This window comes from Euleptes europaea, chromosome 10 (assembly GCF_029931775.1).
Source record: "Euleptes europaea isolate rEulEur1 chromosome 10, rEulEur1.hap1, whole genome shotgun sequence".
In the NCBI taxonomy this organism is placed as follows: domain Eukaryota; kingdom Metazoa; phylum Chordata; class Lepidosauria; order Squamata; family Sphaerodactylidae; genus Euleptes; species Euleptes europaea.
The window spans coordinates 65,500,863-65,561,810 of NC_079321.1; the positions used below are offsets into that span (position 1 = coordinate 65,500,863).

Consider the following 60,948-nt stretch of genomic DNA (forward strand, 5'->3'; position numbering starts at 1 on the left):
CACTCTCCCTTCCCTTCCCTTTGCAGCATGCTGATCCGTACACTTTCCCAAGATTTCCATAGTTCCTTTGTTCTGTTCTTTTACCAAGTTGGGGATGCACAGGATGCATGGGGGGGGAGCAGACTGGCCGCCCCTCCACAGAAGGGTGACGGGAGGGAGTTTTGCCTTGGATTTGCCACTCTCAGGATGCACATTTTCGTCATCCGAATTCTCAAAACTCAACAATAAGCCCCCAAAGCAGAGTTTTGAGAATTTGAATGGGGAAATGTACATCTAAAGAGTGGCAAACCCAAGGCAAAACCTCCCATGCATAAATGGCCAAACACACTCCCTTCCATTCACAGTATGCCGATCCATCCTGCCTTGGAGGGAGGCTGTCCCCCAGGCACGATCCCCTAAACAGACCCCCCCCACAAGCAAAGCTCTGAAGCAAAGCTCCAAAGAACAAAGAGCGCGATCTGCAGCAGCTATAAGCTGCCCGGCACTCCTATGAAAAGGAAACGCACACATCTCCGGCCAGAAGACTTCTGCGGAGGTGGAATGGCGGCCTGCGATACTTGTCGAAGTACAAAACTCCTCTTGTCCAATCACCGTTCATGTGCGTGGCGAGTCACGAGGAGGGAGGAGAAATTTGCCTGCATGGGCGGGGAGAATACATCCGACTCCAGGGAGTTTTTCATGGAGATCTGCGCCCAAAACCGCGTAGCCAAAACAAAGAACGGACCAAAACAGGTTTGACTTGACGCGGGGATGAAGTGGGGTTTTTCCTCAAATTCAAAGCAGTCATGAAAAATCAAAAATGAGCAGCGTGGCAAAACAAAAGTGAAACCGCTGCAAACCTCCGTGAAAAAATGACCAGAGTGTTCTGGAAATCCTTCCACAAGTTTCAGATAAGAGACCTGTAAAAACTAGAGAAATGCTGCCACCTGTTGGTGTACATATTCATTTGCACAAATCCTACCTTCTCACTTCAATTTTCCATTAACATTTTGACAGAATTTAATTGTATATGAAGGAGCCATAGCATAGCTGTAGCACTGAGAAAGGCACTATTTTTAAAGCAATAGCAGGTGATCAATTTGAAAGTAATGTTGCATTGCACAAGATCAACAGGGAGCAGAGAGCTAAGACACATATTTTACCCCTGAAGTTACTTCCATGAATTTTTCTGAACCAATTAACTCCCATATTGCCATCCTAAGAGTTTAGAAACAAACAGAATCCAGGAGAAAATGGTCATGAAAAAATCACCAAGCACCTGGGAAAAGCCTGGATTCGCCTAAATATATTTTGATAATTGTTTTGTTTTGCAAATCAATGGATAGGAGGCCCATATGGTAAACCATTGTTTAGGACATTTTGTTATGCAGGGGGCAATTAGGGGGGAAAGCTGTTGTTGCAGTTATTTCCTCCTATACAACTAGGGTTGCCAGCTTCCAGGTGGTGGCTGGAGGTCTACTGGGTTACAACTGATCTCCAGGCAACAGAGATCAGATCACCTGGAGAAAATGGAAGGTGGACTCTATGGCATTATGCCCCACTGAAGTCCCTCCCCTCCCCACATTCTATTCTCTTCAGGCTCAAACCCCCCCCCCCCTGGAATTTCCCAACCCGGAGCTGGCAACCCAATATACAACTACAAGACATCAGAACTTTGCGTTCTTTTTCATCTGGTTGCCATATTTGTGGGTGGGATGATGGCTATCTATGAAGCTTGGGCATGTCAGTAACTTTTTGTCTATCCTACATCACAGCATGGTAGTAATACTAAAGTGCTGCTCCGAGCTCCTTCAAGGAAAGATAGCATAAGTTCCAGAGAAATACATTCAGACTTTCAGAAGAACTGGACGATGGATTTTGATTATGCAAAATAATATACGTGCAGAGGTCCTGCACCTGTAGTATGATGTTAGACAACTTTTTCCTATTAACCATATATTCATATAGCATGTATATCTCAAGAATTATTAGTAAAGACATTGATTATATAAGCTGTCATGAATAGCTATAATGTTAGATAGCAGATTGATGAAGACATGTTGGGGGGGGTGAATGATAGCATAAAATTGTTAACGGCAGTATCTAGACTTTAAGCTCACTATAATCAAAATTAAGATAAATAACTTAGATAAAATAAAGGCCAGAGAAAAATTGCTTATATATCTATTTAACTATAGAAGCAAATGTTCGTGTAGATTGAAAGAATATCATTAGATGAAATATGTATCAGAACCGCTCTATTGTATATTGGAGGAGGATCTTGTCGCAGATATGATGTATGAAGAGTGTGCGATGTATGTGAAGTTGTTTATGTTTTATTACAAAATAAAAAAACAATGCCCTAGGACCTTCTCACATCTCTATGCTTTTCACCATAGATATGTGGGAAATTCCTAGAGAGGCATCACTTCTGGGTATGCAACTGAATACACTTTAAATGTATTCAAACCTGAATCAAAATTTCTGTGCTTATTCCTTACACAAACCTGTTGATTTCTCCCTGTTACAACTATTCAGTGTGTGGAGAGAGAAAACCCTCCATTGGCTACTGTTTTAAAAGGGCGGGTCTTGCTAACTATTTCTACAATGCTGTAAGATGGAAAAAACCCTGTGGATTTATCCTTCAGAGTTGGTCTCTAGATTTGTGAGGTTGCCAAGAATCTATATTCTCATTGGAGGATTATTTCCTCATTATAAGACAGAAGATTTTTGCAACAATGATTGCATGTACAATGTGTTTTGTGGCAATGATAATTGCTTGCACAATGTGTTGTGTGTTCTGAATAGGACCATTTGGTAATTAAGATTTTTGTAATTACAATCCTGAACTCGGGACTTAATTATACAACATTATTTTCTATCAGTGACATAGATTTGACAATCCCTGTCAGAATGCGGTGTGTAGACTGGAACAAGACACTGGACTGCCCCTCGCATTTTTCAAAGCCAAGGGAACTCTCATAATTTATTCATTTTTAATATGCAAGGTGGAGCATGCATCTCCCATTTGGAGTTCTAGGCATCAGCAAGCCACTCTTAGCGAAAATGCAAACCGAGCTAGTGGCCAAGACCGATGCATTTTCCATTCTTGCTGTACTGATTAAAATGGTCCCCAAGAAGCACGACAGTAAAGTGCAGACATTCATACCAAATTAGAGTTTTCCATTTCACTTAACTCAATGTTTGCTGTTCTTATTTTTCTCCAAGTCCATGTGTACATATATATCCCAGCTGGGGACATGTAGCCAGTGTAGCCATAAAAGCTTATGCTATAACAAAACTACTAGTCATTAAGTGGCTCTGGCTACTCATCTATCTTTTTCTTTTGGCTTTTGTTGCAACAGAATAACATATCTATTCCCTCTGGAATATTCAGGCTAGTGTTCTTTTTCGGTGTGAGGAACAGAATTGGCTCATTTGTTCAGCGGGCAAGGGAATATTTGCATGAGCTGAGAAGAGTGTACCTTAGAACCCTGAGCAACTTTGTAGGACTAGAAGGAGGAGGAGGAGGTTGGTTTTTATATGCCAACTTTCTCTACCACTTAAGGCAGAATCAAACTGGCTTACAATCCCCTTCCCTTCCCCTCCCCACAACAGACACCCTTTGAGATAGGTGGGGCTGAGAGAGTGTGACCAGCCCAAGGTCACCCAGCTGACTGCATGTGTTGGAGTGGGGAAACAAATCCAGTTCACCAGATTAGCGTCCGCCAATCATGTGGAGGAGTGGGGAATTGATCCCGGATCTCCAGATCAGAGTCCACCTCTCCAAACCACTGCTCTTAACCACTACACCACGCTGACTCTCAAGGTAAAGGTAGTCCCCTGTGTGAGCACTGGGTCATTACTGACCCATGGGGTGGTGTCACATCCCAATGTTTACTAGGCAGGCTATGTTTACGGGATGGTATGCCATTGCCTTCCCCAGTCATTGGCCATACACAGATGCTCACAATGAGTAGCTCCTTGTGCAGAAAGAGTGTGCCCCAGTTTTCCCACCTGTAATGTGATGGAGTGACATGCCCTTCCATTTCATGCAATGTCATAAACCATGTAAAAACCCAGACTCACACACTGCTTCTTTCCGAAATGGGGAAAACCAATAATTGTTTGTGTTTTCACCAAAAGCTCATACTACAATTGACTGATTCATTCTTTTGTGATCCACTTCAAAAAGCTGTGAAGAATCATAGAATCATAGAGTTGGAAGGGACCACCAGGGTCATCTAGTCCAACCCCCTGCCCAATGCAGGAAATTAACAACTACCTCCCCCCCACATCCCCAGTGACCCCAACCCTCCCCCCACCATGCAGGATCCTACAATCAAAGCACTCCCGACAGATGGCCATCTAGCCTCTGCTTAAAGACCTCCAAAGACAAGGACTCCACCACCCTCCGAGGCAGCGCATTCCACAATCGAACAGTGCTCACCGTCAGGAAGTTCTTCCTAATGTTTAGGTGGAATCACTTTTCTATTAGTTTAAATCCATTACTCCGTGTCCTAGTCTCTGGAGCAACAGAGAACAAGCTTGTTCCCTCATCAACATGACATCCCTTCAAATATTTAAACATGGCTATCATGTCTCCCCTCAATCTTCTCTTCTCCAGACTAAACAAACCCAACTCCCTAAGTCTCTCCTCATAGGGCAGTGATGGCAAACCTTTGACCATTCTGGTCGTCCTCCTCTGGACACGCTCCAACTTGTCAACATCCTTCTTAAATTGTGGAGCCCAAAACTGGACACAGTATTCCAAGTGAGGTCTGACCAATGCAGAATACATTGGTAGTATTACTTCCCTTGATCTAGACACAATACTCCTATTGATGCAGCCCAGAATTGCATTGGCCTTCTTAGTCGGCATATCACACTGTTGACTCATGTTCAGTTTGTGGTCCACTAAGACTCCCAGATCTCTTTCACATGTACTGTTGTCAAGCCAACTCTCTCCTATCCTGTACCTGTGGCGTATGTTGTTTCTGCCTAGGTGAAGTACCATACACTTCTCCCTATTGAAATCCATTTTATTACTTATGGCCCAGCTCTCCAGTCTATCAAGGTCATTCTGAACTCTGACCCTATCCTCTGGGGTATTAACTACCCCTCCTAACTTGGTGTCATCTGCAAATTTGATTAGCATGCTCTCTATCCCATCATCCAAGTCATTTATAAAAATATTAAATAGTACCAGTCCCAGGACAGACCCCTGGTCACTCCTCTCCAGGATGAAGTTGTGCCATTAATGAGCACCCTTTGGGTTCGGTTGGTCAACCAATTACCAATCCACCTAACAGTAGCAGTGTCCAGCCCACATTTTACTAGCTTTGTTTCAAGAAGATCATGGGGACTTTATCAAAGGCTTTACTGAAATCAAGGTACACTACATCTACAGCATTCCCTTCATCTACCATACTTGTCACTTTTTCAAAAAAAGATATGAGATTAGTTTGGCATGACCTGTTTTTGAGAAACCCATGTTGACTAAACTAAACAGCAACAGAAACTAAACAGCAGAGGGCCCTCGTGCCCCCCGCAGTGAGCCTGACATGAGGGCTACATGCAGATGCATTTATTTCCACTCAGGACTAGGCTGCAGTTGTTATTATCATAACCCTTTACAATTAATAAACTGGCTAGTGTGTGCTCACAGTAAAAATAATGTAGGAAATCAACAGAAAGGTGCTTTGCTAAGGATGTAATTGTTGGCATCACGGCTTTACATGCTGCTTTTTAAAAATCACAACTTCTATCACCAATCTTTTAATAATATCTATTTTGTATAAATAAGAAAAGGATGATTTGCTAAATGTTATACTAAACAGTTTGAAACTACAGAATTTGCATTTGTCTAAGAAAAATTCAGACCACAGAAGTGAGAGGGTAGTGCAATTTCAGAAGGGGGTACAAAAATATGCAAGTTGCCACCCCCCACTTCTTAAGTACAAGCATGAAGTGTAGTAAGGATATTGAGGTTTTAAATATCGTGTTTGGCAAAGAGATGCTACAGCTTGAACTCAGAGGAGGAAAGCAATATGGCTCTGCATCAGAGTTTCTGAAACAGTAAGGGAGACAAGAGAGATTTAATTGCCATTATATTTTCAGAATGTATAGGTGAATAAGCCCTGACCTGGATGGCCCAGGCTAACCTGATCTCATCAGATCTCAGAAGCTAAGCAGGGTCAGCCTTGGTTAGTATTTGGATGGGAGACCACCAAGGAAGTCCAGGGTTGCTATACAGAGGAAGGCACTGGCAAACCACCTCTGTTAGTCTCTTGCCTTGAAAACCCCATAAGGGGTCGCCATGAGTCAGGTGCGACTTGATGACATTTACACACACACACACACACACACATAGGTGAATAAAAATTCAACAGTATCTGTGACGGGTGGAAAAGGGGGGAGGCAGGAAGAGAGCGAGAGGAGAGAGAGAGAGTTGTGGCTTCATGCCACAGAAACAATGCAAAGGGCTTCATGCTTTCAGGCCACTGGTCCATCTAATATAGAATAATCCATTTAGTCTGGCAGTGAGTTTTCCCAGGCAAAGGTCTTCTCTAGTTTTATCACCTGAAATTCTTGTAATGGGACATGTCAGGAATTTAACCCAGAATCTTCTGCATGCAGAACATGCACTGTACCATTGAACTCTCCCTGTATGTTTACAGAGATAAATCTCCCCCTTCATATGTTATTTGAAATATTTATACCCCCATACTCTCAATTCATGGAACTCCCAAGATGGCAATGTCATGGCAGACTCTGGAAGCCAGATACACATGGAAAGTGAGGAGCTTGTCCTTTGCCAAATGACATGATACTCAGCCGTTACAAAACTTATAATTAATCTACATATCCAATGTGAGAAGAACTGACTAAGGCAGCTTAATGTGTTCAAGAACTGAAACTCTTTCCCCAGTAGTTTATTTAGCATGGTAGCCCGAAAACCAGAAGACCAGAAATCTGTACTGGTTGGTAAGGGTGCTTTGCAAATCAGATGGAAATCTGCCTACTGCTTAACAGATGGAGGACACTGAAATTACCTATGGGAAGAAGGGTTGCCCTGTGAGCTCTAACAAGCCCAATAACTTTTGGGGAGATCAGATGTCTTCCCTCGCAGCTAGATGGTCAGCACTGTTAATGGTGACAATACAGCTACAATAGTATCCCAGTGCTAACATGGAAGACAGGATGGTTTGATTCTTCATTTCTACCATGCATACCCATTTCTAAACTCTTTATAGTCAGTCTGCAGTAGTAGAAAAGGGCAAGAGTCCAGGAGCACCTTAAAGACTAACAAAAATATTTTCTGGTAGGGTATGAGCTTTCGTGAGCCACAGCTCACTTCTTCAGATACAGCCTGAAGAATGGCTGTATCTGAAGAAGTGAGCTGTGGCTCACGAAAGCTCATACCCTACCAGAAAATATTTTTGTTAGTCTTTAAGGTGCTCCTGGACTCTTGCCCTTTTCTATTACTGCAGACAGACTAACACGGCTACCCACTGTGAATTATCTTTATAGTCAGGTTATTTTATCAGATGGCTGCATCTGCCTCAAATGCCAATGGGATGTATTTTCTCAGAAAGACATTGGTGATCTGGATTCAAGATCAAGATCACCTGTGATTGGGGTAAAAGAAATAGCCCTCCATTGGTTATGCTTGTTGCTTGATGAGAGGAAGCATAGCAGAATCAGCTAGGGATCTGGGTGCCCCAACGAACCATTTTCTCCCTTTTGCTCTATAATCTGTATATAAAACCATTGGCTGAGATCACCAGGAGCCTCGGGGTGTATTGTCACCAACGTGCAGGTGACCCCCAGCTTTCTATCTTATTATCTAAACCTCCTCAGGCAAATGTGAAGGGTCCCAGGCTAGTCTTGAAACTGTGATTGAGTGGCCCAGGGTGAACAACTGAAACTTAATTCAGACAAGACAGAAGTTCCTGGCCCCTTATTCAGACTCTGGCCCCTTATTCAGACTCTGCTGACCTGGCCACACTTATCCACACTACTGTAATCTTCAGACTGAACTGAAACACATTCTATGTGTGGCTGTCATTAAAAACATCTCATAAGTTTCAATTGATGCAGAATGCAGCAGTGAGATGCCTGTCTGGGGTTAGCCATATAACAGCTGTTCTGCATCACTTGTATTGGTTTCCTGTTTGTTTCTGGGTCCAATTCAAAGTCCCTCCCCTCTCCAAACCCCACCCTCCTCAGGCTCCGCCCCAAAAACCTCCCGCTGTTGGTGAAGAGGGACCTGGCAACCCTAACTGAGACCCTGCCAAAATAAGTCCTGCTCAGCTGCTTGTCTGAACAGATATTGCATTACACATTGTCTACACTGGACTTTCAGACCTGTCTTCATATCCACTGGGGCTAGAAACTTGCCCATCTCAAAAAATAAAATGAAAGCTGAAATTTTCAGGATAATTTCTGTGCTCAGTAACAAAAGCCATGCCCTGTCTTTGCTTATACAGAATAGCAAAATGTGCAAGTTTATAGCATTTACAGTATACATCTTTATATTGCCCCAGGATTTTTGCAGATTTAAAAAAAATACATAGTGAGTACATGGTGGCTCCCATCAGTGGCAAACAGCTATGACAAACCCATGCAATGAAGGCAGAGCAGCCCTGAGCAAAACACATTTTCTGCTCATGGTTAGTGAGTCAGATAATCCTCCTTGCCTTCAGCAAGTGGGGAAAAGTAGCTGCCACTGGGAGAGATTGTCACTGGGAAGAATGCAGCAGGCAAATCTCTTAGTTGATCCCTGATCCTGCAAAATACCACTTGCTTATAAATAGAAAATCACGCACAAGTAAAGGTTAGAAAACTAATCTGTGGGCAAAATATTTACAGTTGTTAATCTAGTTCTAATTAATCTGCTCATTAGAATATATTTTTTAAAAGCTCCTTTTATGCAGATTATTGATTACCGTACATGTGATTCATTATATCCGGCAGCACTGTTTGGCATATAAAGGTTATTTCTCTCAAGGCAAATTACCATAGAGCTACATGCTAGGAACCTTGCAAAAGGCAGAATGGGCTGCTTTGTGTAGTAGAGAGTAGGAAATAAAAACGTCCTCCCACATGATAACGATCACCAGCCTACACTAGTAAGTGTAACAACTCATTCTCAAGTTGTCAGTTGCATTGCCTTCCTACACAGATTGTTAAATTAAGTTCTAATTTATTTTGTGATGTCAGATTAAACAGGGCCTTAAATTATTCTGCATTGATTTATGTGTTGACCTTTTTTGCTCTTCTATCTGCTTCAAAACGGTTGCATCAAATATAGACACACATGGCTTGTGGACAAAACCACTATTTCACTGTTTATATAAAAAGGGGGGGGAAGGAAAGTGAGTGAAAATGAATCGCCACAAAAAAAACACACACACACAAAACAGCTCTCATTCTCCAAGGGGCAGGGATTTGTGGGTGGCAACAATCCTTAATTATGATTAATGTTCAGAGAAAGCACTCAGGGATTGGGTAAATTCAACTGAAGCTAGCGAGTTTTCATAGCATGGCTTATTAAAGAATTAAGCAATTGTATTATTTCTGGTTGGTGTGGTGAATTGATTCCCACTGAATAGCTGCTGCTTCCTCAGTCAAGGAATGAAGTAGGCCAAACAAACTCACTGAAATATTGCATTGGCTGTCATTTCAGTTAGCTCTTTTTTTAAAAATGCAGCAGGCCAGGGACAACATTTCTTTGTGAAACTATCAAATACAATCCATCAATATACAAAATACATTGTATTCTATTTACCATCACAAAGATTTGAAAAATAATGTAAATGTTATGCTAAAATTATCTAACTCACTCAGGTTCCAAAAGCCTGGGCCAGTGAACTGCAATCCCTGTACACTTTTTCACATGACCTCCTTCACCTCCATCCATTCTGTGCGTAGAATCACTTGCTTTTGGTTCAGTTCAAGCTGCCATTGACCTTAGTGGGACGAGGGGGGATTTCTAAGAGTCATGGCTCTAACTTACTGGAGCTTACTTGATAGCTCCATCGAATACATTTGCATTGTGCCAAAGAAGCTTAGGGTGGCTTAATGGAGGAAGGATCCATTACAGATGTAATTCCATAATTATTAGTTTAGACTCTAATATGATTTCCTCCAGATGGACAGGGAGAGCAGACGACCCTTCTCCCTGCTGCTCATGCTTGAGAGTTACAAAGAATACTTCAGTCATGTTCACAAAGACAGACACCACCCAAACAGTAAAATTTTGAAGTTTAATGTAGAATTGTTCATCAAAGGCTATAGGAAGGCTATGATCCTGGAGGTTTGGTATTTTTGTATTTCCAGCAGGATATATCTCTGCAGTCCAAGGACCAATCCACTGGAGCAGTACAGCTTTGAGATTATGAAGGCATGAAAAAGTAGCCAAATATGAATCGGGGGAGGAGGAGCATCTCATTATGGGAGGGAAATGCCCCCAAACCCTCCAAGATATGAAAATGTGAGGGGAAGTAGAGGACAGCTTGAAACTACTACAGAAACCGAAGCCAACAAATAGGGCTGGCTCAAGATCTTTTACTGCCCCCAAAGTGGCACCACAGAGGTTCAGCTCAGACCCAGCCTGGTGACAGGAGGCTAGAAGCCATGCCTGCTACTTCCTACCATACTGCTGTCAGCTGGAAGCAAATGGAGCTGCAGGAATGTTTGCGCCCCTTCTCATTATGGTGCCCTAAGTGGCTGTTTGGGCAGAGAACCCATCCTAAACAGACATAGTCTACACTTACAATATTTTGGCCTTTTATACCACTTTAAATATATGGCATTGGGAACTGTCATTTGATAACAGTTCTGAGAATTCTCTCTTATGCATATCTTAACCCCCCCCTCCTCATAGATCAGATTTCTCAGAATTCTTTGAGGATGGGGAAGGACAATTGAACCATTTTAAGCTGGCAGTGTTTATACACACTTAAGGACATATAAGCAACATTTCATCTTTGGTCTTCTATGCAGTCCCACATTGGGGACTGCGCTTGTGAATGGATCTGAATTGGATCAGGATGGCCAAATGCTCCATTGCAAGCTAGGATCAGAGGAAGCATCAGAACCATCTCCAAATGATGCTGTTGGGGATCCTCTTCCAGTCCTGCCCAGTGATGATGTTGGTCATTTCTTGGAGCAGATGACGGGCATTGCGAAAGCATTCGAATTTGATATTAAGGCATCTAATCCTAAACCCAAGGAGATTTTGTTTCCCTTATATTCGCAAGCTCCTATAACTTTTCCTGTGGGGGGAAATGTCCAACTACATTGATGTCCTACCAGAGGAACAGAGATCTCTGGCCAAAGTAGCAATGTCTGAGGGATCTCAATTATCTAGACATCAGATGAACACTGGCCACTATGCCTTGGAGTCTTGTCCTTGCCTTTTGAGATTGTCCTTTTGGAGACTGAGGTCAAGGAGCTGAAGAATGAGGTTTGGAGTACCTCTGCTTGCTGTGAATCTGAAAAGATTGATAGGGACACTGTGCCAAAAAACTTAAAAGTCTGGCCAGGGGTTTTCAGTTTAACACAGGGGTGGGGAACCTCAGGCCCGGGGGCCGTATACGGCCCCCGAGGACATTTTTTGTGGCCCTCGGGAGCTTCGGGGCCCTGCTGCAGAGGCGGGGCGCAGGCCGGCCCTCCCAGAGGGTGTTCCTGGCGCCACGGCTTACAGCGGCACTGCGGCGCCCTTTGGACCTCCTCTTGCCGACTGTTGGCTGTTGAGCAGCGAGAGGGAGAGGGAAAGAGGCTGGTGGCTCCCGGCGGCAAAGCATGCACGCAGGAGCCGATTGGGCTTTGGGGGGGGCCCTTTTGTGGACTCTGGGGAGGGCATGGAGACTGGGCCCCGGTCGTGCGGGGCTCTGTGCGCCGCCGGGTGTGTGTGTGGGCAGCAGAGGCTAGGGCCTGGTCGTGTGGGGCCAGCGTGCACGGGGGTATGTGTGTGTGTGGGGGGGAGGCTTTTCTCTCTTTTCTTCCTCTTTTTCTGTCACTTTCTCCTTTTTCTCCCTCTTTTTCTGTCTTTGTCTCCCTCCGTACTTTTCTTTCTTTCTCCCTCTCTCTCCATTTCTTTCTCCCTTTTTCCCCCTTTCTCCCTCCCTCCCTTTTCCTCTTTCTGTTTTCCTTCCTCCTTTGCCGATCAACTGTGGGCTGCGCCCCCCTGGCACCTCGTTTGCTCGGGCCCACTGCTGGCTGCCCTTCCGCCTGGGAGGGGGAAGTGGGGGCACCCTGCAGGCCTTCTCTGTGTGGCCTCCCCTGGGGTTGCCAACCTCCAGGTGGTGGCTGGAGACCTGGCAACCCTCGCCTCTTCCCCCCCCACTGGGAGATCTACACCTGGTATGGCCCCTGAATGATGTCATAAATGTGCAAATGGCCCTTGGCAGGAAAAAGGTTCCCCACCCCTGGTTTAACAGGTACCGTTCTGCCTTACAAATTCAGACCTTACTGGGTCAAATGGCCTCCACAATTGCAGTGGTCCCTTATGCTAGACTTCACGAGGCCCTTGCAGAATTGGTTTGTTAGAGTATTCAATCCTATGACTCACCCACAATCGGTTTTCAATTCCCAGGCCTATCATTCAGACCATGGGCTGGTGGACCAATAACAACCATTTAAATCTCAGTGTGAAGTTTGGGGTATTTACACCAGACATTACAGTCACTTCTGATGCCTCACTGCTAGGATGGGGAGAGCTGTAGCAGTTTTACCGTGAAGGGTGTGTGAAAGGAGCATGAGTCTTCCTTACACATTAACCTATTGGAACTTAGAGCTATTCATTATGCTCTTCTTTTACAGGCACACTACGCAACAAGAATGTGCTTATCCAAACAGACACCACCACCACCATGCATTATGTAAACAGGCAGGGTGGTACAGTCCTCCTCAACCTCTGCGAGGAGGCAGGAAGGATTTAGAAGTGGGCTTTACATCACAACATTTCCCTTCAGGCCGTTCACATAACTGGGATAAAGAATTATATGGCGGACACCCTGAGCACGGTGTTCTGTCATCAACACGAGTGGTCCCTCAATTGGGATCGCATTTTACCAATTTTCCACAGGTGGGGATTTTCAACAGTGGACCTTTTTGCCACCTCCAAGAACACAAAGGCTCCTCACTTCTGTTCTAGGGCAGGTCACGACCCCCTTTCATTGAGGGATGCCTTTCTCATTCCGTGGGAGGGAGCCATGTTTTATGTGTTTTCCCCTATGCCCTTAATAAACAGAACTCTGGTCCACATAGAGGCTTAAACAACACATTGCATACTGGTAGAACCATTCTGGAATTGACAGGTGTGGATCTCCAACCTTATGAGACTGGCCAACAGCAGATTTATTCATCTACCGACAGAACCTGACCTGTTTCTAGTCGGACAACCCCTTCATCAAGAGCCGAGCAAGCTGCGTCTCACGGCATGGCTGCTCAACCCTCCCCCGTAGAGCTATCTGATAAAGTGTTGAAAGTGATTTTAAACTCCAGAAGACCATCTAAGCTTCTTTTGCTTAGAAATGGGAACATTTTTCGAGATGGGTTTCTACCAAAGGATCATGATCATTTAGATCAGGGGTGGGGAACGTCAGGCCCGGGGGCCGTTTAAGGCCCGCGAAATCATTTGATCTGGCCCTTCATGGGTACTGGCAGATCTCTAGCTCAGAAGGATCTAAGACTGGCGATCTGCCCCTTCCGGCAGACAGGAATAGCCTCTATTCAAGGTGGATGTGAGTTTGTTTTGCTGAGAAAAGGAACCTTCCCCCCACCCCCCGCGTAGAAGAGTTGCTAGCTATGGAGCTGCTAGGACCACCAAAGAAACTGTTAACCCTTTCCCACCCGGGCTGTGGAGAAACGATTCCCTCTGTAATACAAGTGGACTGGGGGCAGAAGTGGCAACAATGGAGGGGTTAAATGGGGCAGGGCCAGAAAGCACGTGGGGGGGAGCGAGTTCTTAGCCAGTGTGTTCTCATTTCACCCCTGCAGGCAAAGGTAGCAGGCTCGGCTGTAGAATTCGGCCCCAACCATGCGGAGCAGGAGCAAATCCAGTGTGTGGCTGGATGGCTACACCCGGCTAATGCAACAGACCATTCTGTGCCACCAGGTGGGCGAGTGCGCCATTGGTTGGATGCCTGCCTGCTTGCTTACCCGTGCTGGGGGGATCATTTGGGGCACCTGCCTGCTTGGGGCTTGGTTGGCTAATTTTTAAGTTGATAATTTTGTATTGCCCGCGAATGATGTTGTAAATATCCAAATGGCCCTTGGCAGAGAAAAGGTTCCCCGCCCGATTTAGATCATGTGCCATCACTTCCAGTTCCCACCCCCCAACCCTCAGTCTGATGCTGAGGAGACCATACACATGGTAGATGTGAAGAGAGCTTTATTGTATTACCTTCAACGTACCAGAGTATTGAAAATCACGTTTTTCTGGGCCTAAGCTTGGTCAGTCTGCTTCTTCCCAGTCTTTATCTAGATGGATTGTTCAAAGTATCCAGCTGAGTTACAAGAATGCTTGAACACTGTGTCCTCGATCCCTTCGAGTGCACTCCACTAGAGAACAGGCTTCATCAGCTGCCTTTAAAAAATGGGTCTCGCTCCAGATTTGTAGAGCTGCGATGTGGTCTTCACCTGACACCTTCATTAGCCACTATGCCATCAATGCTAGACGAGATGCTGCTGTAGGGAGAGCAGTCCTAATTCATTGTTTGACTGAGAGCTCCATGTCCTCCTCCAGATGAGTAGCTATACAATCTCCCAATGTGGGACTGCACAGAAGACCAAAGATGAAAACAGAGTTGCACTTACCTGTAACTGTTGTTCGTTGTCTTCGGTGCAGGCACACATCCCTCCCTCCTGCCACAGTGAGCTCTGTAATTTTTGTTCTCTTGTAGGAGCTTTCTCGTCAGGCAAATTAAAGAACTGAGGAAAAGGGGGTGCTAGTCTGCTGTGACAAGTCACTTCGGCGGGAAAAGAGTGGTAGATCCGGCGCTCCCTATCTAGGTCTGAGAAGCTAAAGAAATTCTTTCTGTGGCAGGCCTGCGCAAGTGCAGTCCCCAATGTGTGAATGGCAGTGAATGGAGAAAAAAATGAGCAGAACTGTGAAATAATCAGAGTCAACTGTCAGTGCGACTTGGAAATAGTTTGATAGAGTGTAGGTCTAAATGAAAGAATTCAATGTAGTATCAAAACTTGAGGAAAGTTTGGTTGCCACATGTGCTGCTGAAGTAAACTAAGTTTAGAGAATTTGCGCTGATGCATCAAGTATAAGAGGACCAGTGAAAGAACAGAAAGGACTACAAATGGACTATTACATGGAGATCAGCTTCCCCTCTGCTGGACCCCCAGCTTCATTATGGAGAGATGATAAAAGGAGATCCTTTGCTGCAAAGAGGCATTTATAAATGCATTATCAAATAATTCAAAATACAAACACAAACATTTATTTCTGGATATGGAAACTACAGAAATAGGGAGCTTTTTGTAAACCAAGTAAAGTTACCAAGGTAATGCAATTTATTTAACCCCCCCCCCCCCAATTGTTTTTTAAATTAATGCTCTGAGTTTAAGGTGACTGTGTGCTGGGGGGAAAATCAACAGCTAGGAACACTTAAAACAAATCATTTATTTAAATCAAACTGCTATTTCTAACAGTTACATAAGTTACACAGGGTGGGTAAATGGAAATCAAACTCTTAAGCAGGCAAAATAGTATCACACAATAGGTACCAGGGAAGAGGGGAGAAAAATCTCAAAACATTCAAATAAGGCCATAATTATTTAATAAAAACAACGATAAAACTCCACAAAGACCCTCATTTCTTTTTCTTCCAGTGGGTCCAGTACTGCTAGAACAGTTAGTGGAAACATAATAAGCTAGGGTACAATCCATCAAGTTTTTCTCCAGCTTGGGTTCTGTGGATATCACAGGAAATTGCAGAGCTTGATGGAGCATACCCTCTTTTCCCGTTTTTGAATCATCAACAGTGTAGTAAGGCTCATTAGTACATACAGCTGCCCTTGAAACTTCAGTTTTAATCGCCTTCATAACTTAAAATTCACAAAGTGCACAGTTAAAGATATGCCAAAAAATTTAATCTGCTACTCTACCAACAGCTGCCCATGCTTAATACTTAGTGGTTCTACTGGAACAAATTATGCTCTTTCAAAGAGCTGTATCACTGCAAAACATTTAGTTTCAAAGATGTGCTAACATTCTGTGAACCGAAAAGTAGAAAAACATGGATTATATAAAGAAAATACTAGAAATGACCAAACATTTTCAAAGAACAAGCACCACAATGGACATCAGCATTCAGTTTTGTAGTATATATCCATTCTACTCCAACCAATCAACTTCATCAAACTCCGAGTCGTCTTCAGAATCACTATATTCCACAGCAATACGACGAGACAATATGGTGGCAACATCATTCTCAACACGCTCATGTTTAGCTTCTTGTTCACGTTGCTCTTCAACTTTTCGCAACTGAATACCTAAAGAATAAGGAAAATAGTGGTAGTGTGCATGTTTTATGTGTCACACACGCAAGCACAAGCTCACTTGGTTTATTTTATATCAGTATTAGAGAATACTTTCAGGTCAAAGACCCATGGATCCCACTGCCACTTTAAAGCCTAATGGGATTATTTAAAAATACCATGAAGGCCTGCAGGATGGTTGGATGAGGTGCTCTTATCCCCCTGAGCAGCTGTTTCCGCACTTGAAAAGGTGTGTGTGGGGGAGGTGACAACTCATCCCACTAAACTGTGGGCCCCAATCAGATTTGGACCCTGACTGCTTTTTAAAATTGCCTCATTAGGCTTTAAAATAGCAGTGGCATCCACAGATTTGTATCAGGGGATGGCATTGCATATAATTTGTTCCACGAAGCACAATTACTACTGTGTTATTACAGTTAGCTTGGTATAAACAAATGTTCACTATAAGCAAGTTTTCCATGTAGCATACACATATAAGGAAGGGAACGACATCACAAGGCTGAATCCAAATTCACCTTCATCCACTGGATCAATTTTTTGCCTTACAGCATCCCACGCTGTTCCTTAGTGCACACATCCACCTAAATCCACACAAAACAGCATTTGGGGAGCACAGTGAACTGTAGCAAGGGTCAAAAAAAGAACTATCCCCGAGAATCCTTTTAAGACCCAATTATTGAAAAATATTTTTTGGGATAATTATGGAGTTAAAGTCTGAAAATAATGGGTTCAAAACATAAATTCACCCAGCTCATAACATTCAACTATACTCTGAAGTGAGCTCCCTTGCATCAGATAATAATTTTCTCATAAGTTAATAATATTGTGATTTTTTAAAAGAAAGAACGTTGCTTTTAACCTGTGTTTCTTTGGGTGGGGCAAGTGATTCAAGGCAAGGGGATTTCATCCATTACTAATTTTTAAATCTTTTCAAGTGGATGCATGTAGATTTGTCTTGTTAAAGGAATAAAAATAGCAGTTCTAAACAAGTACATTGAATTATTTACTTTTCCCTCATAAAAAGAGTTTCTTTTACTTTAAAGTGTGATGTCTTTCAACGTAAGTGGAAGTCAGGAAATAGCCACTAATACTTCTGCTAACTGAAATAACTATTCAAGGGCCTTTACTGTAAGATATGAAAGATTAACAATAATTCCAAATGCATTAGGTAATTTTAAGGAATACTATAACCCTCCTTCTGGCCTTTTCATTATCTTTTATTAGAATCCTAAATTCAACAATATAGCAATGTAACATATGGAAAACATTTTAATGCATCAGCTACCAACCCCTCTTTATTAATGCATTAAAATGTTTTCCATTTAAGAAACATTAAACATATAATTCAATTAAAACACAAACAACACCAGAAGGAGGGCCAGTAACCATTACAGGGGGTATGCCAGATGAAACAAGGAAGTCTTCACCTGCTGGCAAAAGAAACTGGTAGAGGGAGACAGATGAATCTCCCAGGCGACAGAGTTCCAAAGTATTGGTGCCATGACCAAGAAGGCACTGTCTAGCTTCAGATGGTGGGAGCAACCAAAGCAGGGCCTCCAAAGATGACTGGCTTGTACCGGTAGGTTCATATGGAAGGAGGCAATCATTAAGGAATGTTGGTGCCAGGCTTTAAAAGTCAACTTAAAAAAAGATTTTCCAGAGTTGCATGTGGGAAGAAGTTAACTGCAGCAACTCAGTTTTGGTAAAACAAGAGAACAGCTTTTTGGATCATTTTAGAGTAAGTTAATGATAGAGAGTATTTCAATGACTCTTTCAGTATATATACCAATTTTTGCTATGAAATTTACTTGGAACTGCCATTAAAAACTAGGCTTTGAGTCAGTGATACAGATTCCCACACCACCAGCTGTTTATCTAACAAAATTGTTCTCTAGTTTGCATGGAGAATACCATGCATCCCTAAAACTCTGAACAAGCCCTTAGCTCAAATGCTGGGGTTTTGCAGTGTATATACAAAGCAGAATACAAACTAACTATTATCCTTTTTAGCTTCTCTCTTTTGGTAGGTTTCAGCTGATACAGCCTTTCCTGCAACTGCTCCTTACAATCCTAGCTCCAGTTCTTTCCTGTATGTAATGTCAAAAGATTGACATAACAAAAGTCATATTACCTTGCACAACCCATGTTAAAAAGGTGGCCAAACACTATCTTCAACTCACTGATTAGTTAGACAATTTGCAGATTAGTATGGGGAAAGCCTTGAGGCAAATAACCTCAAGTATGATGGATTTATCAAGAGCTTCAGTGGTGCTACTGAATTTCTTAATCACTGGGGCTCAATTTAAATGAGATGTTTAGGAATATGTATACAGGATACTTATATAATCTCACTTACATATAATAACATGCCAAACTGTTTTCTCATGTGTACGCTTCTCTAGCTAACATTTTCATGGAATCATTTAACTTCTGAGTTCTACCAGCAGACAAGAAGCTGAACTGGAAAATAATCTATCTGGTTGTTTTACAGAATACAACTCAGTGAAGTGTCTGAAATACCCTTGCCAGAAATAATTAACAATATTAAACCTGTCAAAAGAATATTTGCATTAAATGAATAATACTGCTAATCAATGCACTGATACCTTTTCGTATTGCTTCCAGGAGGACACTTCTGGCATCACTGATGACAGGTAGTGTTGATGGGTGGCGTTTGGGTTCAGAAGCAGGAGTGACTTGAGACGGTGGGGATGGAGGCATTATTGGAACATGAGGGCCAGGAACAATGGTTGTGGGAGGGTGAGAGAGCGCTGTGACTGGTGATGAGGGTCGAATGCCAGGAGGTGGCAGTGGAGGTGGCGGCGGTGGAGGAGGAAGTCCTTGCATTTCACCTTGTGGAACTAGAACGGTTTCACACACTTGGGCAGCTCTAGTGACTGGAGGGGAGGGTTGTGCTAAAGGAGGTGCAATTGGAGGAGGAGCCGGATGAAGAACTCCAGGAGCGATCTGGAGTGGGGCTGGAGGTGGTGGAACAGCTGGAGCTTGCAAAGCAGCTGTTGGGGGAGGTGGAGGCGGTGGCACTGGAGGGGGAGGAGTGGAGGTCATCGCAGATCTTAATGAAGAAGTAGACAAAGCAGATGGAAGGGGTGGAGGCGGGGGTGGTGGTGTAGGACTCACAAACACGGGTGTTCTGCCTGTAGCAGGTGACTGAGGGCGATTTTCAATCAAACCTGAGGTGGAGCTAAAATAAAAGACATTGCAAGGGGTTACAACCAGAAGGGTGAAGATGAGCCAGTATTCATGCATAAATGGTATTCTTTTACATTTTTAATATCAGTACTAGAAATCTTTAGAATGTTAGTGCAAAAATAGACAGTAATGCTTCGGCCACTCTCCTGTAAGCTCTCACATTTCTAAACAAGCTGACAACTTCAGTGGTCTTATATAAACTTTCACCTTTTATAAATACACTGGAAAATGTTCTGTCATGTGGCCTACAGAGAGAGCTGAAAAGGAGCAACTTGGGCGATAAAACCATGCTGACAATCCTTTTGAAATACAGAATAAGTAAAACTTTAGAAATGGGACACAAATAATCTCTATATGTGCTGAACAAATGTAGTTGGCAACTACGTGTTGGAATGTGCATCATATCCAACAAATGTTCTAGTATTTCTTGAAGTCCAGGATCATTAAAATGCTAATACAAATAATTTTGTAGGCTCAAACAGGACATCTGAACTATTCTTTTCAAACAAAAGCATTCTCGAAAGTTTGAAGTCACAACAATGATACATCAAAATCCCTGGTAAATATGCATTTTGTACATTCCTGATTCTGATATGTTACTTTTCTAAAACAAAGACCTATCATGGGAATATTTTTCTTTCTGTGTATACATTTACAGCAAATATCTCATGCACTGCTAATATCAGTGTTTCATACCTGACGCACGGTGGAATGGGTTTAACATCTCCACCTCCATGCATTGGTGGGGGTGGGGGTGGCTCATGTGGTCTTACTAATACGCGTTCCTCTGCCCTATTCAGTAGTTCGGTCATCTGGCTGTATGGCAATGCAGAAAGGGAATAAGGTCCATCCATATGTTCCACATATGCCTGAGGTCTGAATAAAAACAAATCCCAAGCCCAGATTATATTAATTAATTATATTATCTCTCCTTTTACTTTCATTCCTTAAATATCTCAAAGAAATTGGCAAAAAACATTGGGTTGCTCTAATATATACCCAGCAAGAGAAGTAGTTGTAGTATGAAATGGTCAGTAATATTTGGTATATCAGTCTGTGCTAAACTATGCTAACATAGAAAAAAACAATAATAAGTAAATTGTGACAGGTTCAGTATTTCAAATCCAAAATACAATGTAATGATGATTCTACAGCTCTGAAACAGCAATGGCAAAGGAACATACTGAAGGAAGCAAGAAGAAGCTGATCAACACAGGAGGAATTACAGATGCAGCAGGTGGTGTGGGAAGGTCCAACGGGCCCATCTCAGGCATACGTGGGCAAGGAGCAACCCATTTGGACCTTGGAGAGGCTCCCCCAAAGGTGCATCCAGTGATAACCACCAACAGGGAAGGGTAATAGGGATTGGTGAAAGTGGAGCTTGAAAAGCCATAGACTGAATCAGGGAAAACGTGTGAAAAAAACTAGTAGGTTATGAAGAGACGCAGAACCGGGTTTGGCACGTGACAATGCTCTTTTAATACTGTATCTGTGGGATAAAACAATTCAAAATATGGCTTAAAACTTCATTTTAACCCTAGGAAAAGCTTTAAATATCTTTCCAGAAAGTGACTCATCATTACGGTTTTATAATTGTGATATACAAACAAGAACCTTAGGCTATGCCACATATGCACAATGATCAGCTATTAAAAAAAGATGGGACCAAAAAAACCCCCAAAAGAACACCTTGTCTCAAAATGTGACGCAGGGCCATTAGCAACTTCAATGTGCTTATGTAAGAGACTCGCATCATCTTCAGCAAGTTCTGGACCCTGGGCTAGCTTCTGCCACTCTCTCCGTCTGTCATGGGGAGCCCGCGGCACTTTTTCCGGTTCATGAGGACGATCTAAATTCTTCTGCTAAAAAAGAACACAAAGACAAACTGGCAACTGAAACAGTTATGTTCAGAAAACTACAGTGAGGTCTGCCATACCACAAGACAAAAATCTTAATTATAACAGAAGCATAATTCAAGATACAGAACAGTGCTTATCAGTACAATTTCATAACACACAAACACAGGTTTACAATGTTCTATAATTATTATGTTAACTGCCCATATTGAAGAAAAGGTGTTCTACAGAGTCTATGTTTAATCTCTTCCATCTCCTGCTAGGCAAGAAATCATACAGGGGGCTGGGAAAGGCCTCTTCCTGAAACTCTGGAGTACTGTAGCCAGTCAGGGTTGACAGCGGAGGGCTAGTATAAAGCAGCTTCTTAAATTTAAGAAGCATTTTATTCCTAAAGATGTACAGTTGCATGACAGAAAAGATTTCAAAATTAACTCTATTAAGTGTTCAAACTTTCTGAATAAAAGAACAACCTTCAAGGTCACAATCAAGAAGCATAATACCTTCTGCTTTCTTTTTTCTTTTCTTTTGTCTTCTGTATCTTGCAACATCTTCTCTTTCCAAAGATCAAAGAAATATGAAGGATTGGTGTAAAACTTCAAACCCTCTTTTCCATCATCTCTATGGTTCAAGAAAATATTAAATGACTAAATACAAGGGTTATCTATCAACATTTTATTGGTAAATAGACTTGGCTTCCTTGGAAAGCATATAGCAGCAAACAGATTGTAGGTCTTGCACCTCCAAATGAAGGAAGGATATTTCTTTAACAGCAAAGGCTGCATTAGACCAAGAGATTGCTACAAATTCCCCAAATGACAGCACAGCCATGGTAATTACTTATTGTGCATAATTTAATAGTGCCTTATCATAAGGGCCAGTGGATGCCTATTTCAATTTCTAAGAAAATGCCATCTACAATAAAGCACCTCTCAGGAAAACAAGTAAAAACTAGACGTTAATGATGAAATCATGACAAGGCATATTGCAAAGTGCAGGATCTGGAAGAAATCTTTAAGCCACTGTCTACATTCTTCATATCTGTTTTTCCATGGGCTTATAAATCCATTTGAAAATAGCACTCCTCATGATGCCCACTGCATCCAAGTTTTTTAATTGGACATGTTTGAAGAGGAGCTTGAAGGATGGACAGGGCTATGAATGCTATTCCAAACAGACAGAGCAATTATTCTTTATTCCCCCTGAAATGTAACATTATACTTTCTTCCCAGAATAACATATAAAACATAATCACAGCCAAACACCAAGTTCTACAACCTAAAGAAGCTGCTAGCCATGGAAGCCAAGGTTGGTTTATGGTAATTCTGGGGCCATGGGAAAAAGGGCTACTACCTGGCAGTGAATATTACCTTTCCCTAGCTTTAACAGCCATTGGCTATTCATCTACCATTTCACACTTTTAAAAGGGGGGAGGATATGAAAAAAAAATTTTTTGACACTATAGAGATAAAAGTTGTCACATCTCTCACGCAATTCACTGATCTACTTGACAGCAGATAACGCAGTATCCGCTTCTCAGAAAGTGTCATTAGCTGTTTTATCCAGGGAGTAATATACTTATTTTGTGTAGTATTATTTTGTGAACATACTAAAACAATGTGGGCTTGGGAGTCTATTTCATCTGGATAAAATGGGCATTTGGGTTCTTCTGCAATAATGTTATTGAACCTCCCTTGCATATTGGCTGAGTCTAAGGCATTTCACCTTGTCAATAAGAACGTTTGTATAAATTTATGGATTTCTAACCAGCGGAAATAGTCTGGCAAGGAAAAAGTTCTGTTAAAAGGTATCTGGAAAAAGCGAGGTAAACATTTACGATTTGTGCCTTTAAACACTAACACTAAGGACCAATCCTCATTTAAGATCTTGTTTTGTAATTGTTTACAGCTTGCTTTCCAAATACTATTCCTTGCAGCTTTCAATCACTCTATTGGAAGGGGAAATCTTTTGTCTAACCTACTAGTCCAGGTGGACACAGTGATATTTGAGATGCACTGTAAATTAGCATAAAGTTTACTAATGATACAGTGGTAACAGTAATGTGTCACTGCCATTTCTTCACTGAGCAGCCACGCTTGATACAAATGAAGCTGGAGTGTGGGGAATAATGGAGAGGTGTGAAAGAATGTACTCTGTAAAAAGCTGCAGCATGAGAGACAGGAAAACCAAGAGAGTTTGTTGTAAGGCAAAGAACTATTCTCTAATTATATGATATGCTGGCAAGAAAGACAGGAATAGTGTTTGATTTCTAAGAGATTCAGGCTCAGGCCTGTTTTGAGCTACACCATCTATCATGAAGAGATGAATTACAGCTGTGATGAAGAAAATGATCTCTGCATATTCTCAAAGACACTTTTCTACAATTATCCAAGACTCAGACCAAGGCTATATTCTAACATAAATAAAACACTGGAAAGTATGGAATTCTCTTTGTAGTTTGGATTGAGTTTTCATTTCTGGGGTTAAAAGAACAAGGTAAAAGAAAATACATGCTACAAGACCACACACCTGCAAGAGATATATTTCCTACTTATTTAAATCCTAGGAACCAAAGCCAGCCACTAGCACAAGCACACGTGCTTGCTCCAGTGAAGCAGACAATTACACACTCGCAATGAGTCTCTTAATGAAGAACAAAAGTTACCACAAGGCAGGTACCTTGAATGTTCAAACAAATATAACCCTAGAGTAACTATTTAACCTAGTGACCACTGGAAACAAAATCCATAACAGTTAAGTCACAAGGATCTGATTCTGTCACTCCTGATAATTAATCCACTTCTAAAATTAGACTAGGAGCCCCGTGGCGCAGAGTGGTAAGCTGCAGTAATGCAGACCAAAGCTCTGCTCACGACCTGAGTTCGATCCCGACAGAAGTCGGTTTCAGGTAGCCGGCTCAAGGTTGACTCAGCTTTCCATTCTTCCGAGGTTGGTAAAATGAGTACCCAGCTTGCTGGGGGTAAAGGGAAGATGACTGGCAAACCACCCCGTAAACAAAGTCTGCCTAGAAAATATAAGGATGTGACATCACCCCCATGGGTCAAGAATGACCTGGTGCTTGCACAGGGGACCGTTACCTTAAAATTAGACTCTTTCATTGATTAGAGCTACTTTTAGAAAGGGATTAGAGCTGTAGTAGAATTGAACAATCCAGAGAACAGGGCACCTTCATAATGGAACAGGATTGTAGTCCACTGCAATAATTATTCTAGGTATCATCTTACTTTTAGTGCACTGTCTTCTACCTTCCTAATTCCATTAATCCTTGTCTAGGCCGTCAGGGTTCACATTGCTTAGTAATTCTGTAATACCAGTCCAATTGCATTGTTCACTGGATGACTATGCTTTATGACTGCATTTTTTTAATTTTGTATTCTGCATCGAGTCTCAGCAAGAAAGGTGGGAGACAAATAAATACTCAAAGATTCATTAATGACCATTGCAAAATATAAAACACTTCATTTTTTCCCCCCACACTTACCTGTAAGGTGTAAGTATGTTGAGTGGAGGAGGCTGTTCACATATATCATAAGTCTCTTGCAGTGGAATTGGAAGAGTCTTACGGTCAAAGAGCTGCTGATCTTGAGTAGTGGAGCTTCTGAAAGCTTTCCTCATTGTTATATCCTGTAATGAGACTGAAAGGGACATTAACATTTAGATGACCAGTGTTACAGATGATGTTGGGGAAGAAAAAGGACTTTGGAAAATTGCTTTACCGTAGGAAAAAAATTGTACACAGAAATTGTTGGTCTGGTTAAGACCAAGATTGAAAGAGATCTTGGGGTTATAGTGAATAGTTCAATGAAAATGTTGACCCAGTGAGTGGCAGCAGTGAAAAGGGCAAACTCAATATTAAGGGGTTATTAGGAAAGGGACTGAGAATAATATGGCAAATATTGTAATTCCCTTGTATAGAGCCATGGTGCAACTTCATTTGGAATACTACGTACAGTTCTGGTTGCCAGATCTCTAAAAGGATATTGCAGAGCTGAAGAAAGTATAGAAGAAAGCAAACAATACAATCAAGGGGTTGGGACACTTTTCCTACAAGGAAAGGCTGGAGGGTTTGGGATTTTGTAGTTTAGAAAAAAAGAAAGCTAAGGGGGGACATGATAGAGATATATTAAATTATGCATGGGATACAGAAAGGGAGCTTTTTCTCCCTCTCCCATAATACTGGAACTTAAGGGGACCCAATGACGTTGATGGCAGTAGGTACTGGACAGATAAAAAGGTTTACTTCTTTATTCAACAAGTAATTAAATTGTGGAATTCACTGCCAGTGGAGGTAGTGATGGCCACATACATAGATGGCTTTAAAAGGGGGTTAGATAGATTCATGGAGGATAGGTCTATCAATGGCTACTAGCCATGGCTAGTAAAGGGAACCTCCACAGGAACCTCCACATTCAGAGCCAGTAAACTGCTGAATGCTAGGAAGCAACATCAGGGGAAGGCTTTGGCCTATGTGCCCTGGTTTTTTGGCCCTCCAGGGTAGCTGGTTGGCTGCTGTGTGAAACAGCATGCTAGACTAGATGGATCACTGGACTGATCCAGCAGGGCTCTTCTTAGGTTCTTATAGTTAACCAGCTTACTTAAAACAATAAATAACAATTAAAATGTTAAAAATTATGAACATGCAAACTAGAAAATGCTATGACACTCAGGATTTAAATACTGATATACAAATTTCAAATAAGAGCAATAACTATTACTGCTAATACAGCTATTAACAAGAACAGTAAGCCTGGAGAAAAGGCAAGGTAGGGCCAATGGGCTTTAATATCTGTTGAAGCATGCACTATAGCAGTTTCTATCTGGCAGTAATCCCAGTTTTGCAAAGTAGCCTTGACTGCCCAGTATATTAATTTTATGCAATATTTTATTCTATATTAGCACATAAGATTCATTCTCTTTCAGGGTCTCTACTCCACAATTCTCTACTCTACAACAGAAAAAAGATTTCATTGAGCAGAAAACTCAACTGTGGAATGTCTTCTGCTTATCACAATTCATGAAAAGTATCTTTCCCGGGTGGGACCTTGGGACACTTTTTGTTCCGTTATCAGATATATTTTACATGACTAGTGCATTTACAAGCTATTTTTAGATTATTTTTACTATATTTAATATCTGTTTTTGAGATTTCTTCCCTCTGAAAGCCTTCTGAACTTACTTTACTTTATCCCTTAGAAGCTCTTTGATCCACTGATCTTGAGCAGCATAGTTTTAAATCTATTGTTTGGGGGATATAAGGGCTGAGAGTTCTGAACTTACAGTGCAAACCCATGCAGAGTTACTCCAGTCTAAGCAAACTGATTTCAATGATCTTAGAATGGAGTAACTCTGCATAGTATTGCACTGTAGATGCTCAAAAACATTCTTGAAGACTGTATAATACTATAAGCCACAGACAAGACTGAAATAATATAGTGGGAAACAGCATTGGTCTGCCACAATACAATATGGCCTATGTTAAAATAGATGGGCCTTTCTATTGGGTCTCCTCTAACACTGCAAGTGGGAAAAGAGGGATTTAGGCTTCCCTCCTGCACTGTTTTCACCACTGGAAACAAGTGCAGGCGAGCCCATTTGCCCCTTCATTGGGCTCAACAGCCGGAAAATCCAGAAGAGCCCACCCCCCACCACCACAATGTTTGGAGCAACATGGAGCAACTGAGTGGTTTTTTTAAAATTAATTTTTCATGAATTAACATTAAGAACAATACAAAACTTTACAGTACAAAACAATACAATACAAAAAGTACAATACAAATTCTTTTCCTTTTTTCCATTCTTTATGCTTGTGGACCAACAGGTCATAAGCACAATAACATCCTCTAATCCAAGGGTGGGGAACGTCAGGCCCGTGGGCCGTATAAGGCCCGCAAAATCATTTGGTCTGGCCCTTCGTGGGTCCTGGCAGATCTCTAGCTCAGAAGGATCTAAGACTGGCAATCCACCCCCTCCTGCGGACAGGAATAGCCTCTATTCAAGGCGGATGTGAGCTTGTTTTGCCGAGAAAAGGAACCTTCTTTCCCCCTTGCAGAAGAGTCATTAGCTATGGAGCTGCTAGGACCACCCAAGAAACTGTGTTAACCCTTTCCCACCCGGCCCGTGGAGAAATGTATTCCCTCTGTACTACAAGAGGGCTGGGGGCGGAAGTGGCGGCAATGGAGGGATTAAAGGGGGCAGGGCCAGAATGCATGGGGGCGAGTTCTTAGCTAGTGTATCCTCATTTCATCCCTGCAGGTGATGGTAGCAGGAGCCGGCTGTAGAATCTGGCCCCAACAATGCGGAGCAGGAGCAACTCCGGCATGCGGCTGGATGGCTATGCCCGTCTGGTGCAACAGACCATCCTGTGCTACCAGGTGGGCGAATGCGCCACCGGTTCGATGCCTGCCTGTTTGCCTGTATGGGGGTTTTCTGGGCAGCTGCCTGCTTGGGGCTTGGTCGGTACCCCCTCTCCCTTCTGGTTCTTTCCCCTCTAAGTCCTGCAAAAGACGCGTAGGGTGGGAAAGTGCCGGATCGGGGCATTACTGGACTGGGTTCCTTCGCCTACAAGCCCGGAGCAGCTTGTTGCTCACTCCGTCTTGTGTTTGCTGCCCTGCCTGAATCTCTTGGGCCCAGCTGGGGACAGCAGAGGCTAATTTTTAAGTTGATAATTTTGTATGGCCCACGAATTATGTTATAAATATCCAAATGGCCCTTGGCAGAAAAAAGGTTCCCTAGGTTAGTCTGGGTGAATCTATACTGTTTCTCATCTTCCAACTTTTAAACAATTTTATTAATGATAGAATATAAAAAGAAAGTTAACCACATTTTAGCCTTATTATTACTAATGCATAGATCATTATACTCTTCAAACTATCTTAACATGTCTATTATATATGGTAAATAAAGCATATCCTAATGATAAAAATTAGCTTTAGTTGTTTCATCATTCATTTTTTGGGTGTTAATTCTATTCTAATAAAAATCAGAAAAATTAGTTAAATTTCCTGCATTTTATTCATTATTACTGCCACTTTGCAAATTCATAAGCTTATCTACACCTCAATGCCATCTCTATAGCTATTTAAAAACTATTTGACATTTAATTACACAGTTTAAGAGCCAATCATAATACAATTTCCAATTTTTCTCGAACTCTTCCATGGGTCTTTTATTCACAAGATTCGTCAGCTTGGCCATCACTGCATATTCTGCTGGTTTGTCTAGCCAGTCTTCTGTTCTAGGTACTTCTTCCAACTTCCATTTGATGGCAATGACCACCCTTGCAGCAGTAATCTGAAGACTTCCACATTTTTGCCAAATAGTGGTGGTAGAATTCGTAATAACATAGTTTTAGGAACCAAAGGAAAATTAATCTTCAAGATTTTTGGATTTCCCTGTGTACTTCAATCCAGATTTTTTTTATCTTCTTACAAGACCACCATGTGTGAATAAAGGTTCCATCTGCCTCTCTGCATTTCCAGCAATGTCCATTAGAACTCTTATTCATCTTACTGATATCCTTGGGAGTGATATACCATTGAAAAAACAGTTTATACCAATTCTCTCTCAGGCTCTGACTTGCAGTGAATTTTATCGCTTTAGTCCAGAGATGCTCCCATTGTTGCATAGATATTTCTTCTCCAAAATTCTGCATCCACTTGACCATACATGGTTTTACTTGTTCTGTTTCTGTTTTGTATTTCAATAACAGTTTGTATATATTTGCCCAAAAGATGGTCTTTACTTTTCTCAATCAACTTTTCAAAATTGGTAAATTCTCTAAATTTGCCTTCTGTATAACAGTTTTTTCTTATTCTCAAGACCAGCTAGGAATACGTTAGCCAATCTGTTTTTCTCTCTTTTTATTGTATCCCAGTTTTTAATTTGTCCACCTGTATAGATCATGTCTTGGTATGTTATATAATCCAGAAGTTTCCTTTCTGCTATATTGTAATATGCTTCAACTGGAGACATTAACGGTGATGGGCTAGGTTAAAAGAAGATAAAGATCCCCCGCGCAAGCACCGGGTCATTCCTGACCCATGGAGTGACATCACATCCCAATTTTTCCTAGGCAGACTTTGTTTATGGGGTGGTTTGCCAGTGCCTTTCCACAGTCATCTTCCCTTTACCCCCTGCAAGCTGGGTACTCATTTTACCGACCTCGGAAGGCTGGAAGGCTGAGTCAACCTTGAGCCAGCTACATGAAACCAACTTCTGTCGGGATTGAACTCAGGTCGTGAGCAGAGCTTGGAATGCAGTAGTGCATTTTACCACTCTGCGCAACAGGCCTCCTGTAATGGGCTAAGCCTCCTTTTATTTTTCATTCATGATTTCATTAAGCCATCCTTAATTGTATGTTTAGTAGAGTATCCAGTGCCTTTTGTTGTCTTCCAAAGTTGATAATGCAATACTTCTTTCATTTCACCCCTCTCCAGTTTTAGCAGGCTCTGATTTGGAATTTTTATCCTTTCTGTAATCCAGACTAGATCAGCCGCTTGATAATAAAGTTTCTAATTTGTAAGGCCACTCCACCTCTAGCCTTTTCATCCTGTAATACTTTACGTCTGATCCTGGGGGTTTTCCCATTCCAAACAAATTTGAAGCCTGCCTAATATTTCAAGTTGCTGCTGTGATGTGGTTTATCTAGAGACTGGTCAATGATCACGATTATCATTGTTTATCATATCACAGTCTGGCTGGATGGTTAGATTATTTTAATCCTTTATTTTAACCTTTTGTTTAATCCCAAAATATGGTACATTTTATATATTCCATACTTAATTGTATTGTATACTCTGTAGGGGCCCTGGTTTGTTCATCAGGGATTTGTGTGATCTGTTTTCGATTGTGAGAATCTGTATGAGCTATCTTTTGTACTATGCCTATTAAAGGACACACTATTATGGTTGGTTCCAGAGGAACCGGGGCATTGCCTTGAAATAGGTCAGACTCTTGGGCTGGCTGGCTTACTAAGTCAGGAGTCATATCAACCGTGTGTTTGGAATTTGGTTGGTGCTCAGTTCTAGTAGAAAGGGAAGGTACCCTTGGTTTAAAAGGGGGTAAATGGGCCTGTGCTGACTTAATCTGGGTAAGGTTATCTTTAAGGTTCCCTAGCCTCATTATTATATTGTTTTGTTCCTTTGTTGGGAGAATGCGAAAAGAACTAATTAGTTTTGCATCCTCCATTTCGAGTATATCATCAACCGGGTTACATGGCTGGAGCAGAGAGCATCTAGAATCTGGTGGTAGGCTTGATTTACGGTACATGAATTTTAGCTTTGAATCAACTGGGGAGGCATTCTTTAAACTAGTTGGAGACAGATCTATTAAAGGCTTATCAACCTTGTGAGACTCAGCCTGGTTTTGGGGAGCAAATTTAGTTGATTTTTTAAAGAGGGGCTTGGGAGGGATCTTAGATGAGAGCAGAGGTGCTATTGTTGTTGTGCGAAAGGATTCTTTGGGGAAAATGCTGAATGCCATTAGTCGGTCCTGATTTTCAAGGATCAGCGCTGGGATACGGGGGGAATAAAAAGTAAGGGACAGACGATGTTCACTTAATAATCCTGGGAGTCTATCAAAGTATTTCAAGTCAATATCACTTGGGTGGCAGTGCAATAAGAATGCTAAATGCTCTTTAATTCGCCATTTCCCATGCCAGCTTATAACACGCCCCTGGTAAGAACGTATGCTTAAAGAGATCCTGAAGCTATCAGGGATAAGGGTAGGGTGATTAGGATAGTGGGACCTTTGTACTCCATGCCTTCGAAAAAGTGGGGTTCTGTGCATAGGTGCAGGAAGATTGTTTTCCTGATGGGAACGTTTTGGTGCAAGATCAGGGGAGTTTAAGCGTGAGAGTTGTATTTCCAAAATATCCAATTTGTCATAGATCTTCTGGAGGGTTTTGGAAATAAGAAATGTCTGTGAGGCTAACAGACTTAAGGTGTCATACTGGTCAGTATTTCCGTTCTCCTCCTGTATGCAAGCTTGGGGGTTGCCAACATTTGAGGATATCTTAGGGGTAAAGGCAAAGCTTGGGCTAAATGGTGTACTCTCCTGAGCATCAGGGGCAATGGGGTTAGAAGACAACTCAGTAGGCAAGTCCTGCAGCACGTTAAACCTATTAGTGGTGTTAATAGGTATAAAAAAAATCATCCATCTTGCTTTGCTTACTAAAAGGGAGGTTTTCAGTATCAGAATCAGAGGGGAAACCTCTTTTTCGACTCATTTTAGAGAACATGAGGGGTGCCAAAATTACTAGTAAAATTAATGATGAGATCTATACTACTAAAAAAATTAATAAGTAAGGTTAAAATAGGATAAATATATATATGTATATAAAAGTACTCAAGTTTCAAAATTTACAGCGATAAAACAGTAAGACCAAGGCCCATAATAAAATGTAGAAATATAAGAATATATAGAGCACAATAAAACAATAAAACCAAAGCTCAAGAGTACAAATAGATAAATGAATAAATAAATGGGCTATAGTTTAATTGTATGCCTGATTTGGATATAAATATAAGATACAGAGATATATAAAACTATTTAAATTTCTAAGAAGAGGTGAGAGGGATAGAAATAGAAAAAGCAAGGGAAATTAGAAGTTACTAGAGATAACTAGTTGTAGCTGGTTTAAAACCCTTTTTTGGGGCTGAAAAACTTGTCTTATATGCGAGTATATACGGTATTCAAACCAGCACACAAAAAGATCATTAAAACAAGTTAAAACCAGAGGTTAAAATAAGTACAAAGGGTAAAAACAACAGTTAAAACATTGGGGAGGAAAGAGGGATCACTAAGGGAATACCAAGTGAAACAAAAAAAGTCTTCACCCGCTGGCAGAAAATGGCAACAGAAAGGGACAGGCAAATCACCCTGAGGAGAGAGATCCACAGTTTTTGCCACTATTCAGAAGGCCCTCTCCCAGGTTTCCACCTGCCTAATCTCTGAAGGTGGGGGGGACTTGAAGCAGGCCCTCTGAAGAAGACCACAGTGGTTGAGTAGGTTTATGACACCTGTCCCCATAATTGAGAATGATGTTTGATCATGGGGATGGGGACTACCCACACATAACTTGTATGCAGGTACGTACCATCCCCATATGTCCTCCATACGGGGGATAATGGGATGAACATGCCTGGTCATAAGTGGGGATAGGGCTATCACACTCACTCCCCCACCCCACACACACACATATTGGCTATGTCCATTCATATATGGGCACAAGGTACCAGCTTCCTCTTTACTTTGTTCTCTCAAGATTCATTCATCTAGTCTGCCAAATTAGACGAGGCAGCAGAGATCCATGATCAAATCTCTCACCTTGTTAAACTTTTATAAACAGCTGGGGAAGAAGCCTGCTTTCTGTTGGGAGCATGGCAATGGGGGTGGGGAGAATCAACCCTTTTCCCAATGTAAATCCATGCCCCTGGAGGTGCTATTTGCCTAGTAGAGAAAATGTATATTTTCTTCCATGGCAAATAACACCTCCATGGGGACTATTTAAACTGGAAAAAGTTCAGGTGGGGGAGGAAAGAGTATTAAAATCCTTCCACCTGGTGCTCTAACCAGAATCCAAATTGGTCTTCTATTTATTTAATAGAGAAGGGGAATTCAATCATGATCCCAACCTAATTTAATTTGGCTCTGAATTTTGCAGTAATATCTTTAAGACAAAACTTCTCAACAAACAACATCCCTCAGGTCTTGCATATACCAGAATGTCTTGTTTACTGCCCAGATGTCAGAGTCTGGGCAGACTCCTAGTCTGCCTGTCTGCCAACTAGAGAAACAACAGCCTGATGCTTTGGAGAGCTATTACCAACCTAAATATGCCGTTTTAGATGAACCCATTGGTCTGACTTGTCATAAGGCTGATTCAAATTCATTTCTCAATTTCTAAACTTCCCCCTACCAAGGTATTTCTTGCCGTCATAGAGGCAGAGAAATCTGCAAATCTATTGAAGAGCCAAAAGACCTGAAAATGACATTCTCAGTGTCCACTTCTGTAATTCTCTCATTATTTTATCAAAATGAATCAGGACTTCTAATATTTAGGACAAAGAAACATCACAGTTTTAATTCCTCTCTAGAGAGATGGAACTTGTCCACTACCACAGTCACATAACTTGATATGATGAGGACTGAAGATGAAAATTAGCTGAAGCCTTGCAGTTGGTGCTAATGCATTTCCAGAGTGGCCCTTAGTGCTTTCTGCATACATGACAAGGGTGTTCCTACCCATGGCTGAGATCCAAGGGCAAGAATTGGCAATTTTGTGTGTATGTTATAAATACTTGTAATTTTGTAGAGTGCGCATATTTCTAAATGAAAGAACTGGCTTATTGATAGCAGCCTGAGCAATACTGAACCATGTCTTGAAAAATTCTCTTCTATATGTCTGCAAAGGAGCCCCGTGGCGCAGAGTGGTAAGCTGCAGTACTGCAGTCCAAGCTCTGCTCATGACCTGAGTTCGATCCCAACGAAAGTCAGTTTCAGGTAGCCAGCTCAAGGTTGACTCAGCCTTCCATCCTTCCGAGGTCGGTAAAATGAGTACCCAGCTTGCTGGGGGTAAAGTGTAGACGACTGCGGAAGGCAATGGCAAACCACCCCGTAAACATAGTCTGCCTAGTAAATGTTGGGATGTGACATCACTCCATGGGTCAGGAATAACCTGGCTTGCACAGGGCACTACCTCTACCTTTATGGAATGAACAGGTCCCAATCTGGAACAAAACCCACACATTATGTCATCATAAAAATTAGGACTCTGAGCTTTGAAAAGCAACTCAGTAGGATTTACTATTCTGTTTGAACACTGATTAGACAGATTCAGATCTGCTGTTAAAAGCCATTTATCTTCAGTATAAAGCTAATAAGTTTCTTTTGTAGGTTTCACAGAAGCAGACATTATAGTGCATTTTATCTAGCTTTATCAGAAGACACCAATGAGTGATATATTAAAGTAAGGTGTCATAGGATTCTTTGGGCTGAACTTGACTTGACAAAGCAATGTTCCCAGCATTTGCTCAAACAAAAGAAAAGCAGGGCAGGCTACTTTCAGGGGAGAGCTGACAGAGAGAGGGTGGGATGCTTAACCCCTAACCCGAGCCTACTGATTCTCCCTTGCAAATGCTACTTCCAGGGTGTTTTCCTCCTAAAGAGGGATTTTTCCCTATTCCTCCTGCTTGGAGCCTGGGTCGGAGATAAGGAAAATGGCCATGGGAGAGAAGAGTAGAACAAAGATGTGCAGGAACAATCTGTGAAAAGAGAGTTAAGCATTCCTCCCTGCTTGCTGCTAATCCTTTGAAAATACCCATTGTTCAAGCTTTAGTGTTATATGAGCAAAACAGGGGATTGAGATTTCACCCTTAGTTGTATTATTACATATATTTAAAACATCATGATTTTGGAGATAAACACCCTACAAACATATCTGAAAATGGGCAGTTTGTCAACAACAAGAACTATAGCAATCTACATTTAAAGATCATTAGTGAAAACTGATCGATAATTTTTTGGGGGGTCTCATATAAGAGAAGATGCTTATATACAAATAGAAACCATACCCTCCCTGTATTATTCATAAGACATAAATGTTACACATTTATTCAAAAACCATGAAGCAACTTACGTTCTTCTTCCTTCGGATCAAGTTGTGTAACACTGACAGACAAACGGTCCACACGTTCTTGTAAGGAGTTCACTCTGAAGGAAAAACTATGCGCCTCATTGAAAAGTTCACCAAATATATCTTCTGCATATTTACCTATAAAAGAAAAGATTAAAGTTCTAAGCCTTGGATTAGGGCATGTGTCATTCAGTTTACAAAAATTACAAAACTGTCAGATTTCAATATGCAACTTCAATTAATATAATTAACAGGCATCCATTCTATCACCTATCACTGGATAAATTTAATAGGTAAGGCTACACAGGAAATCTGAATATATTTATTTGTTCTAGGTATTTATATCCTGCTTTTCTCCACAATGGGGACTCAAAGCAGCTTACATCAGTCCCCTCTTCTCCATTTTATTCTCACAACAACCCTGTAAAGTAGGTGAGGCTGAGAATGACTGGCCCAAAGCCACCCAGGGAATTTCCATGGCAGACACTCTAATCACTACACCACACTGGCTCCCTTTTCTTGGATCTAGAAAAGTAGGAGATTGCTTCTGCTTACATGTGGGGACTTGTCAGCTCCTAGAAGCTGCTCCTAGATAACCAAATTTCTTTCAGTGTGTGCAGATGCAGAAGCCCTGAGGCCTACCAAGAAATGGCAGCAGCATATATAGCATGGCTAATTTTACTATATTCTGTTGCAGTGCACCCTATTTTAAGCTGAATTTTTAAAAATTATATGCAATTTGAAAGTTATGCCCTCTTCCCTTCTTAGAAAACTAGTATTCCCTTTGGAAAAGCGATAAAAGCGTTCTTCATCTGAGCCTGAGATTAACTCATTTATGGAAGATGTTGGGTAATTATAATGGAAAGTTCCCAACAGGCACCAAATAAAAAAGAGCAGAGATTTAAATGAGGGTATCACAGAAGAAGGAGGTAGTAGTGATACTGGTGAACAAAAAAACATATACTTCAGTTGATACTTATGCAACTCTGCAAAATGCCATATACAAAGAGCAACAGGAAGACATGCATCACCTGGAAATACTTCACCATTATGTGCATTTGAATCATTAGCAGCCCGTTCCTGAGCTGTTGGCGGCCAGGGAGGAGGTGTCACTGCAGCACCTCCTAACCCATTTCCCAACTGCCGAACGCTCGAAAAAAGTCTTTTAAAGGCTTTTTGTTTTTTAAATGGGGCTTTTCGCCCCACTGAAAACAGCAGGCTGTGCCTGCCAAAAAGCAGACACAGCAACGCAGTTCATCCCGGTGGCATACCCAGGGAGAAAGGGGTCAGGAGGCTGCCTACAGCTAGCAGACTAAAAACATACACAATAAAAACATATCTTAAAAACTATTAAAACCAAACAAAAACACTTCATTAAAACAATGAAAACCAAGCTACAAATACAAAGACACAAAACAACTACAAAAACACAGGGCAGGAAGGAGGGATCACTGAGGTAACATCAAAAGAAATAAAGTCTTTACCAGTGGTGGAAGACAACAGAAGGGGACAGGTGAGTCTGTCTGGGGAGGGAGTTCCAGAGTTTTGGTGCCACGACCAAGAAGGCCCTCTCCAGAGTTGCCACTAACCTAATGTCAGAAGACAGGTCATCTGAAGCAGGGCCTTGGAAGATGACTGAAGTGGTCAGCAAGGTTCATAAGGGAGCAGGCGGTCCTTCAGTTATACTAGTCCCAAACCATACAGACTTTAAAGGTCAACACCAGCACCCTGAACTGTTCCCCCAAACAGACTGTAAGCCAGTGTAGATGGTCCAAGACTGGAGTGATATGGTCCCTAGAACCCACTCCAGGCAATATCTTGGCTGCAGCAATCTATACCAACTGATGTTTTTTGCACACTGTTAAAGGGCAGATCCATTGCAGAAATCTAATCTAGATGTAACCAGGGTATGCATTAGAGTGGCCAGATCTTTTCTGGCCAGGAAAGGCTAGAGCTTGCTAACCAGTAGAAGCTGGTAAAAGGCACTCCTGGTCACAGCTGACACCTGCTTATTCAACAATAGGCCTTGATCCACAAGCACCCCCAAATTACAGACCTGATTTTTCAAGGGGAGTACAACCCTGTCCAGAATGGGTGACATCTGAAGTGCCAGGTCACTCACCAGTAGCACTTCCATCCTGTTGGGATAAAACTTCAGTTTATTAGCCTGCATCCACTCCAAAATTTCCTCTGGGATTGGCTGGAAGTGCTAGATAAAGTTGAGTGTCATCCACATATCGATGACAACCCAGACCAAATATCTAGATGACTTCATCCAGTGGTTTCATGTAGATGATGAAAAGCATAGAGGCAAGATAGAGTCTTGGGGTAGCCCACAGACCAGGAGGCAAAGGGGCTGAGCAGCATTCCCAAGCGTCACCTTCTGAAAACTATCCTCCAGGTAGGCACTGCTAAAAGTACCTCCAAGACCCAGACTAGAAAGGCCATCCAGAAGGATACTATGATCGACGGCACTGAAAGCTGCTGAGAGGTCCAAGAGAATCAACAGAGTCTCCTTCAGTCCATCTCCCAGTGCAGGTCATCCACCAGAGCAACCAAGGCCATTTCAGTCCCATAACCAGGCCCATAACCAGGTTGGAAAGGATCCAAGCAATCTGCTTCATCCAGGACTGCTTGGAGTTGTCCAGCCACCACCTGTCCCATTACCTTGCTCATGAATGGAACATCTGAGAATGATCAACAGTTATTAAAATCTTCTGAGTCCAGGGTCAGCTCCTTTAGTAGTGGATGCACTACAGCTGATTTCAAAGCTGGGATAGCCACTCCCTCTCTCAGTAGATATTAACTAGTTTTTGGACTCAGTCAGCCAAACTGATCAAATCTTGCTGTGGGGATGGTGGTAGAGCTGCCTTTTGGGTTGTCCAGAGAGGTGAAATCCACACAGGTCCATTCCTTACCTGCATGCTACTGAGAACATCCTATTTGAAACACTCTACAGCTTATTTAAGACAGTATGGAAGAAATGATGTTATCCCTCTTTGAACATCAGTTTCTAGTTTTAAGCTAGAAAGTCCTGCAAAGGTTCAAATTGCCACAAAACTGTTTTTTTGAATCCTCTTTCTATCAAGGAATGGCTTCAGTGTACCTTAACAGCAGCAATTTCTAACAGGATTTGAACCAAAAAAACTTTGATCTTGAACAAAGTCCACCACATATCTATATAATACAAGTGTGGGCCTGCGTGACTTGCAGGGGGATCCCACCCACCCCCAATTTCTTGCCAGGCCCACCATAACTCCCGGGCTCCGGCACAGACAACTACTCAAATAACAAACTTTTATTTTATGGAAAATTTAAACATCCCAATTTATTTTTTTAAGATATCAAATTTTCTGCAAATCTAGGGGATCTTCCAAAGTTGCAGGAAAATCTGATTAGTGCCGGTGTGGCCCCAATCTGTGGATTTAGATATCCAGAGATGTGGGGGGGGGGGACACGTGGCTATTAGACAAATAGATGCTAAGGCACTACCAAAGCATTTTTCACATTTTTATAAACCTTATGAAACTGTGGAAGTTGATGCAGTCCAAGGGGACTTTGCTAAGGGAACCCCTGGATCCAGCCCCAATGTCTCTTTCCTACTTCAGGCTCCCCCAAAGTTCATGGTATGACATACAGTAAATCCAATTAGGATTCTAGTAATTCCATATAGCTCGAAGGCACTTCTAGCATAGCACAAGGGAAGCAGCCTAAATGGGTCTACTGAATTGTAATAAATTAATTCACTCCCCTACCTCAGATTCTGGTGATGCCTCAATGACTGAATCCGATAATGAGCCCTAATGCATGGAAGGATTCAGCCAGCGATCACCCTTACCTGAAACCCATTATTTCCCCCAGACACAACCATCAACACACTTCCAATAGTTTGTCCACATTAAAGTCTAGCAAATGACCAGTTCATTCCAGTCAATTACTCCATTTTTTTCCTTCTCTGTGTGTGCCACTTTGCTAATTTCCTGCCTAGTAGTTAAATCCAAATGGGCCAATAAAGTTCAAACTGTTTGCCTCCAATCCAGAAGTCCATGGACTACCATCCACCGTCTTCCCCAAGTCTCACCACAGGAAAATCCCCAGAGATTTAGAGCTGGTCTCAATCTCTGCCCTTCTTTTCTCCCTTTTCTTTTTGATCACTGCCTAGGATTGCCCAACACCAGCATTGCTGTGCATCTTCCTTCACTTTCTTTCCCACTGGACCCTCCAGACTTCATTTTCTTCAGGACAGGCACGTATGTTTTATTGTGCCCTCCTTCTTTGTTCTTTTTTTATGAATTGCTTAGATGTTAGTGCATAGGTGTCAAACTCAATTGTTACAAGGGCCAGAATACACGTGTATGCACTTGATACTCAACGGGGATGCTCCAAACGTTGATGGTTATACATGTGTAGGCCATTTGGGTAACAATGTGTGAGGTACCACTGACTTCTTATTTTGCTTTCTTTAAAATTAACAGAGGGAGGCTGCAGGATGCTTTGTAAAATATAATGCCAAATATCCGAAAGGTACTATTGTGTTAGCCAATCTAGGCTTTATAAATGGAAACAACAAAGAAGGGTTTTAGCAGAAATACATATCTACAAATCAAACAGAGTTGATTCCAGGACTTTCTATAGGTTACTTAAGTGTTGGTAAATCTAACCAGTCTTCACTCAACTCCAAAACATGTCACTAGGACTGTCAAAGCACAATTCTCTAGGTAAGAAAGAGGAGGCAACAGTATGGGGGTCAGTTGCACAGCATGTGTTATTTTGAAACACAGAACACCTAGCAACCTTAAATGTAACCATCTTGGCTAAATGTTCTGTATTTTGCTAAGGTTGCAAACAGCTCTGTTGAACAATGCTTTGAAGGGATGTTTATCACATTTCCCTTAGAAAACACACACACACTGAATTGTAAGTCGGAAAGAGGCATCCAAATATATTCATTGCAAAATGTCACAGCCATTTCTTTCTCATTTGCCCAAAGAATTCCATTGAACATAGATCTAGGGTTTCACACAAGCTAATTCCTGTCACTAAATGGCTCACACATACAATTGTTTCTCTTTACTGACTCACTTCAAAGTCTTTCACATCATCAAGTTTTATCAGGGAATAGTCTTCCATCAAATGCTAAAATACATTCACAATAGTACGCAACCAATACAAGTTGTGAGGGGGGCTCACCAGAAATAAGGGACAGGTGTAAGATTATAACCCATTAGGATACTCTGCTAATAGTTCTTTTCCTGCAGAATCTTAACTGTCCAAGGCTGTAGTGTAATGATTCCCAGAGTTGCTCATAACTAGTGTGCAGGACATCATAAGTCAGAAGAGTTTGGGGGAGGAAAACCAGCATCCACCTCCCAATCCTAATTTCAATTTCATTTCCTATGATAAAACAGCATTTAAAACCCCGACCCTCACAGTGCCAAAAGTTGGTGTCTGAGCTTATGAGCAGCTGATTATTTTAAACATTTATATGCCACCTCATGCATATACATGTCCAAGGGAGCTGACAAACATGATGAAAAGTTTTACATATTCAAATATTATTAAAACAGTACTATACACAATACCTGCAAAGGCATATTTAATTAGTACCACAATGGCGCAAAGATTAAAAAATATAAAGCAAATAAATAAACTAGCCATGTGCCACTGCTATGCAATGGGCACATACATGGAACAATGAAAGGAAGATCTCAGGCTTCCGGGTTGGACGACGCCACCGGCACAAGCGCGGGAGCCGCGCTCCAGCTGCCCGCTGCCCGGGGGCATTAAATCCGCCCCCGTTAAAATCGGCAAGCGGCACTCCTCGAGAGAAGAGGGGATGCGGAACTGGGGGACGGCGGCAGCCCCGTCATCCGAGCAATAGCCGCCGAGAAATCGGCGGTGGTTGCTCTGACGGGAGCTGCTGAAGAGCCGGCGCCATCTTAAAGGGCCAGCTGGAAAGACGAGGTGGAGGGATCCGAATTTAACAGCAAGTTGATCTCAAACTTTTTTTTCTCTTCTTCTAAAAATTCTAAACTGGGGTGTTGGGCAGAGGTGTGACTTAAGGAAACAACTGTGGACTATCTATACTTCATTACGCTCTGTTCAGTGATTTTTGGCTTTTTGTCAGTGGACTGACGCAGCTGAAAAATTAACTTTCAGTATTGGAAGACTCTTATAACAAAGGAAAAGAGTAAGAAAACAGTCACAGTGACATGAAAATATAACAACTGATATGTCATAATGAGTGTGTTTTCTCCAAACTGAAGTGATCCAGCTGAACTAACTTTTTTAAGCCGATGGACTAATAGAAACACTCTTCCCCCCTCCCTCTTTTTGGATTATTGTGGGACATTGCTCAGCCTCTCAATGGGAGAAAAAGAGAGGCAAGTCAAGGAATCTCTTAAAGAAACAAAGCTACTGGTACAGCTTCCTCCACGTAGATCTTCTGTATCTGCATCTACAGTAAAACAGATGACTTCACCCTCATCAACTACATCAGTAGAAACAAAGATGGCTCCAAAATCTAAACCTGATGTGACACTGAATTCTGTATTTGAACTTTTAACTAAGACTCACCAAGATCTCACAGAAATGAAGCAGGAGCTGACCCAAAACACAGCTACTATGTCTCAGAATTCAGTTGCAATTGCTGCCTTACAAGACACAATCACTTCTCTGATTGTCAGACAAGACAACGTGGAAGCCAAACTTGTTAAAACAACACAAGAGTCTAAAGAAATCAAGAAAAAGGTGGACACCTTGGAGATGTCATTAGCAGCTTTGTGTGAAAGGGATGAGAAACAAGAAGACCAAATGGCAATGCTTGAACTTAAGATCAAGGAATCCTCCCTACGCATACGAGGGCTGAAAGAAAAAATTGAAGGACGAGATCTGTGGGGATATCTGACAAGACTTTTGGCAGATTTTCTACAGGAAGCAGAAGACGTTATCGAGGGGATGATAGTGACGTCCTATAGAATTAATTCTACATATGCAACTAGAAATAAAGTAACAAGAGACTGCCTGCTTCAACTTTTTTCCAGGAGTCATCGTGATCTTATCCTAAACAGCCACTACAAGATGCCACTTAAAGTTGAAGATGAATCTCTGAGATTGATGAAGGAAATACCTGCAAGGTTGCTGAGGAAAAGGAAAGATTTTATGGAGATTGTGGAAAGTCTAAGACTCAATGGAATACAGTTTAGATGGGAATTTCCACAGAGCATTTCTTTCACCTTCAAGGCTAAAAGGTTTAAGTTTACAGATGTGGATAAGGCTCAACAGTTTTTGCGAAGATATGATGCAGAACTTTTTAAACCAACAAAGCCAACTAAACAACCTACAGTCAGTCTACGGAAGAAGAAAAGGAGTCTGAAGCATCTGGTGGCGGAGGCTTACCAATAGACTCAGCAGAGGAGTCTCCGACTGATGATAAGGAAGGCTGAACAGAGAAAAAATGAATATTATGGAGGAGGGAGAAGGGGACAGGTTATGGGATATGGATGATAATTTTGGCTTTGGAAGGAGATAATGGATAGAGCCTTGGCTACTTGCCGTGAAGGCTTCTTCTGCTCAGAGGGACGAAGGGCATCTTCATTATGGGTGTTTCCTTTTCCTCTTATCTCGGGAGGCAGGAACCAAATATTTAAATTTTTCTGACCTCTGAGGGTAAACGCCCCCTTGTGATCAGTTAAAGACTTTCCGAGCCTTATATATTTAAGATAGACTGAAGAAACATGTTAGTTATAATTCTATACAAGAAATAAGTTCCTAATAAACATTAACGATGAACCTTTAGGATAACTATAAGTCATGAACCAACAAACAGCGTTTAACTTGAATTGAATGTCAACTGGAAGTTAGATGTAACCATGATTACCTGTAATTTTATTTTATTTGTTTTATTTATATTTTACTGACGTCTGGGCGGGCAAGATGCCCTTCGTCCCTCTGAGCAGAAGAAGCCTTCACGGTAAGTAGCCAAGGCTCTTTCTCGCTCAGAGGGAGAAGGGCATCTTCATTATGGGACATACAAGAGCTGTCCCCCGCCCTTGGGAGGGTTAGACATCCTGAAGTATACTTTGCAGTACTCGTCTGCCTAAGGCGGCATCTGCTGACAAGTATAGATCTAATTTGTAGTGTCTCACAAATGTGGACACCGAGGACCAAGTTGCAGCCTTACATATCTCTTCCATAAAGCACGGCAGTCGAAGGCTGCTGAAGTAGCCGCACTTCTTCCCAAGTGGGCAGTAACGCCCGCAGGAGCAGGTAGGTTACTTATTCTATAAACCTGTGTTATGTATAAGGTGATGGTCCTACTAATGGATGCCTTGGACATATGCTTGCCCTTGTCAGGTGGTGAGATATGAACGAATAAGGAGTCAGAGTTCCTAATAATTTTAGTAAGATAAATGTAAACAGGTAGTGCCCTTGTTAGGTCTAGCTAGTGCCAGGCCTTCTCCTTAGGATTCTTGGGGTTAGTGCAGAAGATGTAAGCACTATGTCCTGCTCCCTGCGAAACTTGCAGCTACATTTTGTCCTATCTCAGTGATTGGTTCGAATGGTAGTTGTGTGAGTGCTGTCAAAGCTGTGTGCAGGCTCTAGTTGTGAACCTATGTCTAACAGGAGGAGCTAAATAACTGACGCCCCTTAAAAAGGCTTTTATGTGATGGTGTTTGGTTAAGCGGTATCCAGATACCTTGGGTACTATGGTAGCTATAGATGCCAGTTGCCTTTGTAGAGTGCAGGTAGCTAGCCCTAAGCTCTGTCCCTCCTGATGGCTTCCTTGTTGTCAATATGGTAGTGACGGCCACCGGGCTATAACCTAGGGCTATAAGTCATCTCCTTTCAGTGCCCATGCGGTCAGTTTGTACCACCCTGGATTGGGATGGCATATTGGGTCTTGTAGAGGGAGATCTTGTCTGTCTGGAAGTCTCCAATGGTTCTGTATGGACATCTGAATTATAGATGGGAACCATGGTCGTCGCAGCCAATATGGAGCTATGAATCTGACTGATGCTTTTTGAAGTCGTACCTTTCTCAATACCCTTGGAGGGAGGGGAAAACCCGTACAGTAGGTCGTGTGGCCCTGGTGACATTAAGAAGTCCATTTGTTCCGCCCCCTGTTGACGGTACATGGAATAGTACCTTGGCAGCTGGTGGATGATGCTGGATGCAAACAGAGGAATCTGTGGCGTGCCGAATCTCTGAGTAATAAGTTGAAAGACCTCTGGATGTAGAGACCATTCTGCCTCGCTGATGTCCTGTCTGCTGAGCCAGTCTGCTTGTATGTTGACTGTGCCCTGAATATGTTCTGCTGATTTTGATGAGAGGTTGGACTCGGCCCAAGGAAAAATGTAGTCGCTTCTGAGGATCATCCTGATTTCTAGGGCACTGATGTGAAGATTCTGTTCTTGATGGTCCATGTTGCTTGAGCCATTGTCCCTTGAGTGTGGCTTCCCAACCTGATAGACACGCGTCCGTGAAGATTTGAATTGGTGTTGGACAGAGATACCAACTTCCTTTCGTCAAATTCTGAGACTGAAACCATCATACTAGTCTTGATCTGACTTCCTCGGTCAGGATGAGATTTCTGTCACTTCTTCCTTGGTATGTCTCTTTGGTATGGCCTTAAGAACCATTGAAGAGGTCTTGCTCGTAAGCGTGCCCCTTGAACTGCGGGAATGCATGCAGACATGTGACCCTTCAGTTTGGTCAGGGACATTAGAGAAGGCGACCGGGAATTAATCGCTTTCTTTGCTAGAGATGAAATGTTGTGGATTTTTGTCCACTGGAAGGTATAAGGAGTTTGTCAGTGTGTCTATGTCCATCCCCCATCTCTCTCAATCGTTGGGATGGAACTAAGTGGGTCTTTCTGAAGTTGATTATGACCCGTGTTCTGTTAACCTCTTCAGAACTCTCTCTGAATGATCTATGCTCTGCTAGTTTGAGCTTGTGCAAATCAGAATGTTGTCTGAGAAGGGTGCATTCTCATGCCCTCCTTGCGCAGAGATGTGACTGGTGTGTCCAGAACTTTGGTGAATACTCGAGGAGGGGCGATGATAACCCGAATCGTAAGGCCCTGAATTGGAAGAGGTGTCCCTTGTACGGGAACCGAAGGAAACAACAATGTGCCGGGTGTATTAGAATGTAAGAAAATGCTTTTCCCTGAGGACCTGTGTGACTGACTTTAGTGTCTCCATCCTGAAGCGCTTTAATGGGATAATCTGTTCAGAAACTTGAGGTCTAGGATGGCTTTCCATCCGCCGCCTTTGTTGGGAACAGTAAAGAATACTGAATAGACTCCCAATGTATGCTCTAATGGTGAGACTGGCTCCATCGCCTTGATGTCTAAGAGGCCTCTGAAGTTCTATGGATTTTTTTTTGGGGGGGGGGAATGTTGGAGATATTACTAGTCGATGTGAAGGAGTGTAAGAAAAACTCTATCTGATAGCCTTGTGAGATAATGTTTGTGACCCAGAGGCCTGGTTGGGAGGTGACCACTGACAGTGTAATAGGCTGAGCCTGCCTTCCACTGACTGGTGGCTGGCGTCACTGTTTGGTTGGGCGGTCGGGTTTATCCCCTTTATTGCCCTGGAAGGTGGAGGATTTTGGAGATTTATTGAATCGTCCTCCTTTACTAAAGGAGCTGCGATTCTGGTTCCGGTGGTTTCTAGGTTGATCAGGTCTGTATCTTTGAAGTATGTGGTATGCACGAAAGGACATAGGGGGAGTGATCCCTTGGATTCCTTGCGTAGAAACTTGTATTTGGTCTCCACTGATATGGGGACCAAATTGTCTCCAAGCAAGGTCTTTCCCTGATACAGGAAGCCCATAATAACCAATTTTGATCTATATACTCCGCTTGCCAGGGGCGTACCCAGAGAGCCTTTCTGGCAGCTGAGGCTGTGGCTAGTGTTCTAGCTGCATATGACATGTTATCTAAGGAGGAATCAGCTAGAAAGAATACCACTCTCGAAAACATGGATGACATGGTATCTAAGGTAGAATCAGCTGGAAGGATACCATTCTCAAAAAAACATGGATGAACTTCTGGCATCTGATGCTGCGGCTAGTGTCCTAGCTGCATATGGCATGGTATCGAAGTTCGAATCAGTTAGAAAGAATACCACTCTCAAAAAACATGGGTACTCCTGTAAAGGCGTTTCTTTCTTCCTGTGGAAAAAGTTGATATAACTTCCTAGTCCAAATTATTGCCGCTCTGTATACTAGGGCAGATGTGATAGAAGCGCTTGATAGTGAGTGCCAAGGCCTCTGAGCATTTATGCCTGCTAACTCTGCCTTCCTATCTGTAGGGTCCTTAATCATGGCAAGGCCATGTAACAAGGTTGAAGGAGTGAAGGCAGTGACAGGTGATTCTACTGAAGGCACTTTTAGAATTTTAGAAGCACCGATAAACCAAATATAAAGGCTTCCTAGAGGCTGTGGAGCATTGTATGGGTGCCATTGGTTTCTCCCGCTCTGCTTTCAACAGAGTTAGAAATAATCAAGCGCTGGCACAAACCTATCTGGAGTCTTTTCTCCCACTCTGAGTCCTCTGAGAGATCAAGAGTAGCTAGGTTTTTATGCCAATGCAGAAGGAAATCTTCTGCGTTAAATACTATAGACAGTCTGGGTACCAATTGGCAATTTTGTGACCGTGAATTAGCTTTCAGCGCTGCTTAGGCTGGCCAGCACGTACTCTCTTGGTACTACTTGGACTGGTGATTGGCTCACCAGGATCTCAGGCAGAGGTCTTCCACATCACCTACTACCAGAATTGGCCCTCTGCATGCCAATCTGACGCTCTGCCACTGAGCCACAGCCGTTCCCCTGCTTTGGCTGATATTCTGCCCTTTTAGCAATCAGATTACTGTTTGTGGTGCTGGAGGGTGTGATCCCTACGATCCCTGTATGGATGGGGCAGGATAAGGAGGTTGAACTGCCCTTAAGCCATCTGAGAAGGCGTTTTTAATCAGGGCGGAGAGCTCTGCTCTTACAGGAGTAAAACAGGCTGCATCTATGAGGGGGGGGGCGAAGTCACCTTACCGGCAGTCGATGTCTCCGTTGATGCTTCCCGTCCTTGAATAATAATAGGCGAGCCGCCTGAGGACGGAGCATTGCGAGGCAAAAAGGCGAGCCGCCAGCCTCCTTCATTTTCCCCGTTTGTGCAGTGTGGGAGAAGTGGCTATAGCCGCTGTGTTCTCCTGGCTGCTTCCCGCTGCTTCCCGTCCTTGAATAACAATAGGCGAGCCGCCTAAGGACGGAGCACGGCGGGAGAGGCAAAAAGGCGAGCCGCCAGCCTCCTTCATTTCCCCCGTTCATGCTGTGTGGGAGGAGCGGCTACCGCCGCTGTTTTCTCCCGGCCGCTTTCGGTTGCGATCTGGCAGTCGCGTCTTTCAGGCGCGGCAGAGCAGCGTGCGTTTTGCAGCAGGCATTTGGCGCGCTTGTTAGCGGTCGAGCCAAGCCGTTTGTACTTGCCTGCGCCGTTCTTGCCGCTTTTGCCTTTCTCTTTTGAGTTTTGGTCCTCAGGTCACCAGAGTGACTGTCCGAGGGTTCATCTAATTGTAGTGGTAAGGCCACTAGCAGGCTAGGGTCTAAATTGGCAGGCGCTATATAGCTGTCCTGATGCCGATCCGCCATTTTTTTTTTTTTTTGGCGGGAAAAGACCCTTCTGAGGAGAATAGGCAGAAAATTAAGACAGTAAATAGAATTGAGTAGTAGATTAGTTAGGTTAAGTTTAGGTTTGTTAAAATAAGAATATTTTTAGGTCTAATAAGTAAGGTTAAGGTTTCTCTATTATTTCTGTAGCAGAGAGCTGCTAGAAGGCTGCTCTCCCGTTCAAGGCAGGAAATAGAACTGATCACAAGGGGGCGTTTACCCTCAGAGGTCAGAAAAATTTAAATATTTGGTTCCTGCCTCCCGAGATAAGAGGAAAAGGAAACACCCATAATGAAGATGCCCTTCTCCCTCTGAGCGAGAACTAACTGAATTTTAATATGTTGCAGGTTCTTTCTTGGAATGTCAACTGTTTGAATTCTCCCAACAAAAGGAGGAAAATATTTTACCATTTACAAAAGTCTAAAGCTAATGTTATTTGCTTACAGGAGACACATATACTCCCAAAGGATGCATTTAGATTGGATCACTTAAGGTTGGGTAAACTTTTCACGTCATGTAATGAAAAGAAAAAAACTAATGGAATTGCTATGTATTTACCCTTGTCATTAGAACCGAAAATTATCTATCAAGATGTAGAAGGGAGAATGTTGTTGGTGGAAATAACTTGTGGATTTTAGACGATATTACTGGTTGGAGTATATGTGCCTAACAATAATCAAAAAACGTTTTATGATAATTTAGCAATAATATTAGTTGAATATGCTACAGAAAAAATGATATGGATGGGGGACTTTAATGAAGTAATGGTACCTAAGTTAGATAGATCTGGTAAAAAGAAAAAGGCAAAAAATGAAGGCAAATTACCTGGAATTTTTGACGATCTTACAGTTCAATGGGATATGTTTGATGTCTGGAGACTGACAAATGGTAATAAGAAGGGATATACTTATTTTTCATTAAGACATCTTACACACTCCAGGATAGATATGTTATGGCTTTCGAAAGGGTCGATAAACAGATCAGAGAATCCAGAGATTTTACCTAAGGTATTATCAGACCATAATGCAGTATCAGTAAAAATTAATGTTGGACATAGAAGACAGAAGCCTTGGATAATAAAGGAAGTTCTTTTAAAAAATACTAAAATAGTAGATAAATTGAAGGTGGATGTACAGAATTATTTTAATGAAAACATAGACAAAGGCATTCGGGAGGATATAGTTTGGGATGCCGGTAAGGCGGTGATTAGAGGAGTATTAGAGGAGTATTAATTCAACAGAATACAAGATGGTTTGCTTATCAACATGCTAATAAGCTGGGTAAAATGTTAGCTTGGCAACTCAAGCATAAAGAGAAAAAAGTACCAATAACCTAAATTAAAAGGAAGGGTAAGATAACACGAGATAAAGGTGAGATAATAGAAACATTTGTGGAATATTACACAAATTTATATAGAAAGAATTTAGTTCTAGAGAAAGATATGGATGCGTATCTCATTAAATCTGACTGGGGAAAAATAACGTAAGAAAACAAAGAATTACTGGATTCTCCAATAACTAGAGCAGAACTAGAAGAGGTAATAAGTAAAAGTAAACTAAATAAATCACCAGGGCCAGATGGATTTACCGCATTTTACTATAAAGTATTTAAAGACCAGTTAATCCCTTACAGTTAATCTCTTATCTATTAGATGTGATGAACTTATGTTTGATAAATGGCATTATTCCTCAAACATGGAAACATGCAAATATAACATTAATACCTAAGGTGAACTCGGATATATCGGAAGTCAAAAACTACAGACCGATCTCATTATTAAATAATGACTATAAACTATTTGTTGCAATTTTAGCTATGAGATTGAAAAGGGTATTAAATCAAATAATTCATGAAGATCAAGCAGGGTTCTTGCCAGGGAGATTAATTAGTCAGAATGTAAGGGTGGTAATAGACCTTTTAGAATATGCGGAACAAGATACAACCCCGTTAGATATGGTATTTTTAGATGCGGAAAAAGCATTTGATAATGTGAATTGGCAGTTTATGATTAAAATATTAGAATTTATGGATTTTGGTGAGAATTTTAGAACCGCCATTAAAAGTATATATACTCATCAAACCGCTAATTTGCTGATAAACGGAATGTTATCACCAAAGATTGAGATTCAAAGGGGAACAAGACAAGGATGTCCTCTTTCCCCTTTGTTGTTCATTTTGGTATTAGAATTGTTATTGAAAAATTTAAGACAAAACGATGAAGTTGTCGGTGTGAAAATTGGGAGAAATCAACATAAAGTTAAAGCATATGCAGATGACTTAGTATGTTTTTTGATTGATCCGACTGAACAAATTGATAGTTGGAATAAAATTTTGGAGGTTTATGGACAGCTTTCAGGTTTTAAAGTTAACAAAAATAAAACTAAGATATTGGTTAAAATATGACTCTTTCATAACAGCAAATACTGACTAAAAAGACAGGATTTAGCATTGAACATAAAGTTAAATATCTAGGTATATGGATATCAAACAATAATCTTAATTTATTTCAAAATAATTATGTAAATCAGTGGCAACAGATAGTAAAAGATTTAAAAAGTTGGGAAAAAATACTCTTATCACTGTGGGGACGAATTTCAGTAATTAAAATGATGTTATTACCTAAAATGCTCTTTTTGTTTCAAAACCTACCAATAGTGAAAGGCGTACAGATATTTAAAAACTGGAAGAAAGATATTTTAAGTTTTCTCTGGGGTAAAGAAAGACATAGGATAGCATATAATAATTTAGTGGAATCGAAAGAAACAGGAGGGTTGGGATTACCAGATTTGAGAATGTACTATCAAGCAGCTTGCTTCACCTGGATAAAAAAACGGATTCTATTAGAGAATCCAAAATTATTGGAATTAGAGGGATTTAATTTACGATTTGGGTGGCATGCATATTTATGGTATGAAAAGGAGAAAGTAAATAAAGATTTTAATTCCCATATTATTAGGAAAAGTTTACTGCAAACATGGAACAAATATAAAGGTTTCCTGGAAAATAAAACTCCTGGTTGGATTAATCCCATAGAAGCCTATATGAGAAGGGGTGTACATCTAAATTTGGATAGTAATATATATAGAGAATTGAAAGAATATAGAGATGGGATATGGACACTGAAAACTAGAGAAGAGCTTCAAATTAAAGACTGGTTTATGTATTATAAATTAAGGGATATATTCAATAAAGAAAATAAGATGGATTTTAATCAACCTAAATCCAAATTTGAGATTATATTAACTATGGGAAATAAAGGATTGATAGGACGGATTTATAAACTATTGATAGAAATGAATTTAGAACAGGAAAGGATTAAACCAGTGATGGTGAAATGGATGAGGGAACTAGGTTATAATATAGATTTGGAAATATGGGAAAATTTGTGGAAGAAGGAATTTAAATTTACAATTACTAATGAAATAAGAGAAAATTGAAAAATGAAAAAAGTAAAATGAAAAAAGAGGAGGAGGGTCTTTGTTGGAAGTGCGGAACAGAGATAGGTACATTTATGCATGTTTGGTGGTTTTGCAAAAATCTCAAGAGATTTTGGCGATTAGTTTTAAAGGAAACTAATAATTTGACTAAGTCAAAAATAAAAAAAGATCCTGCCTTTTGCTTATTGGGTATTCCCGATAAGAATATACATTATGCTGATAGTCATATGTCAATACAGTTTTGCTGCGGCGAGGATTATAATTGTTAAGAAATGGAAGCAAATAAATAAACCTTCAATCAAAGAGTGGAGAGAAAAGCTTTGGATGTATATGCGGATGGCCAAAATTACAGATTCTTTACATGGTAAAGATATGGATGAATTTAAACATATGGTCAAAGGCTGCCGCGTATTGGGATAAATTGGCAAAAACCGATTTTAAAGCTATAGTTAATGAATTATAATGTGTTTTTTAAACAATGATTATAATAATTCGTTTTTATATACTGTCATAACACCTCTCCGGAAGTCCAAAGGTGGAGGGCACGGAGGTGGGTGGTAGAGGTCTGGGCACTATATATTCTTTAAAGATCAGTAATTCCATTTAGTAATAGATGTAACAGTGCTCTATATATGTTTTTTTGTATGTTTTATGTACTATTTTGTATTTTTTTGTTTGTTTAATTTTTTGTTTATTTTTGTGTTTAATTATAAAAGCAATTAAAAAATTTAAAGAAAAGAAAAGAAAGGAAGATCTCAAACAAGTCACATGCAGTATCAGTGCCATACAAAAGTGGCAGAACTGGGAATTTGATATCCTTGTATATTTGAAACTTAAGAGCAACACCTAATGTAATCATGATACTTAATGTGGTAATGCAGAAAATAGGACTGTAGCCTCCTGAATAATCCATATAAGTAATAGATTTCTTCAAAGTTGCTGCATTGTTCCCAGTTGGGAAAGACCTGAATTAAATCTGCCACTGGTAACTATTTTCTTTCTAAATACATAATCAGTGGAAAATACCAAATAAAACTGATCAAGATAATCAGCATAAGCTTCCCACATCCCAATTTCAATCATTTAGTGCCAGGGCTCCCCACCTTGGTCAGATATGGACATCATTTGAGTAAGTCATTTCTTTCTTCTGTTAAAGAAAAAGTACCATATGTATCTACTATGATCTCTGGTCCCATCTCCAGATGAGAAGGTAAAAACATCTATTCCTCTTTCTCGCAGTTAGGTTCATTAACAGGAGCAGGCACTGGAGCAAACATTACTATAAAATTATAAAGACTGTTATAAATTGTACCTGTCAAACATATTATCTCTCCCCCTTTAGTTTAATGCACACAACAGCAATGTTGTCTACATGATATAAGCTACCTGGCGCAAGGGCACACATTTGTATGCACTTACTTGCAAGTAAGTAACTACTCTTGTCATCTGCAAGCAGATCTGCTTAAAGTTAATATTCCTTATGATGTTTGTACAGATATCGAAAGGAATATTACAGAGGGAGAAGTTAATACCTCTATTACACACTCTCGAAATATCTCCTCTAAAAGTAAAGTCCTATAAAGAGTGAAATCCACCTATTGAAGATCTATAATCTATTGAGATAAGGGGCAGAATGGCCCACTGTTCATGGGACACAGCCCAGGAACAACAATTGGTGCAGGCACACCCAAGGTGACAGATAACGTGGCAAAACATAAAGGAAAAAAAGACATGAGCTGGAGAACATATGAAAGCGTGGCTCAGACATAAAAATCCCAGATCACTATTTTGAAGAGATCAGGGGTCAGCCGTCTCACAAATTCCAACCTTACCTCATAGGTTTAAACATGGTTTAGGATTACATCCTATCTTAAGCATGGCTAACAGTAACCATTCCCTCTTAATCAGCATTTGCAAACAAAGGTTACAATGAGAACCCTAGTCAGCATTAGCCCTAGTTATAGTTGAGGTGTAACCTTTAAACACCCTGACCTGGATGGCCCAGGCTAGCCTGATCTCGTCAGATCTCAGAAGCTAAGCAGGGTTAGTTTTTGGATGGGAGACCACCAAGGAATGCCAGGGTTGCTGTGCAGAGGAAGGCACTGGCAAACCACCTGTTAGTTTCTTGCCATGAAAACTCCAAAAGGGGTCGCCATAAGTCAGCTGCGACTTGAAGGCACTTTACACACACACGCAACCTTTAAACATGGCTAAAGTTGTTCACAGAAAAGCAAGGGGATGAGCGTACGGTCTGCTCTCCATTTGTTAGCCATGGTTGAAGATTGCAAGTATACCTGCACTAGACTTCATTGACAGGTAAATTAATAAATGGGCATTAATGTCTGTATTTAGCTCTTGAAATCAACTGTTTGGTGACGGAAGGACAGACCAATAAATATCTAGCTAATATGTCTGGCTTCTTACATCCTCCAATGGTGCCATAATTTAAGATGACTGCTGGGCTGCACGGATTTAATAAATCACAGTAAACCTGTTGTTTCTGGTTATTGAGAGTGGTATACAGCAGGATACTGCAGACAGGCAAACAGTGAGAGCAGCAACCTGTAAGGAGGACTTATTGGAACTCAGGAGTTGTTAAGACAGAAAGACTACTATAGATGAGTAAGTACAGAATACTGCTTGGTATGTCAGACTAGCACTCAGAAAATATGGGCTCAAATGATCCCCACTCAGCCATGAAGCTTTCTGCGTGATCTTGAGCTAGTCACTCTGACATAACCTACCTCCCAGTTATCAGAAGGATTGAAAAGGGAAGGGGAGAACTATGTGTGCTGCCCTGAGCTTGGAATACAAATGTAATAGATAGAACTACCACTAATTCATTTAATAATGGCCACAGGGTATCAGGCAATCAGTGAAATGAGCTTTGAAGTGAGTCTTAACAACAGAACGCGGTCTAAAAAGTATTAAATGAAACTGGTGGGACACATAAAAACTGTGGCTACAGCTGACACAGCTCTAGTAAATCCCAGGTGCATAATTAAAAGCACAAAATGGGGGAAATAAATGGGGGAGTGTTCTAGGTAGTAAGAGAAAATATATAGGAAAAGTAATTAAAGAAGGAGGTACCCTGTTTACAATAAATAAATAAAGCAGAAAATAATTGTAGTATTCTTTGGAAGGTTTCTGTAAAAGATTATTCAGGATGGAGTCTCTTTTATGGAATCCTTCTAAAGAATGGGTTGGAGCCAGCCAGCATTTGTGCTCAATTTTGAAATTCTCCTCCTTTCTACATTTCTCGTCACACGTGAATTTTGCCCATCCAAGGCCCATGATCTCCAGCACAGCCTTCTTGGGAGGCTAAAGGGGACCCCTCTTCCTTTTTTTCACCACTGAAAAATCTGGTTAGATCCAGCCAACATATTCTATGATCTTTTTTCAGTACTGGGCACTTGCACAGTGACAAGGTAACCAAACGGTGTAGTTGCCATAGCCATGAGGGTTTTTCTTTGTTACTCTGAGATGTTCTGAAATATGAAATATTTGGCAATCCTGACCTCTGTGTATGTTCAACTTACTGGCATTTTTGCTATTACCTCCTGATGCAGTAACGGTGGGGGAAAAGAGGTACCTTAAAGACATTCCAAAGGAGAAAGCTTAACAAGAATAGCAGGGGTTTGGCTACTAAGCATTTTCCTAGCATCTGCCTTTCACTGCTATTTATATTCTGGCTAGACAATTTTAGCCCTGTTGGACAGATTATTTCTAGAACATGTCAGTACATGCAAATGAAAACAAATTTAAAAAGAAATATTTAATTTCAGAAATTAAATAGAACAGACATCAACAACCAGTCTCTTATTCTAGAATACAGAACATTAGATAAGAATATTTGAAAAGAGAAATGCATGCTGATTTTTTCGGTCAAGAAAAAACTAACTAACTTTGGGTCAAGGATCCTGAAGGAGCTGAAAACCTTTAATCTACAGCTATCGCCCCATAAGGATTCATTTGGCTGACAGTAGAGATGTTAATGCTGGTTAAAATTCACTAGCAACAGTGGCAGTTCAGGCTAGCACCATAGTCCACCTGACAGCCTTTTGAAGTGCTTATGGCCCAGGGGAGAATGCAGACTTTTCCGAAAGGTTCTGTAGAGTTCCATACTTGTGAAGTCTTTGTTAATTTAAAATGAATATACACATGGGGTGATCTCTTTATTGCTTCTGTTTTTCTTTGTTGTTAAACAGGTAAACTAAAGCTTAGTTCAGGCCAGTTATGCTAAAAATGACATTTTCAAAATTATTCAATTTTGGGGTGAGGAATGAATGAACAGATTCCTCACAATTCAGGACTATGGCCACAAGTAATAATATAAGAATGCAAGACCACTTGCAACGAATTCTTCTCAATTACTTCAACACTGCTTTTTTGTTTTTGCAAAAGATCAGTAGTTACTATAACCACCCAAGAATCATACAGATCTACTGTAAAAATTGTTCCTAGGAAATGTCACAGAGTCGACTTTAAGTACTCTTAAAATCAATGGCAACATATTTAATGCTGCTTAAGGCTGCAATCCTGAAAGGGGGTAACAAATCTCCTTAGGATATGGTGAAACCCTGCGCCAGCATAGGTGCCACTATATCATGCATTAAAGTGGCACCGAAGCCAGCATGGGGGCAAACACGCCGGCAGCCGTGGAGCTCCATGCTGCAGGAACGCTGGGCCAGCCCCCGCGGCAGCGTATCTCCAGCGCTAGGGATCGTGTTGGCATTCCTGACATTAGTCAGCTTTTGAGCTAGGAACACCCACTTTTCTCAGTGTAAAGTTACTCCAGCTAAAATTGTGGTGTAGCCTATAGAGCCCCATTATAGGGGTTTGACAGTTTCTCCCGCCCTTCAGCGGAGCCACGCCCCCAGGGCCCAGGCAGGTGAGGATGTTGACTATGAGGCCAGCCAATGGGCAGGGGGCCAGGCCCCCACAGCGGCGCCCAATAGCGGAGCACCAACCCCCTCATAAGCACCGGTTCTCTCACACAGACCTTCCAGCTTAAGATGCTCCCCACTGGGGGGACTTAGAGCAAGCGTCTCTCCACTCATGGTGGTGTAAATAACACAAGGAGAACACTCATGTTGGCACTTTGCACAAAAACCCGCCCAGGAGAGCGAACACCACACACTCTGTGGCCGAGCTCTCCCACTCGAGTTCCGTTTCAGATACAACAGATGCACAGGCAGGATCTGACGGGGTGCCCACACCGTTACAGGTAAGCAGGGCAGTGTACCCCAAACCACATTCTCACACACCCCTTTCCCACTACTGGGGTTGGCAACCCTCACGGGCCAGGCGGCTCTTTTGCTCATCAGTGCCAGGCAGCGGCAAGAGCTCTGGGGCCTACCTGTTGCCCTCGCCCCCTGTCCCTGCCAACGAGGGGGTTCAACGTTCTGGGCGAGGGCAGAGGGGGGGATGAGACGGATGAGCTTTTGTTCCCCATCCCCTGCAGCAGTGGGCAGCTCCTGATGGTATTGAAGTGAGGCCGTGGGGGTTAACAATAGCGCCAAAACAGTCACAGGTCTATGTATCCCCAAAGGCAACTTGGCCCCTTTATGTTTCAACGGAGCGCAGACCCCCTCCCTTGAGGATGGCAAGCAGGACCCACCAATCAGCGGTGGCATTTGCAGCAGCTGGAGGGCTCAGTGTTGCAACGGCGAGGCCTGAGGGGGGGGGGCAATGCTGCCAATGACACAGACCCAAGGAATACCAGTGTTATGACATGGAGTACAGGTGATGGCAAACCACCTCTGAATGTCTCTAGCCTTGAAAGAACGTCTCTTGCCAGGGGTCAACATAAGTCAGATGTAATTTGATGGCAAAAAAAAAAAAAAATAGTACTAATGAAAATTCATGATTGTACTAAATCTCAATATCCAGCTCCCAAAGAAGTGATAGTTCTGTGCCCAAAACTGCCTCCTGTAACTTTGTCTCTCTCACAAGTAGCGTTATCTGTGAAGCATGGGGTCATCTCCAAGTCTACCTTGCCTTCATTCTTCTCTGTACCTTAAATCAGTTCATGCTGGGTTACCTTTGCAATTTCCTGTTTGATAGCCTCCTCTCCTGCTGACTTTATCCAGGATGCTTTTGCACTAGCATTGATCATGTAAGCCTCCTCCAGGCTGGGTGGGCACCATGGGCTGAATTCTATGAGCTGTGAATGGAAGGAACTGATCTCTACATTTTCTGGCTTTACCTTTCTGCACCTCTCTGAAAAGCTAAGAGTTAGGGATCTAACACCGCACACAGGTATTTGTCTCTTGTCCAAGAAGTGTGGGAGCCTTCCTGACCTTGGCAGGCAGGCCATTTCACAAGGTGGGAGCCACCACAAAGAATGCTCAGACATAGGCAGCTGTTGATCTTACCTACCTGTGGGCCCACAGATTACAGTCTTGTAGAACCCAAGTTATAGCCTATCAACCCCATCATTCTTTTGCTAAGCCCGAGACACAAGCTGTGCAGTCTACACACTACTTTAATGCTTCATTGAGCACACAGTTACTCCTCAACATTTTTAAGCAACAGGGTGGGTACCCTCTGGCCACCAAAGTCGCCACTGAAACCTCGCTGCTTCCCCTGCATTCCTGTGGCTCTGGCCCTTCCTCTTACCCCCTGACCTCCACCCAGCCCGCTTTGCCAACTGACATTTCAGGGGTGACTGGAGTTTGGGGGATCAGGACTAGCAAGTGGTGTGCAGTCACAGACCCATTCCCCCCCCCCCAGTGGCTGCTGCTGCATGCGGGGCTACTGGTGTTGGACCGCCACAGTCCCCTGGTGTATGGCCGGGGAACCCATCTGCCCCCAGCTCTCTCCCACCCCTCCCTGGCCTCTGCTGCACTCCTCTGGGGTCAGGTGGGGGCGGAGCTATCCTCCGTCCTCCTGTGCCTAGTCCCACCCCTCTCCTGCCCCTCTCTCAGCCACCAGTGCCCTCCCTCTGGCCCTGGTGGGTGTGGTGGCATGTCCACCCTGCAAGTTGCTTTGCCTAGTCCCGCCCCCCTCCCCACCCCTCCTTGCTGAAGCCTCCCTGCGGCCCCCTGATGGTTGCGTGCCTCCATGGCAGCCTGGCTCCGCCCCCTCTACTCTGACACGCCCACACCAGCGTCTGCCTAACTGTTATTTTGTTTAAAATGCCAATTTTGCGAAGCTGGCTGCAGCTTTAATGCTTCATTGAGCACATAGTACATAGTTACTCCTCAACATTTTTAAGCAACAGGGTGATATTTATTCTAAAAAAAATTTGTCATAAGTATACAGATACAGTGGATGTATTTTTTTAAAAAGGAAGACAGATAACAATTAAATGGCAAAAGAAGGGGAAAAACTCCTCAACAAAACTTTTACAAGCCTTATTCCAATTATACTGTTAGGTACATCACCATGTCAGACATAATTTTCAAAACAAACACTGTGAGCTAGTATTTTGAAGAGAGAATCTGCTTCAGCAATAAAACACAACTTTAGCTCATAATTCATTGGCAGAGAAAAATGCTGAGTACTTACTTAGACTGCTTAGTTGTCTAATGATGTTTGCCAAGGAAATATTGGTTACACATTCTAGTTCATTTTTGATGCCCCGTGGCAGTGCTGTATGACAAAGATACCTGGGGTCTATGTTTCTTTTTACCAGTGGCATCCTGAAGTATCAGAACCAGCACACCTGTGAAGAGACAGAAGAATTACAATTTGGTTTGAATATCAGTGTTGATTTAAGTCAGTATGCTTAGTTTAATATTCATTTATAATGGAAAAATACGAACAACTGTTTCCTTTAGCCCAAGAAATAATAATGCGTTACAAGTTAGGTCAAAATGGGTGAGAGTGAAACAAAACTTTCATCACCTGACCAATGTTACAAATGAAGTGGCCGAAATGCCAGTTTTAAAAATTCCTAATTCTATGCATGTTTACACAGAAGATACATAGTGTTTAATGGAGCCTATTCTATAATAAGGATATATAGAATTGCCTCCTTAAAACATCTCAAAGTATAATGATGCCAACCAACAACAATTCTGGCACAGAATAGTTCTAGTGCCTTGGTTTAGGAGACAATAATCAGCTGGAAAATACTTAGTTTTGTGTGGCGCCTAAACATTTCGCTACAGCTTCCAGAGCAAACGGAAAGAATACTCCTTATACAGAATATTGAAAGCTCTTTACCAAGACCATATAAAGCCATACAGCAGTGACAGGAAGCAGCAGGAGGTGCAATTCTTCCTCATCCTCCAGTAATAAGCTATCTATGAAGCAGCTTCTGAAGCCACTCCTTCACTTTGCATATTGCTCTAAAAGAAGACCCACAATGTGTGACCGGTATTAGTGGAATCAGCCTCTTTGCCATTCTGTGACCTTGTTGATATATTCAGAATTATTCTCTACAATCTCTACAAGCGGGTGGCATTATTTCCATGTTCTCTGACAGAGAGAATGTCTGTCAGTACTGTAGTTAAGAAAACATCAAGAGCACAATGTGAAGGGGAAAAGAATTATTTATTTATTTTCACATTTGTAGCCCTCCCTCCCCAGCAAGCTGGCTCAGGGAAGGTAACATCAGTTTAAAATCCAAACAGTCACAAAATCATATAATACTACTAATAATCATAAAATCAGAATTAAAATTTAACTTAAAACCATAAAGCAAAGATGGTGCCTAAACTCCCCTTTCCTGCAGGCGGAGCTCCGGCACACAGCTGCCCCTCCACTATGCCATTTCATACATATGAAGGGGAGGGGTGGGGGAGGCCGGCAAAGATGGTATTCGCAGCTGCCCTCCATTGTAGGCCTGGTGGAAAAGCTCTGTCTTGCAGACCTACAATTGAGGTTAAACCTGAATTTTTTTTGGGGGGGGGAAGCTTTGTGGGCAAATGAGACTTAAATACAAAGAGTCGGAGTCTATGAAACAAGATACAAAGAATTTGTAGAAGTGGTTTTTCCCCACATGCCTCCACCAGGGGTTCAGGTACTAAATTTCAAGGCCAATATTTACATATTTATTTATAAAACCTTTAAACTACTTTTATAAATATGTACCCAAAGCAACATTAAAAAAACAAAACACCACAGCCAAAACCCAAAACAAGTTAAATAATCAAATTAATAGGAAGAAATGCGGCTTAAGTCTTCAGCTTAAAAAAAATACACCAGCCTCGGTGGCTCACTGGAAAGCCCTGGTTGGAACATGAAAGGAAAAGAAATGAAAAAACTGAACCTTACAAAGGCAATGAACCTTTAGCACCATTATCTGAATGGATGCCAACAATCATGGAGATTCATTTGGAAACAGAGTTATCTAAAGTACACTGAGTGTGTATAATTTGGGGGTTTAAAAGGATCATACTGTGTACCTTCAAGCGGGCCAAGAAATTTCCTGGAAGTCCCTGAATGGGTCAAAATTGATGGATAATTACATTATGATAGGAGTTGAAACTTCAAAATTCTGATAACAACTTCTTGTAGAACTGCATCCACCAAGCCTCTGTTTTAGTTGGTTCCTCTCTTTTCCTTCTCATCTGAGTTCTGTGACCAGCTCATCTCTACCACTCATGTGGGGTTCATGATACACAGTTTGGAGCCATTTGCAGTACAAAGGGTGAGAGCCAGCAGAGACTGGGTAGAATCA

The 60,948-nt window shown here is 41.9% G+C and overlaps 1 protein-coding gene across 2 annotated transcripts; it reads right to left on the reverse strand.

Moving 5' to 3' along the window:
- Positions 1–15,890: 15,890 nt before the first annotated feature.
- WASF1 (WASP family member 1) lies at positions 15,891–58,981 on the reverse strand. 2 transcript variants are annotated; one of them, XM_056856780.1, is made up of 8 exons: positions 58,830–58,981; positions 35,224–35,358; positions 25,069–25,222; positions 22,070–22,187; positions 21,403–21,572; positions 20,410–20,589; positions 19,110–19,705; positions 15,891–16,497 (listed from the first exon to the last, which is right to left on the reverse strand). In XM_056856780.1, the coding sequence occupies exons 1-8, from the start codon at positions 58,960–58,962 to the stop codon at positions 16,340–16,342; spliced, it is 1,644 nt and encodes a 547-aa protein (XP_056712758.1). In that variant the 5' UTR covers positions 58,963–58,981; the 3' UTR covers positions 15,891–16,339. The 2 variants fall into 2 exon arrangements, with proteins under 2 accessions (XP_056712758.1, XP_056712757.1); XM_056856779.1 differs by having other exon boundaries at positions 21,403–21,575.
- Positions 58,982–60,948: the final 1,967 nt, after the last annotated feature.

Coding starts and splice junctions, on each gene's coding strand:
- WASF1 (XM_056856779.1), bottom strand. CDS start 58,962: ATGCCACTGGTAAAAAGAAACATAGACCCCAGGTATCTTTGTCATACA. Junction 22,188..25,068: donor AACATACTTACACCTTACAG/GTAAGTGTGGGG, acceptor CTTGAACCATAG/AGATGATGGAAAAGAGGGTT. Junction 21,576..22,069: donor AAGAAAAAAGAAAGCAGAAG/GTATTATGCTTC, acceptor GTTCTTTTTTAG/CAGAAGAATTTAGATCGTCC.